Genomic DNA, 72,089 nt, shown 5'->3' on the forward strand with positions numbered 1-72,089 from the left:
TGTCAGTGAAGTGGTTTGACATTTTAGCAATGGTTTCATCTGATTTCATTTTGAACAACTCATAATCATAAGTGAGTATGCCAATTTTGGTCTCTTTCACTTGATTAGTAACTTCATGAGTGATGGTTAACTTGTCCCAAATTTCTTTTGCATTTTCACATAAAGAAACTCTATTATACTCATTAGGTCGCAATGCATAAAAGAGTGTATGCATTACTTTGGTATTGAGTTGAGTTATATTTATATCATTGACATTTCATTCACTCTTTTGCTTGATCACCTCCCTACCATCCACCATTTTCATTAAAATTTAACGGCCATTTACAATGACTTTTCAAACTTCATAATCATTAGCTTGAATAAACAATTTCATCTTAGTCTTTCAATAGGAGTAGTTGTCACTAATAAAGAGATGAGGTTTTACAATTGAATGGCCTTCATTTTCAAAAGATATAGTAACTATTTCATTTACCATGAGACATACTTCTTGTTGCTCACTGTATTTGTTGTAGCTTGAAGATGGTTGCTCCACATTGATCGTTATATTTTTTTGAGTCATTTTTAGGATCACTCTTAGGTTATTAGACTTATTAAAAAGAGTACTAGCTTTGATACTAATTGTTAGCTCAAAGACTTGAAATAAACTAAAAAGAGGGTGAATTGGTTGATAATAAAATTTTTAAAAAATCAATACCCAATAAGTATAAATTCTATAAAATAATTTTTCTAAGCAAATAAATACAATAAATGAAAGTAAACTAACAATCTTAAAAAAAATAAGAGATAGAAATAGAGAGTTAGACACCAAGATTTATAGAGGTTTGATCCCTCTTTTAGTCACCTACGTCATCTCCCTTAGCCTCACTTACCAAGGAGTTCAATCCACTATGTGTTGAAAGTTACAACCTAGTTTCTCAAAGCTTTACACTATCAACACCATAAACTCTTAAGGGTTATCCTCCCCCTTAAGCTCACAATGTCACAATACAAAGTTTCTGAAGTGTTTTGCAAACTTGAAGAACCTTTCTAAAGTTGGGTATTTGTTAACTTGAAGTACAAAGCAATATTGACAAGAGGATTTAGAGAAAAACTAATACAAGAAGGATTTTTTGCACTTTTCTCTCTTTGAGTGGGTTTGAATGCTTGAACAAGATGGTTGTAGAGGTAATAAGTTCTCTTAACTTTTTATGCTCTTGATTTGTAGTGGAAGCCTTCATTTATATTTAGAAAGGAATAGATAACCATTGCTTTGCATTTAATGCTTCAAACCTGTAAAATATGAAACAAGAAAATAGCCATTGGGGCTTTATGGGCATAAAGGGATTGATCCCCTCATATAGGAAATCGATTGGGTCAGTTATAGGAAAGCCCATTTTATATGTGAAAATACTTACCCGATTGATCCGATGCTTAGGTGATCAATCCCCTATGTAGGGGGATTGATCCCTTTTGTTGATTTTTAACCTATATTTGCATTCTGTATAAAAAACAAATCAACCCTTTTAAGGGGAGATCGATCGGTTATGTTCCAAACCCCAACCAATTGATCCCTACAGGGAGAGGATCAATTGGTTTTTAATAAATTTCTAAAAGTTTGGCTTTTGGAAGAAAAATGGATCAATTCATTTAGTTAGGGGGATCGATCGGGTAAGGGAGGGGATCGATCCCTCCCCTTAGGGGATCGATCCTTTCTATCCAAAACATGCCATAAACCCATTTTATTTCTATAATTTGTTTGTTTTAGTCTGTAAATGAATTTTGGCAAGATAGAAGGCTAAAAAAATGTTCAATTTGATATTAAGAGAGTTTGATTCAAGTTAGGCAAATTTTTATTTTGTCAATTCAAAACTTTTAATCAATTCAAGGCTAACATACCACTTTACTATATTAGACTCCATATTTACCACTCTAATTTTTTATACAATATCGTCGTCATATTTTATTTTTTTGATGTAATTCTAGTCATTTATGGATGAAAATATAATATTCCATCTACACTAAAGAATATTTCTTTAAGAATTTTAATTATTTTTTAATTTTTATTATATTAAAAAAAATACTTTATTTCAAAATTATAAATAAGGATAATAAAAATAATTAATTTTTCTAAAAATACCAATAACATCATTTATTTTTTTTCATTTAAAATATAATCTTATTCCCCAAAATTTTTAATAACCAATATTTTGAAAAATAATAATATAATTAAAAATGTCCCTTATTTAATATAAATATGGATAATATAATTAATTAAATAAGAATAAAATAATTAAATATTTAATAACAAATATTCTGATAGATAAAGAAATAATTAATATTGTCTTTTATTTAATAACAAAATTTTTTTAATAACAAATATTATGATAAAATTAAGAAATAATTAACAACGTCACTTATTTAAAAACAAATAAGCATAATATAAACAATTTAATAAAAATAAAATAATTAAATTCTTGGTTAAAACACTAACAATGACTAATTGTATAAATGGCATTTTTAAATAAATTTTTTATTAAATTTTTTTTGGGGGAATAAGATCATTTTTTAAATGAAAAAATAAATGACATTTTTGGTATTTTTAGAAAAAAATAATTATTTTTATTTTGTTATCATTATTTAGAATTCTAAATGATGTATTTTTTATTTTTCACATAATAAAAAATTTAAAAAAATCATTAAAATTCTTCATCGAAGATTCTTTAATTTACATAGAATATTTTATTTTCATTCATAGATTTGACTAGAATTACATAAAAAAATGTAATAGGATGGTAAAATTGTTAAAAAAAAAAATTGGAATGATAAATATGCAACTCCCAATATAATAGAATAGTACATTTGAGCCTTATACCATGTAAGGATTTGCAATGATAAAGGAGTTAATTTGAAAAAGATAATCTCAATGAAATTGGATTGAACAAGGTAGAGTAAAAGAAATCTTATTGATATAAGTCTCATATAAGAAGCTGCATGAAATCGATGCCAATAAATTTGGAAGCAATTGTTGATTAATTCAAACTTGCAAAAGATTTTTTTACAATAACAACCAAATCAAACAAATGTCTTTGGAAACATAATTTACTACTGTGATGAAACTTAGCACATCAGGAAGGTGACATGATGCTGGGCATGAGAAAGGTTAAGCTGATGAAAGATGTGGGAAAGCAGAAGGAAGTTGAGCTGGCTAAAGCTTCTATAAGTTCTGGAAGGATCATGCAGGTGGCACTTGCTACAGAGAATAATACAGGAAGCGGTATAACGGTTACTAAGTTGACAGGTTGACTAGTTAGTTATGAGGATGGTGGCTAATGATTGTTGGTTGTACCAACTATCCTAGTTTTAATCATTTTAGCTCCTTATTGTTAGGATCATGATGTAAGTAATGAGAGAATATAAACAAGTTTATGCACATATTGAAAGTATGAATGGAAATTTCTGAATTCTTTTCTCAACTTTTTGGTCTATTATTTCTTCTTTTCTAGTCTAATATTTCTTCTTCTTACTACATCACAAATTGGTATCAAAGCCTTTTAGATCCATTGGCATTGGGAAAGAATAAAAAACAAAGCTCAATGGCAGAAAGTACCAGGCTCAATGTTCTTCATGAACAAATGCAATCTTTTCAGGGACAGAGGCAATCTTTTCAAGAGCAATGGGATTCCATTCGAGCTTCAAAATCACATGTTCCTAAATAGTGGGAGGAGTAGCGGATGAGCCTTGAAGATAACCTTGAAGCTAAGCTTGAGGCTAAGTTTGCTGTGAATTAAAAATACATTACTCAAGTTCTTGATCTGTTGACACCAAAAGAAGCTGCTTAAGTTCAACTAGAACCAGGAGGAGTTTCTAATGTTGCCAAGTAAACATAACTTTTTAGTCTAGAAAGGCAGGTAAGGCCCCTATCGAAGTAATAGTAATGGATGATCAAGGGAAATACATTTACAAGTCTAATGAACTTCGACTGTTAACTAAGAATTAGCTTGAAACCGGTGGCTATTTTTCTCCAAATAGTGTTAGAAATACTTCCTATACTATAGGAAATTCTTTTTCTTGCAGACCAAAACAGAACTACCCAATTTTAATGGGACAAATCCTAGAGATTAGCTTAGAAAGTGTCATAAATATTTTACCATTTTGTCTATCTCTGCTCATCATAAATTGGAAATGCTGTTATGTATATGACTGGAAAAGCTGAAATGTGGTTTGATGGTTACGTCATGCAATGAAGAAGAATAACTTGGCAAGAGTTTTCCACTAATTTATGCCCTGGGTTCTGTAACAGAACCTAGTTAGATATACGAGAGGAATTCAACATATTGAATCAAAAGGTATCTGTGGAGGACCATCAAGAAATGTTTGAAGAGCTTAAACCATGCATGTTACAGTACAATCTTTATTGGACTGAAGATTACTTTGTTTCTAGTTTCATTGGTGGTCTCACAGAAGAACTGAAGGTCAACGTTAAAGCAAATGAACCAAGCTCCCTTATTGCTATCTACAAATAAGCTAAATTACATGAACTATCCCTTGAATTTAAAAGTAAAAGACACTATCATTCTTAAGCTTATATTCACCCCAAATATTGGCCCTTATCCAAAACCAATCTATTGTTCAGTCAACCAAACTAAAAACTTGCTCAAAATCCCTACCAAATGCCACCGGACAGCAGCTTATGGAGCAAAGGACGACTTACAATTTATACTTTAAAAGTGGAGACTAGTTTGTTCCAGGTCATATTTGTAAAACTAAACAAATAAATGTCCTTACAGCAGATGAATTGGAGGAGGAGGAGGAACAGGAAGTTACAGATGAAGAAAATGATCAGTTGGTAGCTGAAGGGCAAGATAATTTTGACGGTCTACAAATATCCATCAATGCTTCCATTGGTAATCTGGGTCGTAGCACCGTCAGAATTGAAGGGACTATTAGAGGTAAATCTCTCAATATCGTCATAGATAGTGGTAGCACTCATGGTTTTGTGACTTGAAGATCGGCAAAAGATAGTGAAGAGGTCGAGCAAACCTATCCTTTGGCTGTAACAGTAGCTAATGGAGACAAACTCTTTAGAAATGCTAGGTGCAAAGAGTTACATTGGGTGATGCATGGGCATACATTCTCACATGATTTAAGAGTTCTACCAATGGAAGGCAGTGACATGGTTCTCGGTGTTGATTGGATAAAAAAATACAACCCTCTAATATTTGACTTTAATGACTAATCTATTACATTTCAGAAGGAAAGATAGCCAGTTACCCTAAGGGTAGTTAGAAGCAAACTGACCTTAAGCTAATTTGAAGCAAAATGTTACAAAAATAGGTTAGCAAGGAGCTTGATCTATTTGGGGAACTTTAAATGATTAGTATGGATAGTGTAGGAGAAGGAACACCACTGGAGTTGCATGATTTAGTCATAGCCTATTTGGACATATTTGAAGAGCCAACCAAATTGCCACCTAAGGGGTCCCACGACCATGGCATTCCTGTTAAAGTAGAATCCCAGCCTATCAAACTCAGGCCTTATAGCTTTCCCTGTCATAAAAAGGTTGAAATAAAGAAACAAATTTTAGAAATATTAGCTTCTTTCGTCATTCAAACCAGCGAGAGTCCCTTTGCCTTTCTCTGCCTATTGGTCAAGAAGAAAGATGACTCTTGGAGACTTTGCATTGATTATAGAAAGCTCAACGCAATGACAATTAATGACAAATTTCAAACTCTAGTAGTAGAAGACTTGTTGGATGAATTAAAAGGTGCCAACTATTTTTTAAAAAATTAACTTAAGGTCTAGTTATTGGCAGATCCGAGTCAGAGATGAAGACATTCCAAAAACAGCCTTCGGAACACATCATTGGCACTATGAGTTCAAGGTAATGCCCTTTGGGCTTACAAACGACTATCTACTTTTCAATCATTGATGAATGATGTGTTTTCCTTTTACTTAAGAAAATTTGTGTTAGTAATTTGATATGATATACTTGAATATAGTGTTACACTAGCAGAGAAGTTCTATCTCAGAATAGACTTTTCGTGCCCAAATTCTTCTGTCATCTGTTTGAAAAGAATATTTGGGGAAGGAAGAACAGATTGTTTTTTGAAGAATATTTTTGCTATATTCCATTATATTAATTCCTGTTTGGAAATAATATGGAGAAGAGTTGGAATACTTGTGAATCGCCTGGTTTAGCTGGTCAGGGTTTTCAATGGCTTTTGCTGGTTGTTCAGTAGGAGGACCAGAAACAAGTTTTTCAACCTCCCACATTTGATATGGTTGATAGAATTTTTCTCTGATGAAAGATCCTATCAAACTATGGATTTTAATATATATATATATATATATATATATATATGTAGAAGAAAAATTGATCGTTTTGAGATTTTATGAAAGCTGGGAAATTGGTGACATGTTGAAATGACCATGTTTCACATTTAAGGCTTGTTTTTGAAATACTAATCTAACCAGCTGTTTGCTAAGAAAAATAAGTGTTTTTTTTTTTTTTGCCAGAGACAAGTGAAGTACCTTGGTCACATTATATCTGCCAAGGAATGGCTACTGATTGAGCCAAGGTAGAAGCTATGATAAATTGGCCCCTGCCTAAAAATATGAAGTTCTTGAGAGGATTCCTAGGCTTAATTGGCTATTATAAGAAGTTCATCAAAGGGCATGGAGTGATAAGCCAACCACCGACAGCCATGTTGAAGAAAGATGGTTTTGCTTAGACTTCTGATGCAATGACATATTTTCAGCATTTAAAAGAAGCCATGAGTAAAGCACCAAATTTGGCATTGCCTTTTTTTCATATCCCTTTAGCCCTTTTGCTTGAAAATAGATGCTTGTGCTACTGGAGTTGGTACAGTCTTATCATAAGAAAGAAGACCAGTGGCTTACTTGAGTAAAGCTTTGGGACCAAGGCATGTAAACTTGTCCATTAATGAGAAGAATACTTAGCCATTCTGATGGCTGTAGTAAAGTGGAGACACTATTTTTAAGAAGGGCCGTTTATCATTAAAACTAACCATAAAGCCTTAAAACACTTGTTAGAAGCCTTAAAACACTTGTTAGAACAAAAGCTACCAACAACCATAAAAAAAAAAAGAAAGGAAACTATTAGGGCTAAACTACTCAATCCAGTATAGAAGGGCAAGTTGAATGTAGTCACATATGCATTGTCTATGCAACTTGAAGAGGAAGAGAAGTTACAAAGTCTAAATGCTACTATTATTATGCCGAGATGGCTCACTGAAGTTGAACAGAGTTATAAAGGGGATATAATGGTTCAGAAAAAGATCATAGCTCTTACAATCAACCCTACCGAGGACCCTCACTATTCATTCACTAATGTCATACTCAAGTTTAAGGGAAGAGTTTACTCAGGAAGCCAGGGAGAATTCAGGACTCAGATTTTACAACTATTTCATGACTCTCTTCAAGGTGGCGATTTAAGGATACAAGCCACTTATCACAGGCTCAAACTTTATTTCTACTGGCCTAATATGATGAAGCAGGTGCAGGAATACATCTAGCAATGTAAGGTCTACCAACGGAACAAGGATGGGCATGTCGCTTATCCGAGTTTACTGTAGTTAATTTCAGTTCTAGAACAAGCATGGGAATTTATCATTATGGATTTTGTGGTAGGACTACATTACTCTAAAAAGTTCATCTGTGTCATAGTAATCATTAAAAAGTTTACTAAATATGCCCATTTTTTAACCTTATCCCATCCTTACACTGCTCTTTATGTAAGCAGATTGTATTTGGATCAAATTTCCAAGCTTCATGGAGCTCCAAAGTTATAATTTCATATAGAGAAAAAGTTTTCACCAGTGCTGTTTGGCAATAGCTCATGAAACTCGATGGCACATTGGTGCATCTCGCTATAGCTTACCATCTTGAGTATGATGACAATCTGGAAGACTTAATCAATGCTTAGAGTTGTATCTAAGATGCATGTATTCTTTCAAACCAAGAACTTGGGCTTAGTGATTACCTTTAGCTGAATGATGGTATAACATAAGATACCATTTAGCTTTGAAAATAACTCATTTTCAGGCTTTGTATGGTTATCAACCACCTAGATTTTTTTTGGGATACTAGTAGTAAAGCTAGAGTCTCCACTGTTGAGGAACTATCAAGGGAAAGGGAAAGGCTGAGTAAATTGCTAGTGGATCACTTAGAAAAAGCTCAAAGCAGAATTAAGTACTATGCTGATAGAAATAGAACTAAAAGAGAGTTTAGTGATGAAGTATATTTGAAGCTCCAATCCTATAAACAAACTTCCTTGGCATTTAGGAAAATTTGAAACTTTCTGCAAGGTTCTATGGTATCCTTTAGTGGCAAAGTAGCATATAAGCTTCAGCTACCTGAGTATTCAAAGCTATATCGAGTCTTTCATGTCAGTTTCCTAAAGAAGAAAGTTGGAGCAAAGGTTATTCCCAGCACAGCCTCAACTGAGGTAGGAAATTATGGACAACCCCTGGTTTACCCTGCTGTAGTACTGGACAAGAGGATGGTAAAAAGAAACAACATGGCAACACTCAGTTATTGATAAAATGGTCAAACTTAGGTCCAGAAAATGCTACATGGGAGGATTTTTCAATCCTCAAATCATAATTTCTCTTTTAATCCTTGGCAACAAGGATTGTCTCAAAGAGAAGGCAATGCGATGAAATTACAGGCACATTAGGAAGGTGACATGACGTTGGGCATGAAAGAGGCTAAGCTAATGAAAGATATGGAAAAGCAGAAGGAACTTGAGTGGGCCTAAAGCTTCTAGAAGTTCTAAAAGGATCATGCATGTGGCACTAGCTATAGACAATAATGAAGGAAGCGGTATAACGATTACTGAGCTAGTAGGTTGACTAGTTAATTATAAAGATGGCGACTAATGATTATTGGTTGTACCAACTACCCTAGTTTTAATTGTTTTAGCTACTTATTGTTAGGATCACGATGCAAGCAATGAGAGAATATAAACCAATGTATGCACTTATTGAAAGTATGAATGGAAATTTGCAAATTCTTCTCTCAACTTTTTGGTCTATTGTCTCTTCTCTTTTACTATTTCTTCTTATTACATCACAGTTACAAGAGGATGCTCATGGAAAGCTTATAAAATAAAAAGAAGTTTGAGAACGAATAAAGAGCTTAGAGCTAAATTGAGAATGTTGGTTGGATGATATATATCAATCAAATGAAAGTTGCATCTATTTATATGTCATTTTCGATTAAATCATGCGACATATTTATATTATTGAAAAAGTCAACAATTTATGAAATATCATATGGGATATATAAATAGTAAATATTTGTTTCAAAATAGATTTGGACATGTAAAGTGTAATAAATTATTGATTTTTTAATAATATAATTATATGATATGATTTGAATGAAAAAGACATATGTTGACATGTAATAACCCTTTTATACAATCCTTTTTTATCCTTAATATATTTATGTTTTCAACATTTATACACAATCATATCAAAATTTATGGTAATATGTTAATTTTTCAAATTTACTAGTTATCTTCAAGATTTCTCTGAGTAAAATAGATATTTTCGTTGATAAATTAACAAAAACATAAAAAGATTAAAAAATACCGATCTTTTTAGCGTTATCTTTGTGGATTTTTTTTTTTTTTTTTTTACATTTAAAGAAAAAAAGTAACAATAAAATAAAGCTATGTTCAGGCAAAGTTAAATAACATTTTGAAAGACTTAAAAATTTTAAAAAGATTAACTTTTATCAAATAGGAAATTCATTGTTTTTTTATACTTTTTAACCATTTTCTAATAATTCAAACTTCATCTAATAGTTGTTATTCGAGCTTAAGAATATTTGATATAAACTTTGAATTCTCCTTTTTTTTTTTAAATAAAAAAATCTTATTTGTTATTAAAAAATTAAGATGTATAATTTGAATACCTCTATCTTTAAAACTTGCTAAAATATAGCAAGCCAATGTTTTAGTAGTTGGATCAATTTTTTGATTAGTTGGCATGATTTTAAAATTAGTGCTTGAAAGTTGTGGATTCGAAAAAACTTATGCATTGAATATTCTCTTCAAATAAGTATAAAGATAAAGGTTCAAAGATAGATTAAGAATAAAAAAAAAAAAGCAACTAAATAAAAATAATCATTATAGTTTGATAATTTACATTACTTTCTTATAATATAAATAATAAATACAAAATAACAAAATGAAACTTCAGTTAATTGTAATTAAAAACTCAAACTAAGTTCTAACATAAAAGGAAAGTGGGATTTTGGCAATCACAAACAGCCCTTCTCTTATTCTAATTCTAATATCATTTTAAAAGAAGTTTTCTAAGAAATTACTGCAATTTAATTGAATATATTCTTTTTTTTTTTTGTTTAACCAATAACATATGCTTACTTTATCGATGCTTATAGTTATAAATAAATTCCTTTTAAAATTTTAAATTAAATTTAATAATTCATATATGCGTGTTGTTTTATGTTCAACATGTGTAAAAGAAAAAAATTTTCATGTTATTATTTATATTCATATACCAAACATAAAATACATTTTTTGTTTTTGCTAAATTAATATATGATTTTTATCAAAATTTTAAATCATATTAATTTTATATTTTTTATATCTTGCGCTAAAATTATTAATTCTATTGCCAACTTTATTTTAATTTATTCTACAAAACTTGTTATTTTTTTAAGTCTCAAAAGTTATTACCTGTTTGAATTGTTTATTTTTTTTTTCTATTTTTTAGTATTTTTTTTGTTAGATAACTTATTTATTGTTTAGATTTGTTCCAAAAATTACCACATGAATTCTCCAATCTAAGAGGAAGGGAAAGGAATCAGTCAATCAAAGAACCTAATGGCAACACAAACATTAGAAGAAACCTCATTTTGAACTATATTATTATAATTCATAAATACAATGAGTTTTTCTCTAATAAAAGGAAATATAAATAAACAAGTAATTCTCATTAATTGTTTACCTGCAAGAAAAACGCCCATTAATTAATTCTCAACATTAAATATCAAGATCTTCACTAATCAATCAAGGCATATATATAAATAATAAGTATCAAAATTATACCACTTTAATTATATTTACATAAATTGAAACTAATATGCAAAAATTAAATTGAACTACTTAACTAATTAAAATAAAAAATTAACTTATGCAAAAATCTAATTAAACAATCTAACAACTTAAAACAGAAATTTAAATATGTAAAAATAAAAAATTAAACTTAAACAATAACTTAAATAAATCAAAATTGTAAGTAAAGTTAAAACTTAAACATGCAATAACAATTAAACATGTAACAAGCAAAACTGAATTTAAACCAAAACCTAAAAGGCAATTTAACATGCTGGAGTTTAAATTGAAAATTGAAACTTAATAATTCACTAAATAGCAACTTAATAAACTTAATTAAACATGAAAAACTAAGATCAAACTAAAACTGAATTAAACAAATTAAATTAACATGAAGCGAAACTTAAACATAATTAAATGATACTATTAAACTTCAAGAATAGTAAATTAACTCTAATCTATCATGCATGAAACATAAACAAAAAAATAAACTTAAATAACACTTAACAAAATTTAATTTTAAGCAAATTTAACTTAAAAAAATGAATGCAAAAGCATTAACCCTAATCTAACAACTAAATTTAACTTGAGAAACTTAAATATTAAATTAACGTTAAGTTACATAAACTAAACTTGAATTAAATTTAAACAACGAATTAAAGTGAATAGCAAGAATAGAAAATTAAAGAGTTTGAACTTAAATAAATCAAAATAGAATTTAAAATGCTTGAAAATCTTCAATTAAACTTGCAAAAATTCTATTAGCTTAAAAGCAACTGAATTGAATTAAAAATTTAAGAAAACAAAGTACGAAAGCTTAAAAGAACAATGGTTGGTTTGTCATTCCAAGCTTTAAACTAAAAAGATATTAAAAGAACAAGAAAATAATAAAAGAAAACCCTAAAAATTTATAGGATGAGTTGTTACCCCAACCATACTTTTTCCTATTGCCTAAGTTAGCTATTTATATAACAAAAATACAAGAAACCCTAAAGAGATAAGTAAGAAGGGCGACTAGATTTAATTTGATCTCTTTGTAGTTTGGCCAAGCTTAAACTCTTTCAAGCAGTTCTCAAAGTCCATCTTTAAGTTGCTTGTACGGTTAAGTCTTTAAGCAACTTAAAAAGTATTGATTAAACTTTTCTTTAGCTTTAAATCTCTTAGAATTTAAGAATGGTATGCGAATAGGGCTTTTCAAGAGAGAAAAAATTTTGTTGCAATTACTTTTGCACCCTTGGCAACCTTTTAAAAAAAAATCTTCAACTTGTCGTAGGTTTTGTTTTTCTTGAAAATTTCTTGGAATTGCCTTCAAATAGGACTCTTCTTGAAGAAAAGAATTCAAATTCTAAATTTAAATCCTATGTTTATGTCACCCCTTCTTTAGGAGTCAATCTTACCCTAAGTAGGAATAAATGAAATTCAAGTAAAGGTAGGAATCCAAGTCAACTTAGAATTTCCTAGTCAATTTATGAAAATCATCCCCAAGTAAGCTTCACCAAGTAGATCTCCTAGCCAATGTAAGTATTCCAAGTCAAAGTGGGATATCCTAGTCAAACTAGGAATCCAAGTAAAAGGAAGAAAACCTTTTTCAAGTAGAAAAACTAATGACGGTTCATCTTTTCCATGTTAAGGTAGAATTTGTCAAGAATTCTCCAAGATTTAGCAAGAGTTCTTTTTTTCTTCAAAATTACCTACATATCATCATATTAAGCACATTAAAAGTAAAAAATATCTTATTTTACCAAGAACAAAACAAAATTAACTCATTTAAGCATTGAAAACTAGTTTAAATAACTCTTGCTTATCCTTAAGCAAAATAAAATTAAGCTACATCAAAATACACATGCTTGAAATCATATAAATTTCCAATGGTCAAATTCTCATAAGTTCCTCAAAAATTGCATGATGAATATAACTTAAAGAAAATTATAAACATAGCTTAAACAAAAATGCATTCAAAAGTTAGCTCCCTTTCAATTGCGAATTTCCTTGTGTGTGTATAATCAATCTCACATCAATGCAAGATATTTAATTAAAATCATACGAACATGAATTCAACATATCACCTTAAAGCATGCACTGATTTCATAAGTTTACTTTTTATATACTCTTTCCACTAATGTAGCCATACTTAACCAAAAATCAATGGGTCTTTATTAAACTTATAATGTTAGGCTATGATTAAGGTATGATTAACGAAAATTTAGGCTCATAGCTCCTAAATATGTATTACTTAAGATTTTTTTTTTCAATTTTGATAAGAGAGCTTTCAAGAGAATTTACGCCCCTAAACTTAGATTATCATTTTTTTTCTTTCTTTTCTTATGAAACAACAACTTTTCAATGATTTGCTTATAAACCTTGTTATTTTCAATCAGTATGCATTGAAAAACCAATCATTCTTTTTTTTTTTAAAGCTATTTTTCAACTTTCATTGCTAAAATAGAATTTGCACATTGTTTTATTTTTTTTTTAAACTCCTCATTTCCTTCCTAATATAACATAGATTTCATATTTTAATTTGATTGATCCATATACACATAGGGTAAGTTAGAAAAATGAAAATAATAAACAAATGGTGGCTAATTAATGTAGGTTAAAAACAAAAAAAGGATATATAAAAGGTTAATAAAGGGTGACTAAAGATAAACAATATAGAGGTTAGCTTGAAAGGCTCAAACGATCTAAAAATCGCCTAAGTGTTGTCTATAATTTTACCTCAAGAGATGCTTAAACAAATTCTAAAATAAGTACACAACTTTAAAGATAAATGCAACTCCATATATATATATATAAACTTTAACTAAACATGTATACATTTTCATAATTACGATTAAGTGCTCAAAAATATGAAAATATCACAATTAGAAAGAAATAAATTCTAGAAATCATCTTATGTTTTCACTACATTCATTCTTTTTTAATAAGTTATAATCAAAGTCAATCAAGATTCTATCATTGGATTATGAAAATTAACAAAGGAAGCATACAACGATTCAAAGCAAAACCAATTAAGCTCAACAACAGAAATTTTTAAAAATTTTGAAAATAGCTTTGCACAAATTTTCTCTTTCGCGAACTTGAATGACACACTGTGCTTAATATGTAGAAAATAAAAAAATTAAGCTCTAAAGGAAGAAAAATACTCTTCTAAACTTTAAAGAATGATTCTGATTTTTGTAAGAATTATCCATGTGCTGCACATTATCATAGCGTCCTTTCTCTTAACTTCCTTAAAATATTGTTCCTACAAAACAAAAGCAAAAAAAAAAAAAAGCATTACATGTTCTTAATGAAAACCACAATAAAGAAATTTAATCTTAAGTATGAAAAACTTGAAAATTAAAATTTTGATTGCTTCTCAAGAAACATTGACTTATAGTTAACCAACTTATCTATCTCAAAAATCTTCCTTCAAAGTGCTTTGAACGACCTAAAGATAAATGGATGCACATAGTGTACCACCTTTACAAGAACTTTAGCCTAATATTCTTATTCATAAAAGCCATAATCTTTAGTTAATTTTAAAATATAACAAAAATCAGTTTTTTATGGTTTAAAAATAATGAAGGTTGTCACTGTTGATGTTTGTCAATCTTTTGGATTTAAACTTCCATAATAAGCTCTCTTTCCTCACTTTTTCTTCTTGATATTTCCCATTTGCCATAATTTTTTGGTAATAAACTTAGATAGTGTAGGCTTTTCTATATCTTTTTCATCACTCCTAAGATTTTCAACCACATTTTTTTCTTCAATAGGCTCAAGTGTTGAAGGTTTTTTTTTTTTTGGACTTTTTTTTATTTTTTACCTCAATTTCTTCTTCAATGAATTTAAGTGGTGTAAGCTCTTCAACATCCTTTTTTTTTTTTTATATATAGGTGATTGCTTCAAAATTTTTTTTGCCTTTTTTTATTAGAATAAACTTAATGTCACTAGGCAAAGTTTCTTGAAGATTCTCAATAGCATTAGCAATCTAAACCACTTGATCCTCAAGGTTCCAAATTGAAACCTCTTGTTTTTGAATGATAGAATAATATATCTCTACAAAGATGATTTTTCCTCTTGAAGTGGAGCTTGATAAACCAAATTATTTGAATGCCTAGACTCTAAATAAGATGCAGCCCTTAATTATTATTCAAAGAGAAGTTTTTTATGACTCTCCCAACTTGGATTATAGAGAATAGGATATCTTTCACTAGTATGGCTCCCTCTACATATTTCACAATAAACAAAAGGACTTTGAATGGCATTTGCTCCAAAAGTGTTGAATTTTTCATACTACCATTGATACTAATTAAAAGCTAATACTTTTAGTAGATCATATGCTTCTTTAATAGACTTTCTTATTAAAGCACTTCAAGTTACAGTATCAACAATGGTTCTAGTTGAATCAACCAAACCATTATAAAAGATTTATATTTGAAACCACATTGGTAGCCCATGCTGAGGACATTTTAGAGCAAGCCTTCATATGTTTGTCATGTTTCATAAAGAGATTCAAAATCATGTTACCTAAAATTAGTAACACCATCCCTTATTCTCATTGTTTTCATTACTGGGGAAAACTTTTCCAAGAACTTGTTAGCTAATTCATCCCATGTAATAATAGAATTTGGATGATGTAACTTTAAACAATTCTTTGCTTTGTCTCAGAGTGAGAATGGAAAAAGTTTAAGGTAGATGGCATCATAAGGAACACCATCATATTTAAATATATCACAAATCTTCATAAAATTGACAATATGAGCATCTGAATCTTCATTAGGCAAACCTCTAAATTAGATAGAATTCAAGATTGTTAGGATAATGTTTATGTAATACCCTAGCCCAAATGATAATTGGGCTAGACTAATATCAAAGCCCATTAATTTATTAAGAGATTAATTAGTAAAAGAAAAAAGGGTTGAAGTATTAAATGATCGAGAAACAGAAAAAAAATATGAGTTCTTCTTTTTCATCTTCATTAGGGTTAGATAATATGAAAAATCAAGTTGGAGATTCAAAATCAAAGGCTATAATCGAGTTAATCTCCTAATGGTGAGTATATGCCCTTTTTTTATTTAAGAAAAAACTATCATGTTGATTGCTATTATTTGGAGTTGAAGTTTTGAGAGAAAAACCCAAAAATTTATGAAATCTTTCATTAATCTTCATGATCTATTTGGATAAATTACTGGACTTTGTTTATTTCATGTTTTTAAGATTTATTGATGATTATTGAATGGAGTTTAAAAGCTAAATTTTAGCTTTTAAAAATTGAAGGAGAAATTATATTTTTAGATGAGATGTTATGATCTGCAATAATGAATCAAAATAAAATTTTATATTAATGGATAAACTATTACTGTGATTATTATATATCATTGGAAAGCATGTTGAATCTACTTTCTAATAAAATAAATACAAATTTAAGTTTTTTATGAAAAGTTGTCTAATTTTTACTTAAAGATATGCAGGCTATAAGGCAGCAGCATCAGGGTTAAATTATAAAAATTATCTTAATTTTTATACAAGAAACTACAAATCAAGCCATATATGTTTCGAAAACATATTGAGTTTACTTTTTAACAGAATAAGCAGAATTAAATTTGGAGTTTCTTATGAATAAATGTGTAATTTTTGTTAGAAGGTATATAGGCTATCTGGTAGCAGCATCTGATGTGAATTGTAAAAATTGTTATAATTAATTCATAAGGAATCACGAGATGGGCCATATATGGTTGAAAGCTTGTCGAGTCCAATTTCTAACACATTAAAAAGATTTTAATTCTGAGTTGTTATCTTAAGATATGGTCATTTTAGTGAAAGTAGCATAGGCTACCAGAATTAGTTACTTGAGTTATTTCTTGTTTAACTTAGTTGTTTTGGTATAAGTGGTCTCAAATGGGCTGATTAATTACTATCATATTGAAATGATCTTGAATAGGCCATTAATTATGTTGGAGGAAAAACTAGGTGGTGGAATCAGAAGGAGATAAGTAGAATCTCACACATTTTACTTATTTTCGAAGCTATGTATATATGTATGTTTCCAAATGAGTAAATATTTTTATTTTTTATTTTTTATATATGAAAATATGATCAAGCATATGATTATTTTATGTTTTTGTTATGTAAATGATGGATCATGGTTATGAATGAAATGAGAAAATGATTTATGTTTAAAGAACGATTTTATGATGACTACATTTTTACATTTTTGGGAAGTGAAATCATTGACACCAAAACTAGTTTTATAGCCCTGGCTAATGGTTTATAGTAGTTAGCATAGACATGATCATACGGCCCTGCTAACGAGTTATAGTAGTTAGCGTAAGGCATTGGCTAGTGAGTTATAATAGTTAGCAATGATCATGAAGATGAAATTATCGATACGGCCAATGTTACGGGTTATAACAGTGATCGTAGCTAACGATAAATGAATGATAATGATGATGATTTACGATGATTTTTAATGATTGATCCATGATTTGATTTGATTACGATATTTGAATGATAACATATTTTACAATGATTTATAAAATGAAATATTTTTATATTGATTTATGATTTACGAAATGTTTGACATAATGATGATTTTGGAAATGTTTTGACATTATGATTTTACTAACGTTTTGAATGATCTATATGATTTGTATAAAAAAAATGCTTGATTCGATAAGGTGTGTGAACTTATACTTGCTGAGCTAAGTTTACTTATTCTCTTTTTACTTTTTTTTTTACAGATGAATAAATGATAAGTTTGCTTAGTTTTGTGAAAGCTAGAAGATCAAATAGGAAAGATTACTTAGTCGTCAAAGATAATGTTTGCCAATAAGATCTTATGAAATGGTTTTGTATTTTTATATAGATTGTATTTGGATATATAGAGATTTATCATTAGTTAGATTAAATATATGAATTTTACTTGGTAGACTATATCAATTTATTGACGAATTTTAGAATGATTAAGAAAAAAAGCTTTGTATTACTTTAAGGTAATATGGTTGTGTTACATCTTGGTTTCGGGGTGTGACAAAAAGTGGTATCAGAGCTTAAGTTACAATCTTTGGAGAATTTTTTTTAAGAGTTAGATTATGATTTGTAGATTGTGATGATATTTTCTTTAAAAGCTTAAGTTATGTTTCTTGGAGATTTTATAAGAGTTCAAGTTATGATCTTTAAACTATGTGAGATGTTAAAAAGCTTATAGTATGGTTTTAAGGATTTTCTAATAACCACAATTATGATCTTTGAAGATTTTTAAGAAGTTAGATTTTGATAATTGAATTGATGATGATTTTCTAAGAATGTAGTGCATGATCCTTATATTGAAAGAGTTATTATATGAGCATGATTATGATCCATATACTATGTGGAGATTTTTAAAAATTTAGATGATTTTTCAAAGACATAACTTTGATCAGTGACTATAGTGGTGAGTATAAGTAAATGATTCGATGAATTTTGGAGTAGTTAAAGTTTCAATGAATTATTGGAGTAATTATTTTGGTTGATATTTACATATTGCTTTTAGATCTTGTAGTTAAGATAAAGTATAATTATTTTGATATAGTGCGATTTTATAAGTTGAAGAGATTTTCGATGCGACTTATAATGAGACATATTTTATGAGTTAAAGGATTATTCAAGAGAATGATTTGATCATTGGAGATCCTATGGGTTTGAGAAAAGACATTTGACTTAATGAGATTTTGAAGTATTTGATAAGTGTAAAGTGAATTCTTAATCATGGATTAAAAGTGGTATTTGAGTGTACATTGTTGGAATTAAAAGTATAGAATATTAGAGTTTGAATGAAATGATATTTTGAAACTTTGAAGTAATTATTTGTGTGTTATAATGTTTGAGAATTTGTTTTGATGGATTTATTGTGATAATTGTGGTAAATAGTTTAATATACGTAAAGAAAGATATTCACTTGATTTGATTATACATTTTTATTGCGAAAGTATTTAAGGTTTGATCATGCGAGTTGGACGTTTGTATAGTTAATTTAAAGTTTGATCATTAAATTCCTATTTAAAGTGTACTGATTTTTTTGTAATGGCTAAATGGATTAATTTGTAGTTATAATTTTTAATTGAAGTATACTATTAGATTCCTTTGAATTTTATATTTATAGAGAACATTGTCTATTGTGGTACGAGGTGGTGTACTTAGTAAGAAATTAAATTTGTGGATAAAAATTAAAATTGTGGTTATCTAGATGATTTAGTAAGGAAGTTGATTTTGAAAGAGTAATCGATTTATAGAAAAATATATATGTTTTGGCTAAAAATGATTGTTTGAAATCTTACAAGGGCAAAAGATTATTTGAAATCTTATAAGTGATGTTTTATGTACTTGGTGATGCTGAGCATATATTTGATTTTAGAGAAGTTTGAAAAAAAAAATTCTGAAATAATGTGATGCATTTGGTTATTGTTTATAACTATACTTTTGGCATGAATTCAAGTATTTAAAGTTCTTGTTGATTCAAATTCTATAAGAGAATTTTACTTACGGATTATGATGCATAGGTTTTGGCTTTGACGTGGAGATGATAACAATATATTTGGTAAAAAGAAAATTTAAGACATTATGATGTTTGTGGGGATTATGAAGAATCAATTGTTATATGATAATTGGTCTATTAAATCAAAAAGAACACTATTCGGAATTGGAGACAACTTTGATAACTAGAGATTTAGATTTGAATTTACATGGTGCAAACTTATGGATATGATTTATTGCATCGATTTTATATATTTTATAATGGTTAATTGATAAAAATTTTCATATTGTCAGTGGAGAAAAAAAAATTAAAATATTATGTGATATATTTTTTTTTTTGTGATTAAAGGATTTGTTGATACTATTATTCAACTTTAAGGTTGTGTATGGTTATGAATACCCAGCATAAAGTGAATAACATGAAATTTTGTGGACATATGTTTTTCTTGTTATGAAATAATGTTATGAAATTTAATTTGTCAAATTTTATTAGAAGGAAATATCAGAGTGCGCAGTGGAAGCCTGATTTGATTTAAGTTCTAAATTTTTTATGCTATCGTTAGTTGAGAAAGTGATGAATCTTTAATAAATAAGGAGAAATGAATTTTGGGTAAGAATATTTTGTGTTCCCTTCATTTTTAAGGCTTTATCGTTGACTTACATTCTTTTAAGAAGTGCTTATGTCATAACTTGAAAAGAAATATTTTATAATGATTGTCATAAGACAAATATTCAATGATTCATTTTAAGGTTTTGTGTGGAAGTAAATCTAAGTCTTAGACTCATTGGCATAAGGACAAAAAAGAAAAACTTTTATTGCTTGAATTTATGAAAAAATTACTGATACATTTTGGTTGATTAAAGAATGGTTTAAAGTAAGCAAGAATTAGGTCAAAATTCGGAGATAAGATTTGTACCTTCAAGTGGTTAATCATTTGTACTCAAATGTGTCATCATTAAAAATGTTATGAGGATTATAAGGTAAGGAATGTTAAGTTTACATAATGCAAGGACATTTGAAGTTCTTGGTAAAGTGAAAGAAATTCAATACAAAAAAATACTGTCACCTTAGATGTTTAATGTATATGAGGAATCTATGTCAAGAGAATATCTTGATAGAAGCTATATGGTTGGATATAAGTATTTAGAAATTCAAGATGATATAAGCTTTAACATATTAAAAATATTTTTTTTGAATGTTTGATTGGAAAGAACAAATTTTGAGGCAAAATGATTACTTTTGTCAAAATTTAATGAGACAATCACATGGTAAGAGAAGTGATTGCAAAAATAAAACAATAAGATATAGATGAAAATCAAGTTTCGAGGATAAAATTTTTTATAAGGAGGGGATAATGTAAACTCTAGCCCAAATGATAATTGGGCTAAACTAATAACAATGCCCATCAATTTATGAAGAGATTAATTAGTAAAAAAAAAATAGGCTGAAGTATTAAATGAAAGAAAACCTAGCTATCGAGAAACAGAAAGAAAATAGGAGTTCTTTTTTTTCATTTTCCTTAAGGTTAGAGAATATAAAAAATCAAGTTGGAGATTTTAAATCAAAGGCTGCAATCGAGTTAATCTCCTAATGGTGAGTATATGCCCTTTTTTATTTAAGAAAAAACTATCATGTTGATTGCTATTAATTGGAAATGAAGTTTTGAGAGAAAAATCAAGAAAATTGTGAAATCTTTCATTAATCTTCATGATCTATTTGGGTAAATTACTGGACTTTGTTTATTTCATGTTCTTAAGCTTTATTGATGGTTATTGAATGGAGTTTAAAGGCTGAAAGTAGGGATTTGAGTTTTTAAAGATTGAAGGAAAAACTCTATTTTTGGATGAGATACTATGATCTACAATAATGAATCAAAAAAGAATTTTATATTAATGGATAGATTATTGCTATGATTATTATATATCATTGGAAAACATGTTAAATCTACTTTTTAATGAAATAAATGGAAGTTAAATGTGAGTTTTCTATGAAGAGTTGTCTAATTTTTACTTAAGGATATGCAGGCCGTAAGGCAGCAGCATCAGGGTTAAATTACAAAAATTGTCTTAATTTTTATACAAGGAATTACAGATTAAGCCATATATGTTTCGAAAAACATATTAAGTCTACTTTCCAACAGAACAAGCAGAATTGAATTTAGAGTTTCCTATGAATAAATGTGTAATTTTTGTTAAAAGGTATATAGGCTATCTTGCAGCAGCATCTGACGTAGATTATAAAAGGAATTACAAATTAAGCCATATATGTTTCGAAAAACATATTAAGTCTACTTTTCAACAGAACAAGCAGAATTGAATTTAGAGTTTCCTATGAATAAATGTGTAATTTTTGTTAAAAGGTATATAGGCTATCTTGCAGTAGCATCTAACGTAGATTATAAAAATTGTTATAGTTAATCCACAAGGAATCACGAGATTGGCCATATATGGTTAGAAAGCTTGTCAAGTCAATTTCTAATTAAAAATATTTTAATTCCAAGTTGGTTATCTTGAGATATGGTCATTTTAGTGAAAGTAGCATAGGCTATCAGAATTAGTTACTTGAGTTATTTCTTGTTTAACTTAGTTGTTTTGGTATAAGTGGTCTCAAATAGGTTGATTAATTGCTATCATGTTGAAATGATCTTGAATAGGCCATTAATTATTTTGGGAAAAAAACTAGGTGGTGAAATCGAAAGGACATAAGTAGAATCTCACACACTTTACTTATTTTTGAACTTATGTATATATGTATATTTCTAAATGAGTAAATGTTTTTATTTATTATTTTCAATATATGAAAATAGGATTAAACATATGATTATTTTATGTTTTTGCTATGTAAGTGATGGATCATGCTTATGAATAAAATGAAAAAATGCTTTATGTTTAAAGAATAATTTTATGATAGCTATATTTTTACATCCCTGAGAAGTGAGATCATCGACACCAGAACTAGTTCTACGGCCCTGACTAATGGATTATATTTGTTAGCATAGACATGACCATACGACCCTACTAACAGGTTATAGTAGTTAGCGTAAGGCTTTAGCTAGCGGGTTATAATAATAAGCAATGATCATGTGGATGAAATTGTCGATACGATCAATGTCATGGGTTATAGTAGTGACCATAGCTAACGATAAATGAATGATAATGATGATTTATGATGATGATGATTTACGATGATTTTTAATGATTGATCCATGATTTAGTTTGATTACGATATTTGAATGATAGCATATTTTATAATGATTTATGAAGTGACATGTTTTGATATTAATTTATGATTTACGAAATGTTTGACATAATGATGATTTTGGAAATATTTTGACATTATGATTTGACGAATGTTTTGAATGATCTATATGATATGTATAAAAAAAATGCTTGATCCGGTAAAGTGTGTAAGCTTATACTTACTGAGCTGTGGTTTGCTCATTCTCATTTTACTTTTTTCTTTACAGATGAGTAAATGATAAGTTTGCTTAGTTTTGTGAAAACTAGAAGATTAAATGGGAAAAATTACTTAGTTGTCAGAGACAATATTTGTTAATAAGATCTTATGAAACAGTTTTGTATTTTAATATAGATTGTATTTGGATATATAGAGATATATCATTAGTTATATTAAAGATATGGATTTTGCTTGACAGATTATAATAGTTTATTGACAAATTTTAGAATGATTAAGAAAGAAGGCTTCGTATTACTTTGAGGTTTACTTCAAGGTAATATAACCGTGTTGCGTCTTGGTCTTGGGGTGTGACAGTCTAGATCAATCTCAAAGCTGTCAACTTCAATTTTGAGCCTCCTAATATTCAATTGGATGTCACCCATTCGAGGTATGGCATAATCACCAAGGATTCTCAGTTCCCAAGGATATGCCATTAGATTTTGAATTAAGAAAATAAAAAATTAAAAATAAAAATAAAAAGGTTGGAATTACAATTAGGCATTTTTACTATCGATATTAGCATTAAATTGCACCAATTCCTAACAATGGTGCCAAAAAACTTAATTGCTACCATAAGTGCACGAATTGTAATAGGCAATATAAGATGAGTAAAGTATCGTCCCATAAGAATTGTAAAAGAGTTAATACTAAGCACCGAAATTGTAATACCTCAATTATATTTAGACAAATCAAAACTAATATGCAAGAACTAAATTGAACTACTTAACTAATCAAAACAGAAAATTTATTTGTGTAAAAATCTAATTAAACAAGCAAACAACCTAAATTGAAATTTAAATATGCAAAAACAAAGAATTAAACTTATATAGCAACTTAAGTAAATCAAAACTGTAAATAAAATTAAAACTTAAACATGTAATAACAATTAAACATGTAACAAGAAAATTGAATCTAAATCACAACCTAAACAACAATTCAACATGCTAGAATTTAAATTGAAAATTGAAACTTAATGAATAAACTAAACAGCAACCTAAAAAACTTAATTAAATATAAAAAGACTAAGATCAAATTAAAACTGAATCAACCAAATTAAATTAACATGAACTGAAACTTATACTGCATTAAATGAACTTATTAAACTTCAAGAATAGTAAATTAACCATAATCTATCATACATGAAACATAAACAAAACAAATAAACTTAAATAACACTTAACAGAATTTAACTTAAGCAAATTAAACTTAAAAGCATGCAAAAACATTAACCTTGTTCTAACAACTTAAAATCATAGGTTGTGCAACAAAATTTAACTTTAGAAACTTAAATTAAATTAGAGCAGAACTAAATTAACATTAAATTGCATGAACTAAACTTGAATTAAAGTAAATAGAAAGAATAGAAAATTAAACATCTTGAACTTAAATAAAATGAAAACAGAATTTAAAGTGCTTGAAAAGCTTAAATTAAACTTGCAAAAAATTAAAGTAACTTGAAAAAATTGAATTAAATTGAAAACTTAAAGAAAACAAAGTAAGAAAGCTTAAAAGAACAATGATTGGTAACTAAAAAGAGCTTAAAAGAATAAGAAAACAATAAAAGAGAACCATACAAAGCCATAGGATAGACCATTACCTCAACTATGCTTTTTCCTAATGCCTAAGCTAGCTATTTGTATAACAAAAATACAAGAAACCTTGAAAAGATAAGTACAAGGGGTGGCTGGTTTCGATCCTATCTCTTTGTAGTTTGACCAAGCTTAAACTCTCTTAAACAACTCTCAAAGTCTTATTTAAGCTGCTTATAGCCTTTTTTTGGCAAAGTCTTGTATGATTAAGTCTTTAAGCATTAAAAAGTATTAAAAATTTTAGCTGTTTAACTTTTTTGGAACTCTTCTTTAACTTTAGATCTTTGAAATTTAGAACTGGTATGCAACAATAGCTTTTCAGAAAAAGAATATGTTGCAATTGCTTTTGCACTATTGATAACTTTCTAGAAATAAATCTTCAATTTGGAGTAAATTTTATGCTTATTGAAAACCTTTTGGAATTGCTTTTAAGTAGGATTTTTCTTGAAGAGAAAAATTCAAATTCTAAATTTAAATATCAGTGTACGATGTCCCTCTTTTTAAGAGTTTTTCTTATCTATGCAAATTCCATCTTAAAATATTAATAAGTGAATCTTAAGTAAAGATATGAATCCAAGTCAACTTTAAATTTTGTAGTTAATCTAAAAAAATGTCTCCAAGTAAGTTTCATCAAGTAAATCTCCTAATTAAAGTAAAAATTTCTATCTTAATCAAACTAAAAATAAAGTAAAAATGAGAAAATCTTCTTAAGTAGGGAACCAATGACAGAATTAATCTTTTCCAAATTAAGGTAAAATTTATCAAAATTTCTCTCAGATTTATCAAAACTTCTTTTTTCCTTTAAAATTACCTACACATCATTAAATTAAACACATTAAAAATAAAAAATTTATATATAAAATTAAGCAGTGAAAAACTAATCCAAATAACTCTATTTCCCATAGATTGATCCCAGCCGGAACAAAACTCAAGTCTTCTTTTGTTTCTTTCAGAAATTTTTATAAGAACAAATAGCAAACTGAAAGTTCCTCCTGGGGTTCAGTTCAATCACTTGTCATCAAAGAGAGAAGTTAAAGAGACAGTTAAATGGGAAAAGGGCAACTGAATGTGTTGATGCTGTTACTATTTTTGAGTCTCTGTTCAGCTTTTGGAAAAATTTTTGTATATTATGTTTTCAAATTGTGATATGGAATCTATAGATACACTAATCTACAGAGTGCAGAGGGACACTTCATAGATTGTGTACTTCTTCTTTTCATTGAATGTTCATCTGAAACGTGTACTATGTGTATATAGGGGAATTTATGTCTGTCTCTGGACTTAATATCTTGGGGGTTTTTTTTTTTTCTTGTAATTGCCTACAATATTATTGTATGATCACAAATTAATCTGTTTGTTATCTGTACATGTGGATGAAATCATGGAGTTCACCATTATTGTAGGTACTATAATGTTCCCATCAATATAGGTCAGCCTCCCAAGCCCTACTTTCTTGATCTTGACACGGGAAGTGACCTGGCATGGCTCCAATGTAATGCTCCCTGCGACCATTGTATTGAGGTGAAATTGTTAGTATAAAATATCTAGAGAATATATATACTTTCATTATTGTTAATGACAATAACGCCAAGTTATTTGTTATTTCCGGTATATCTGACACATTTTTTTAGTTGGTATGATTAATTGGATTGCTGATTCTAGGTTACCTATATTCTGATGGATTCATGATGAGATAGCCTGCATCTTATGAGCAAATTGTTTGTGAAATTGAATAATCAATCCAGTTATTTGCAGCTGATGCCACATGCTTCAAAATTTTAGCCTAATTGCTCATTCTAATCTTTTAGTTTCCTGCTTCAATGTTGCGTTATCAAAATTCTTTCAGTTTTTCTTTTTCCTTGTTATATCTGCTGGTTTCCGTGACCTCCAATTTCTTGTGTGATCTTTACTATTTACCGGATCAAAATTTAGTGAATGCCATGTCGTAGAAACTCATATTTGTTGGTACAGGTAAATGATTAGTATTAAATGTTTTTATCACCCTCTTTGCAGGCACCTCAACCACTTTACCAGCCCAAAAATGACCTACTGGTCTGTAAAGATCCACTTTGTGCAGCATGGCACCCACCTGGTGACTACAAATGTGAAAGCCTGGAACAATGTGACTATGACGTTGAGTATGTAGATGGTAGTTCATCCCTTGGAGTCCTTGTGCGAGATGTGTTTTCTTTAAACTCTACAAATAGAATCCGACTCTATCCTCTTCTGGCCCTTGGGTTGGTACTTTGGCCAAAATCATCTTCAATATCATTAATTTTACTCCTGTCAAAAGAACATTGGTCTTGCAAGCTGCCCACAGCACCAGTGCTATAAACGTCTATATTGTCATCATTTTAAACAAGGTCATTTATCATTTCTGCAGCTTTTATTTGTGGAAGGAACTTGGAGAAGAGAGGGAAAGTGTGGGGAGGGCGAAAAGATGGAATGAAGAGAGATGATGACTGAAATTCTAACTAGGAAAACTTTTCTTTTAAGATTTCTTTTTCTCTGATACGAAAGAATCCCACTGATACATATCACGAAATTAAAATGAATCAGTTTGAATCTGCATTAGACCTTTTTTCTAAACTTTTCTACATGACATCTACCATATAAGGAAGTTACTTTAACTCCAAAAAGGAGCATGTAAATGATCCTTCCCCTTTTTTTCTCCCTTTTGTCTTTCAATGCATTTAGCAGGGGAAATTTACTAGATTCTCCTCCCTTTATAAGTTGCTTCTCAACGCTTCCTTAAACATTTTGCCTTTTGATTCCTTGTCTGCAGTTGTGGATATGATCAAATTCCAGGCGCATCTTATCATCCCTTAGATGGAATACTTGGCCTTGGAACGGGAAAGTCCAGCATTGTGTCACAGCTTCAGGGTTAGGGTTTGATGCGGAATGTTATCGGTTACTGTTTAAGTGGAAGAGGCGGTGGATTTCGTTTCTTTGGGGATGGCTTCTATGATTTTTCATCTGTGACTTGGACATCAATGTCACAGACTCACAGGAGTTTACATAACAAAGACTTCTCTTCATTTTTTTTTTCTGATGGTTACACTTCATTATAATTGATTGCTTTTAAGTCTTGATAGCAAATCTTCTGCTTGTTATTCATGGTAGCAAGTACCAGAGATTTAAATTGTGGTAATGATTATGTTTTCGATCGCATCGCATTTGTTACGGTTGCAGATATAATGGAAATCTTTGCGGTTATTGCGACTATTGTGATCGTGAATTTTTTTAAATTTTGCTCAACTTTCTATAAAATATAATAATTTTAATTATTAATCATAAAATCTCTTATTTTATGATTTTTAAAGTAATTTATATCATATCATGTGTTTTATTTATTTAAAAAAAATATTTATAATAAAATATTCATATTTAAAAAATTATTTATATGATAATTAAAAAATAAAAAGAAATAAATAAATATGTGAAAAATAAATAATCATAACGAATAATATATTTAATTATTTAATTACCGTACTCATTAAATTATTACCGAATTATATTATGCATAAATCAAATAATAAGTAATTATGTATTCATAAATTAAATAAGAGCATTATTATTTATGAGTCAAAAAAATTGCTTTTTATGAACTTACAGTAAATCAAACTTGACAACCTCCATGTTATGAGCGATTTTCAACACTAATAACCTCAAGTCTACTTCCCTTGTCTCTTGACTAAATTGCACAGACTCACACAACTTCTCATCCCTTCATCTTGCATTCAATAATTTTTTTCTCCAAACCTTCATCCTCATCCCAATCTCTCAGTTCTCTTTTTATTTGATGTGTGCTATCTGCTTGCTTTTGTAAACCTCAAGTTTCACTCTCATCTCTTGTCTCTTATTTTAAGTCCCAGTAACTCTTGCTTCCTTCTATCAATGTAACATAGCTCAATCTAATCCCAAACACACAAAATCATGGCAAATTTGAAAATTAAAAAAAAAATAATTTGAGTGTTGAATTAATTGTTTACTTTAAATTGCATATACTTGATTTTGATTGAAGTTGAACTTGAGAGAATTGATTTTTTTTTTAAAGTTTAAGTTTTGTCAATTTTTTTTTTCTGAATTTGTAAATTGATGTTTATTTTCTTTCTTGTTGTTTTTATTTTAAGTTTTAGAAGAAAATCAAATGAATTTTTTTTTTTGAATTTTTGAATGAAAATAGGAATAGCGGCAATAGCGGATTGCCGTTATTCATCGTTATATCACAATTTACGGCCGCGATTCATCTGTTATAGACGAGATTCAAATTTTTTTTCGTTTTTTCTCTAATAGCGGTGACAGATAATGACGCGACCGCGAAATAACGGCCGCGAGACCGCTATTTGAATCCTTGGCAAGTACTATTCTCCAGGGATTGCGGAACTACATTTTGGTGGGAAAGCAACCAGTAATAAAAATCTCGTTGTAGTTTTTGACAGTGGGAGCGCTTACACTTACCTTAATGCTCAGGCTTATCAAACTTTAACAATGTTGGTAAGTTCTGGGGCAATTTCAGAATGTCTTCAAATGTTACTGACGTCTGCCAAGTTTTACTTTTGAAACTTGATTGTTTGCTAAATTATTGGGAATATAACAATTAACTAGATAGTTTGAAATTGATGCTGCTACTTCCTTACAGTAGCAATTTTCTCCTGATTCATTCTTGTGTACTTCTATCACCAAATTATTTTGAACTATAATTATGATTCTATTTTTCGTTAAATTTTCTCAAGTTTAACAATGAGTATAAATGTCATTTATATCTGCAGTTGAAGAAAGAATTAAGTGGAAGGTCGCTAATGGAAGCCTCAGAAGACCAGACACTCCCACTATGTCGGAAAGGTCGAAAGCCTTTCAAAAATGCACGCGATGTCAAGAAATACTTAAAGACCCTAGCTTTGGCCTTTACAAATAGTGGCAGAACAAAAATCCAGTTTGAATTATACCCTGACGCTTATCTTATAATATCAGTAAGCATTAACAGATCTAGCACCTTAAATTATCTTCTTTTGTGTGTGTGTGTTTCCTTTGTCTCTGTTGCTGTTCATACTGAAAACACTGAAATAATGTTTTTGACAGAATAAGAGAAATGTTTGCTTGGGAATTCTAAATGGAACACAAGTAGGGCTGCAAAATTTAAATATCATTGGAGGCAAGAGTTTGTAAACCAAGTAAGAATGCTTAATAGCTGATTTACCATAGTGATGATAACTTCCTCCATTTTTGTGATTTGAACATACATATCAATGCAAGACAGAATGGTGATCTATGACAATGAGAAACAAGCGATGGGATGGACCCCTGCAAATTGTGATCAGCTTCCTATGTCCAAAACTGCTAATATGTGAAAATTGTAACAAAAAATCTCTTTATCCTTCTGTCTTCATCTAAGGTATTATATAGAAGGTTACCCTCAAGCCAGGAAGGGTTATATATATATATATATATATAAAAGGTTGCAGTCTGATAATAGAAAAAGAGATTTCAAATGTTAGAATTCGAATTTCAAATTTATTAAATGCCATCAACTTTTAAAGTTGATTGTATGAATTAATTAAATTAAATTTTAAATTCATCAAAAAGAGTTTTACTCTGTATTTATATAGTTACCTATGTCATAAAAAAAATCTATTGAGCATAACATCCATAGTCCATACCATGTGAAGGACTGTATAATTGGCATACAAAATAATTAATCTCTTGTTTTCAGTCATGGCAGGTTATAGCAAGGAGAAAGTGCAGCCGGGACATCTAAGTCTCCAATTCCAATTACACTCTGTGATTATGATTATGGGTGCACCAGAATTCGGACTATATGCAACTATCTTTTTATGGTTTTTCTGCAGGTTAATCCCCTCCAAATTCATTTTAACTTTTGTTTCAATTGCAAAATGGTATTTCATAGTCATATTTTTCATAAAAATATATATATTAATTTTGTACAAATTTTTATACAAAAAAGACAAGAGTCTTAGAATAGGAAAAAAAAAGGTTACAATATTGAAATTTGAATATGTTGGATGCCTCTTGAAAAAAAAATGGCCGTAGAACTGTACAGGACCTTTTACTCAAAAAAGTTGGATTCAAAAAAAAAAAGAAAATGTTAACAATAGCAGCAACCAAATCCACATGTACTTTGTAGAGCAAACGATGTAATCCACTCTGGCATTCCACCTAAATCATCTACAAGATTCCTGCTGAGTATTTGATTTCAATAAAAAATTCATTTTGAAAAAAATTCATTTTAAAATTTTAAAATAAAAAAATTTTTTTTTTGTGATATTTTAAGATTAAAAAAAATTAATGTTATTTTTAAATTTAACTTGATTAAAAAATTATAAAATAATCATTATTATTTTAAAAAACATGTGTAAAAACGAATGTAATTTAATTGTAAATTTTTGCTGATAAAAAATTTAATTTACAAATGACATTTGGTATGAAAAATGTTTTTAATAATTTTTAAAAAAAATAAATTGATTTATTCAATGTATTTTTATTTTAAAATATCTTAAATAATATTTAAAAATTTTTATAAAAAAATTATTACAAATATTTTTTGTTAAAAATATCTTAAATAATTTTCATTTAATTTTTATGAAAAAATTATTAAAAATATTTTTTATCAAAAATATTTTAAATAATCTCGACCAATTTTTTGCAGTGGCCCTTCGATCCCTATCCCTTGTAATCATTCGTTTACAGCCAAACTTTCTCTTAGTTCTGTCAAAATATTGTGAATCGTGATAGATTTCAATACTTTAGCGCAAAACGTACATGAAACAATCCGTTAAGCATCCGAGTCAATGGTAGGACATGCTAAACGGTCTTCACTTTATCTTATTCCACTGGTACTCGCACTTACTGAATATTTTCATTATTTTTATTCTTATAGGTGTACCACTTCGATTCTTAAAATTTTATATGTTAATTTTACTTATTTGAGTGTCACATGCCACTCAATGAATTTTTTTATTTTTATTTTTCTAAAAATTTTGTGTGAGGTGATTTCATTTTTTTATTATTTTTTTCATTGTTTCGATAAATTCTTTTTTTAAATTAGTTGATTTTGTTTAAAAAAAAAATGATATTAATAGAGGTATCAACAAGATATCCGAATTTTTATTTTGAACTTTTGCTGATTTTAGTTTCATTTCTTTTTTAGTTTTAGTTTTTTAATTTATACAATAAATTTTATTTTTTTAAAAAAAGACTATTTATATGGCACTGTATTGGTTTCTTTTCCTTTTGTTTTGGTTTTTTTTTTTATTTTTGAATTTTTTAATAGGATAAATTTTATAAAAAAAAATAAATCAATAGAGTAAATGATGACAAAACAATATATATTGAATGAGTTTCAATTTGTCCCAATTTAATAAATAGATTTTATTTCAATTCCAGATCATGTCAAGTTTTTTCTTTTTAAAAATAGTGGTCGGATTGAAAATGAATTTAAAATGTTCCATTCAACTATAAGTATATATAAAAATATTTTTTATTATTTATATTAATTTATATTTACATATGCTATATTAATAAAATTTTTATTTAATTCTTTAATTTAATATATTAATACATAATTATGATTAATTTATATTAAAATCTTTTGGACTAAATATAAAAATGTCTCATGTATTATATATTTTCTGTCAATTTAGTACTTAAATAAATAAAATTTTTAATTTGGTACTTCAAATTTTATTCCGTCATTCATTTTGGTATCTGAGAATAGTGTTGTTAGTCAACTTGCTGATGTAATACGAACATCCAATAAGATGTTAACACGTATCAAAAAATCTAACTAGTGCCACATCATCAATCACCATGTCAGCATTGAAAAAATTTTAAAATATTCACAAAATTTCAAAAACAAATCTTAAATTTTTAAAAAATCTCAAATATTTTAAAAAATTATAAAATATTAAAATATTATATATACATATATATATATATATATGAAAACTTAAAAACTCAAAATCTCAAAATTTTAACGAAAAATCTAAAAAATTAAAAAGTTTTTGAAATTTTCAAAAAATAAAAATTTTAATAAAATAAAAATTTCTTAAAATTCACAAAAATTTAAAAAATAAAAATATTAAAAATCTAAATTTTATGGAAAAATTTAAAAATTTTGTAAAATTTTTTTTAAAATATGAAAATTTTTAATTTTTTTAATGTTACAATTTTTATTTTAATATATTTTATGAATTTTTTATATTTTTTTAATATTCTAAGTTTTATTATTTTTAATTGTTAAGAATTTTTTAAAATTTTTTGCATATTTCAATTTCTTAGATTTTTTAATTTTCCTAATTTTTTAAAATTTTAAGAATTTTTCTAATAAATTTTTAGATTTTTTTAAAAAATTTTATTTTTTAATTTTCAATTTTTAAAAAAAAAATTAGATTTTTATTTTCAATTTTTTATGTTTTTTGTGAATTTTTTTTAATTTCAAAAAATTTTTAATCTTTTTGTATTTTTATTAAAATTTTGAGATTTTTTTTTATTTTTTAAGTTTTAAAAAATGTAAAATTTTTATAATTTCTAAAAATATTTCATAGTTTTTTAAATTTTTATGATTTTTAAAAACCTTTTTTAAATCTTAGAACTGTTTTTGAAATTTTGTATTAATGCTGAAATGGTAATTGATGACATGGCATTAATTGGACTTTTGGCATGTGTCAACATATTATTAGTTGTTTATGTAATATCAATAAATTGACTAATGATATTAGTCCAAAATACTAAAATAGATAACAGAATGAAAGTTTGAGTATCAAACTGATAATTTTATTTCTTTTAAATACCAAATTGACAAAAAATATATAGTATAAAGGTTATTTTTATATTTAAACTAAAATTTTTTATGAACATTATACTAAATTTAAACTATTTAATTAATTTTGGATTAATGTAGGTTGAATGTGAGTTATAAATTTATGTGCCAGGTTGAGATTGGCCATAAAAAAATAATAACTTCATGTCAAATCAAAATAATTATTAAAAAATGGTTAAAGTCGAGATGAGTATAAACCTATCCGAACTTGCCTCATCGCCTTCCTTAAATGAAGTGCTCATGTAACACCCCATTTGATTTTTTTTTCTGGAGAGCTTTCTTGTTTTGTTTTGACTTTCTTAGTCTCTTTTAATTATTTTTTTAGTATTTCTTATCTATATTTGAAAAAATAAATAAGCAATCAAAATATCAACATGATACTTACATTTGGTTTTTTTTTTTTTTTGTTTTGCCTTCTTTTTAATGACATAAATTTTATAAGAATCGGGAACAATGAAGGTTATGATAGCTAAATAACCCGTATCGAACAACTTTCAAGCCATCGATTCAATAGAGATGATTCTTTTAAAATAAAAATCGGGTTGTGCATGGTGGGGTTTTTTTTTTTTTTTTTGGAGAATTGAGGTCAGATTGAAGATGGATTTAGGGTGCTCTACCCACCTGGTTCTCGAGTATATATAAGAATATATTGTAGTATTTATTTAATTTTATATTTATATATATGTATTATATTAATAGTTATTCCATTTATACCTTTTTTTTATCCATCTTTTTTTTTGGAATGTCTCAAAATTATGTCATATTTCCTCTTTTGAACATTTAAAACTCTTTTTTTTATATTTTAAAATTATTTTTTATGATTTTTTTTTACATTTTGACATTAAAAAATCATAAAACTTTAATTTTATAAAAAAATTTTTAAAATTTTAATATTAAATACATTAAAATTAAATTTTTTTTTAAACTCCATAAAAATCAATACATGACAAACATTTTGAGATGGAATGAGTATTATTTAATACCTTAATTTAATAAAATATTATATTTATATAATTTAAATGTAATTTATATAAAAATAATATTTTCATGAATGTTATATTATTAAATTTTTTTTTTTAAATCAAGTCGAATGCAGATTATACATTTATATATATGTTGAATCAAGGTTAGTTGTAACAAATAATAATCTAATATATGATTAGAGTCAGGATGAGTATAAACTCATCCCTATCCGATACATTGTCATTCCTAAGAAGAAGTATTCCCGTGGCCCCCCTAATTGACTCATTTTACTTATTTTTTTACTGTATCTTTTCCTTTTTTTAGTTTTAATTTTTTTTAATTCTCTATTTTAAGACTTTTTTAACTATGTTTGTAAAGATAAATTTGAAAGAATTAATATAGATTTTGTTTGTTATATAAGTTATGAGAATAAATATATATATATTATCCACAAATTAATTGATAAATTTTCACTAATCATTGCTTTTAATGAAAATTATAAACAGAATTATAGTCACTGATTTATTAAATTCATCATAAACATTATTAACTACAAATAAAAAAATTTGAACCTACAACATCGCACAAGCATATTGCTAGTTAATATAAAAATTATAAAAAATATACCCATATCAAATACATACTCGTTTTTGACACCCTATCCCTAGTCCATGTAACATAAATTATAGGTTCATATATTATCATCCTCAAATAGTCAAGTTTGAGTCCCCTTGCCCAAAATCAAACAAAGAAATCATAATTGAAGATAGTCTTAAAACTTTTTGTTTTGTCAAGATCTTGATTACCAAACTAACATTCATTGACTATCATGTTAGCGACCAACTGACCATCTCAACTAATTCAGAATAAGATACATGTGTTTTGATCTTATCTTTTATAATAGATTGATATTAATAATGATTAAGTTTTCGATCAATTGAGATAATTGTTAATATGACGGTCAATGAATGCTGACTTGGCAGGTTGATAACAATTCAAATTGTCCAACATTCAGTATCCAGATTATGGCTTTCCAACAGAAAAGCAACATAATAATGCAATTGAAAATTCAATCTATCCCATTCTTAAATAGCAATATAGTATTTCATATATTCATAATTTTTTTTTTACCAAAAGTTCTTCTACAAATCAATCTTACAGATGCAAGAATTTCCTACAATCTCATTAACCATCCACGTGAGGGAAACTTTAGAGGTGCCATTGATCACCCAACCAGTCCAGAATATGAACCCAATCCGTCAACATTTTACCTCCCAATTTTATGCTAAAATCTCTTTGGTCAAGGCTATGCTGTGCTCTGCTCTAGCACTTGTTAGCCCCCCACCAATTGAATTTGACAAGTTGTTTTGTTTGATTCCTAAGACTTAAAATGTCACTTGCAAGTGTGTTTAACATGAAATAAAAAAATGTTTTGGATCCCACAAAAAAGGACCATGTTTTTGTTTTAGGGTCTGTGTTGTTTAAAATGGCTTCTGTTGAAACATGAACATGTCCTGCAAAGGTGAAAGCTGGTCCATCTGGAACTGAAATTGACTTGCAAAGAGGTCATCTTGGAATCCATCCATGTAATTGAACTGAAAATCAACGCCATTGCTTAGCTCATTCCACTTGGGCTCACTCTGGACCTCTTTCTCGCACGTGATTTCAGGGGAAAGCACGTGCTCCGAGGAACTTGAGTCTGCATGCAACCTTGGGACAGAATCTGAAGCATCCGTTTCTAAGAGATCACTCATCATGTACATTGATGAAGGTTGTTGTTGTTGAGACAGTGCTGTCGTCTTATTTTGACCATTCAATAAAATGTTTGTTTTCTGATCTTCCATTTCTGGGTGATTTAATCTTTTTTGTTCACTTGGGAAATGTTTCTCTATGCTTCCTTTCTTGTTGTATATTCGACATAAGACCCAATCATCAAGCTGCAATAAAAACAAGCCAACAACCGTTTTAGAAAAAAGTGATAAAAAAATAATTAAAAAAAAAAAACTGCCAATAGGCTAAAAATACAAGTGAACAGCTAAAAATTGGACTTCGTTGGTCAAATCAAAATGGGGTTATGTGCAAATTGCATATCTATAAACCCATTATCATATATATATATATATATATATATAAACGTACCAATAAAATAATTAAGAAAGAATGAAGTTACCCTCAAGTTGGTCTTCTTGCCAGCGGAGCGATCAACGTTGGCAAGGCGGTATTCATGCATGATCCAATTGGTTTTGACACCGTGTGGGGCTCTGCCAGCGTAGAAAACGAGTGCCTTCTTGATGGCCTGTGGCTTGGGCTTCCCAATGGGCTTGTCCGCCCCGGTTGCCTTCCAATATCCGTTTCCAGCCGCCCTGTTCGGCCGACTTCCGTTTGGATATTTTCGGTCCCTTGGAGAAAAGAAATACCACTCTTTTTCACCGTATAATGCCATATCTACACCAAACATAAAACTAATTAATTAGTTAATTAATACTCTCTCAATAATTAACCCCAAAATAAAATTTAAAAAAAGAAACCCAATCTCAATTTAGAAAGTTGATTGAATTTTTTTTTTGTTTCAAATTTCAAAATCAAATAAATCACTTAACAAATGAATCAATCAAATGATTGGATTCTTTTTCTTTTTCATCCATTTTCTTTTGTGAAAAATGGAATGCCCAATACTATTAATGATGAAATCAATCAAATCCCAGATACCCATTTCCTAAAACCAAAGAAATCAACCATGTAAAATTAGAAGAAGAAAAAAGAAAGAGTTACCTGGAAGCTTCCATGGATCAAACTTGTAGAGATCAATCTCAGCAATAATGGGCACAGCAATAGGCTTTGATGAACATTTCCTACACAAATAATGATTCACTAACTCATCATCTGTAGGGTGAAATCTGAAACCCGGTGGCAACTCTAACTCTCCCTTCATTCTCAAAAATTACAGAACACGAAATTTGCCTTTTTATTCTTCTCTGTTTGTGTTCTTCTTTTGGCGGCTTCGCTTTGCTTTGCTGCTTCGTTGGAGGATGAAAGTTGAATTGAACCCGAGAGAACAAGTAGAGCAAAGATTTTATAGGGGAAATAGACACGTGCGGGCTGATAGGTTAAGCAACGCAGCGACAGTTTTCTCTTCGTAGCTGACCGCAGCCCGTAGACAAATGGACAGGGTGCGGCACGTGGATGTGGTCCTATTGGTGAAGATCGATTTTGTCATGGCTTCCGTCACGGGGTTTGGACTTTTCCTTAGGTGGGCTCAGTGCCTCTTCATCATCCTTGACTGTCGTTGGATTACCCTCTAAGAGTCCATTTGGATGCAATCTCACGGATGAGATACGATTACACCCTTAAAAACCTTTTAAAAGCCACCACACATCTATTTTGACGTTAAAGTTGCGGTACCGTTTGGACTTTAATCTCCAATTTTTCTTTGGTGGATTTTGGTACAGTGAGGTAACAATGCTCACTTATTTTTTTTTGGTATTTTTATTTATATTAAAAAATATTTTACAGGACACGTTGCTAAATATATCCCGCACATAAATCAAAATATAAAATCTAATTTTTACTCATTACACACATAAATCAAAACACATTTTTTTTCTTAAACACCCCTCGCATCCTCGCACTTGACTACTCATCCCATTTCAAACCCTAAACCGATTTACTCAAACCTTAAACTCTCATCATATTTCACAAATCAACGATTCACCCTAAATTCATAAAATTTCAGAGTTAATCAAGTCACCGAGAGATATGTTGTATTTGATTTCGTTTGGTTTTGGTTAAATGTTAGTTAAATTAAAATTTGGTATTGAGTATTTTCTTTTAATGAAATCATCAATTCCAAAATTGTATTTTTGAAAACTTGTAAAATCTTTTGGATTTACAAATTCAAAAGGTTTCAAAAGTTTTCAAAAATCCAAAATCTGGATACCTTCCATTTTTAAAAAATTTTATAAATTACCATATTTTAAAATTCAAAAGTTATTAAAATTTTTTTAAAATGTCAATTCAAAAAAACAAATATTTTGTTAAATTCTTTTAAATAAATTGGTTGAATGTTTGATCTTTTATTCTATGTCACAACAGATAAGGCGCAAACAAAAGAAGAATCAGTAAGCTCACTCATTACCATATTTTGTGTGATGAAAAAAATTTTACTGTGTAGACATTGACACTCAAGATGTTTGATTTGAAAATTCTTTTCATCATGTAAGACATGATAATGAGTGGGTTTACTTACTGGCTAAACTATTTGAGATAAAAATCAAATTTCGTGAAGTGACAAATGCTTGTCTTAACAATCATCTCATGAACAACCATTCTGTTAAATTTAAATGTGTTTATTTACAAAACAAGAAGATGAGGGATTACAACTTTATTTACCTATTTGTACAAAAAAATTAATTTTTTAATTTAAAACATTTTTAATTTTATGTTAAATATAAAAATCAATAGTTATCTACATATAATTGTACAAATTATTTATGTATATTTAAGAACCTGCTAAATGTTTCAAAATTGTTCTAACATATAACATAAAACGGCATTAAAATGATCTTGTTATCAAATATGCATATTCGGTAGATTTTGAATATTTTCAAATATACATATCTGATAAGTTCTTTATGTTATTAAAATTGCGTATTTTATCATTTATAATTGTTTCCAAATATGCATTTCCAATAAATTAAAATATTTGCTATATATATATATATATGCATATTTGAAAGTCACTTTACATTATCGGATATGTATATTCGATATTATAAAAAAATTATCGGATATCCACATCCAATAATATAACATTTCTTTTGGATATCCGGATGTTTTGAGAGAAGAGAATAAAAATGGTGTATAAAGGGTCAAAAACAATTTGCCAAAGAATAATTTAGTAATTTTACTTAAAGATAATCTTATAAAAAAATGGGTATAAATAGCATTAATGAAGGTGTGTTTAAAAGCACCCTACCTTTTTTTTTTTTCTTTTTACACTTCATTTTATATTACATAGACAAAAATGTCTTTACCATTTAATTTTTCTTTTTTTCTTTTTATATTTTATTTAAAAATTATGAAATGATTTTATTAGTTTAATATAATAAATAAAATTTTTTATTATATAATAAATTAATAAACAAATTAAATTTATTATTATATCATGATTTCATTGGATATAAGTTTTAGCTAATAACCTCAATAATCATTTCTTTTTTCACTGCAACTTATTTCATCTAAACGTATATCTCTAATATTGATTTTAAGTTCATTATTACAATAACTAATCTTAACTTTATCATAATTTTTAATATTATCGAAACCAATCTCACCACCCATCTAAATGAATCCGAAACTTTTATACCTTCCACTTCCACTTTTTTCTTGCTTATCATGTTATCACTCAATGCCACGTTAATATTGTCACACCCATAAATTAGACCTGATAATTTATGTTATCGTGTCATATAAAATGTTATATTTGTATCATGTTTTACATGAAAATCATGTGTTACAGTTCGTATCAACATAAAAATATAAAATATAATTTTTTTTATTTTATTAAACCTTTTTTTTTTTAATTTTAAGCCGTATTATCTTCATATCCTTTATTTGTATAATTTTCATTTCGTGTTATTGTGTCATGTTTTAAATTACAAAATCTACCATAATCTATCCTATCAGCCAATTTTTCTCAATGGAGAATAAATTCATCTTACTCCAAATAAATATACATATCTAAATAGACGATTTTACCAATTAAAAAAAATCTGCTTTTGATAATTATTATTCTTTCATCCCAAATTTTTTATAAAAAAAATTAGATTTTAGTTAATTTTATTTTAAAATTTTTAATTCATAATATCCAATCTTATAATTTTTACAATCCTAAAATTATTCAATCATAAAAAAAATTATATAATTTACACTTATAATGTGAGTTCTATATAAAATTTTGATAAACTTTAAACAATTTTTAATAATAAGTAATTAATTATAATGTAATAATTATAAGTGATATATTTTAAAGATATTATTATTTTTAAAAAATAAAAATTAATGTAATAAGATCTTTAAAATAAAAAGAAAAAATGAATCTTCTAATATATGGGACTAACTGTACATAACATAATTATTGTTGGTTAGTGAAGACTCGAGTGAACTTTACCATGAAAGTTCTTATGCATCTAACCTGTAATTGTGTTGATAAATAAATAAAGAAGTTAAGAGAAAGATTAAACGGATTCTAATAGTATTGGTTAAAGTGATATTTAAGAAAAAAAATGTAAATAATATATTATTTTTAAGTAAAATAATGTTTAAATATAATTTATAGTTTAACATAAATTAGTAAAGGAAAAGAGAGAGGGGATGAATTATTGCATGGAGGCGAAGCGCTGGGGGGGGAATGTGGTGCAGCGGCTTTTGAAAAATTCAACGTTGGGAATGGAATATCAAAGCGGCAGTGACATAATAAAGAAAACGTCATCCCTCTTTTTGGTGAAACCGAAATCTGAACACGTCTGTCTGTCAACCCAATGCCTCGAAAACTTTATATGCGGGGATAAGTGGCCGTTTATGTCGCGTACTTAATTGGGAAATCATATATATCTCATCATCACACAAAACAAAATTGTTTATTGATCCTAAATTTTCAGCACTAATTACTATTAATAATGTCAGTTTGGACCTTAAATACAAACTTTTTTTTTTTTTTGCTTAAGAAAAAGACGTTTTAAAGCTATTTAAAATGTGAAAGTGGAAATAAAAAAAATAAAAAAGGTAATATGCGGCTGAAACTGATTCAAAATGAAGCAGCTAACATGTGAATGTTGGGCTTGCGGATAAGGATTGACTTTGGTGGCCTCCACATATTATTAAAATTGCTTGGATAAGTATGTGGGAAGTTACTTGGATTTTGTCTTTTCATTTTATATTATTATAATATTTGTTTGCGGATTTTTCACACTACTTTCCTATCAACGGGACGTGGAAACGTGTTTTATCAATTAATTTTGTGTCACTCCAAATGCTTTTTGTTTTGATTCACTGGAAAGGCCTTTTCACTCCAGCTCTATTCTTAATGGGAGGGTCATTCAATTGTTTGATTTATTTTTGCATTAAAAAAATTGTTGTTCCGTGGATTCTTTATTCTATAACTGTTAGATTCCTGACTATCCCTCCCTCAGGAATAGCTTAGCTATTCAAGGAGCTAAAGAGTTGTTAATTAAAGTGTCTTTGACCAATGTACATAATTATTGACATATATATATATATATATTAAAGATATATATATTAAACTATATATATAAAATTATATATATATATATAAAATCTATATATATAAAATGCTGAAAATTATATAAAATCTATTAAACTATGATTCTCTTTTCTTTTACAATTAAAAATACTTTTTTCTTTCTTTACCTTAATTTTTGAATCTAGCACATGTAGTCCCTTCAGCAAGAGTTAATTAAATTGCAAAAGTGGCCTACGTTTGGAGTTAATGAAAAGTAAAAAAAAAAGATTAAATATAAAAATAGTTTTTGTATTATATATTTTTTTTATCAATTTAATATTTAAATAAATAAAATTTATAATTAGATATCTAAACTTTTATTTTATCGTATATTTTAATATTTTAAATTAACACTATTAATTAAATTATTAATGTAACATGATATCTAATAACATCATAACAAATATAAAAAAAAAATATTTAATTATTATCACGTTATCATTGTCAAATTAATATTAAAAAATTTGAAAAAAAAAAAAAGGAAGTAATGAGACATGAATAATACTAGAAAACATCAATGTCATAACAAGCAAAGGTTACATGATATGATTTTAATATAGTAACATTGGTTGGACTAGGTGGTCCAAGTGAAATGAACATTTGGTCACCACTTTCTAAGAAGCTTCTTGTGATAATATTTCAAGTTGCCGACCTTGACTTAGTCTGTCGGTTTGTTTGTCGCTGCGGTTTGACTTAATATGGCAGAAATTATTGCGAAGAGCAGTCAACCCATGTCAGCTGCTGGCAAAAGGGAGATTGGGGAGAGGTTGGGCTATGAAAGGTTACCTACATTCAGTTATTGGTCGTAGAGTCTTGGGACACAGGGACAGAGTGCTAGAAACATTGGACAAACAGGGGAAACAGAATGGCAAATGGGTTCACCATTTAAAAAGAAAGAATACTGGTGTCAAAGGTGTTTTGAGAATGGAAGGATATGCAGCAGCCATTAAAGCTTCATGAGCGTAGTCTTTAGATGGTACAAACTTTTATTTCAAAAAAGAAGAGTTTATGTTTAGGCCTGCGTACAGAGTAATAAGAAGAAGCAATTAAGATTTGTCTAGTGTACGTGTCACGGGTCGAGACTCAAGCTCCGAACTCGCGCGGTTTCGAGACTCGGGCATTCACCCTTCTGGCGTTCTGGATCAGTCTGACCGTCACGGTTCACACCCTTATGAGGTATTGTCCGCTCTGGCCTCCTTGGCCTCACGGTTTTGTTCTACAAAAGGCGCCTCACAAGGCGAAGGTGATGTGAACCCTTTTATACCCCACAAGGCGGAGGTGATGTGAACCCTTTTATATCCCAGGGACCCTTAGATTATGTTCGATGTGGGATTCAGGACTATTCCTTAAGTCCGTGACATTCTCCCGCACCCAACCTCGTGACGCTCTCGTCACGGAGGTCGGCCACCCTGCCTACCTCCCTTGAAGTGCTTGGCGTGGATCGAACGGTTTAAGGTTGGCTCTGATACCGCTTGTCACGAGTCGAGACTCAAGCTCTGAACCCGCGCGGCTCCGGGACCCGGGCATTCACCCTTCCGGCGTCCCGGATCAGCCTGACCATCACGGTTCACACCCTTATGAGGTATTGTCTGCTCTGACCCCCTTGGTCTCACGGTTTTGTCCTACAAAAGACGTCTCACAAGGCGGAGGTGGTGTGAACCCTTTTATACCCCAGAGACCCTCTTATTATGTGCGATGTGAGATTCAGGACTCTTCCTTAAATCCGTGACATACGCACTGGGCAAGCCAAAGGAATTTGATTTCTTCCTTCCTGTTAGGATTTGTCAATTTGGAATTACTTGATCAGATGTAGATGGGATTATAGATAGCTAGGCTTATGTTATGTTCAGTTATATCTTTGTTCCACCTCCACCACCCATTCTGCAATCTGTCTACTCTCGCAGCTGCCCATGCTGCAAATCAATACCATGCTTCTTATTTGACATGTAATGTAAGGAGTGGACCTCAAGGAAGCCAGTCATCATGCCGGACTAATTAAGCGTCTCACATTTAAAACCTTCCTCCAAACCCAGCTACAATGTCGAGGACAACTAACTTGCCAAAAATAGGACTGGATTTCCTCTAATTCTGTGTTGGAGATGCAAGCATGAAAAAGCTCACTCTTAGCAGGATTTAATTGATTGCAAAGTGAAGTACACAATCACGTAGTACAGATTGCTTTGACCCCTTTATGAAAATCATCAAATCATCAGCGAAACAAAGATGATTCAACCTGATTCCGCTACAACAGGGATGGTACTCAATAAGTCCCTGCGCACTAGCTAAATTCAACATAGTAGAAAGAACCTCCATCACTATGAAAAATAGGTAGGGGAAAGAGGGTCCCCTTGCCTTTTTTTTTTTTTTTTTGTTGCTATCTTCTTGCATAAAATTCATAACCCATCGAGGAGGGTTAGCCAACACCTGGTGACTACAAATCCGTGTACTGAAATTAGCTTTCCAAAGATATAAGCGATTCTACAATCCCAATTTCTACGGAGAAATGTTGACACCGAAGAACAATTCAATGTAATACATCTTTCTCATGCAAAGAACTAATGTATTTTTTATGGCCAACAACGAATCTGATTCAATGATCAATCTTTGAATCCGTCGTTCCTAGGCCAACTTCGGCCTCATCAAAATAGCATAAAGTTTAGCTTTAAGAATCGATCTTTGACCAATTTTCCTAGAAAACGCAAAAGCCAAAATCCATTTTAGTCACCCGTCGTACACCGATAACCAATTCACCAGGATTAGATAAGAATGCACCATCCACATTAAATTTAACAAAATCATAGTGGAGATTGCAAAGCAATCAAAGATACTTGTTTGAAGGACAACAATTTCCTTGTCCCTCTTAAGTGCAGAGATTCCCTAACTGTAGCCACAATGAAATTGGCAGCATAAGTCGGCCAAGTGAACCCTTCCTCCTGTACACTTGCTCCCTTCTGCTCCTTTAAAGTAGCCAATCTCTAGTTAATTGGTGTTATGCTTCAGTTACATCTTTGACCGTAAGTTTTAGAGTTTTGAGCTTAGCTGTCCCATAATAATTAAATGAAAGGTTGGTTTGTTTGCCCTGGAAGTTTTTTTTTTTTTTTTTTTTTTGAAATAAGGTGGAATCTATTAAACAATACGATTACATTCTGAAGCAAGTATCACGTAATAGTAAGGGGTAGTCCTCTATCCCGTATCTATCACTTTTCAGCTCCAATGCATGTTTTGCCAATTTGTGAGCAGCTTCGTTGCCTTGAAATCTTATATGTTCTGCTCGGAAGAAATTGCAACCCTAACTCAACGCCCTGACTTCTCCCATATATTACCAATCATTGACAGGTCTTTTGCCTCCATTCCCAGCATGCTTATGATTTCAACACCATCTCCTTCTAGAACCATAGTAGTAAAACCTAATTCACTTGCAAAGATGATTCCTACCAATGCTGCGTGAGCTTCTATTACTATGGAGTCCTTAACCCCTTCCACATAATGTGCAGCAGATCTCAGGACTTTACCCTTATTATTTCTCACCACAGTTCCCATTCCTCCAGCCATCTTTGCAGTGTTCAAAGCTCCATCAAAATTGACCTTTACTAATTCTACAGGAGGTGGAATCCATCTAATGTGGTCATCCACCCTTATCTCCTGTTTTTCTTGGCATTTTCTGAACTCCTCTATGTAGTTTGTAGCAAAGCTGGCTGTGACCTGAGGATTTCGCAGCTCCCCTTCCTTGACAAGCACATTCCTTCTGTGCCAAATTGCCTAGCAAACAGTTAGTCCCTTCTCGAAGCCATCCATTTCAAGTGAGTCCACCAACCCAATTAACCAATCCTTCTCTGTTGTGTGAGACTGATCCATCCACTTGTTGTCCACTCTTGCTGCTGTCCAAACCTCCCTTGCTTTATAATAGTCCTTTATAGCATGCATGACAATCTCCTTATTCTGCCCACATTGTGGAAACAGGGTTAATGTATCTATATGCCTCTTTCTTAGGTTGCAAAGAACAGGTAGAATTCCATGATTCAACTTCCACCCAAAAACTTTAATTTTCATTGGGATACCTGCCTTCCATAGCTTGGCCCAACATTTTCCTGCATTGTCATGGTTCCCTTGAGCATTAAGTGTCTGTTGCCCATGTACCCATGCATGGTAGGCACTTCTAACTGTGTAATGCACTTTTCTCTCATGGTCCCACACCAGCTCATCGTTGCGGTTAATTCGAGCCAGAGTGCCACCTCGTCTCCAAAGACTTCTTGAATGAGCTCCTTTTTCCATGTCATGCTTTCATGCTCTATTAGTTCTACCACGAGTGCATTGTCATGCAATCAGTTTTGGTTTGCTAGGAAAGCTAACACTTTACCATCCCCTTATCCAGTCATCACCCCATATTCGAACTTGGTTCCAATCTCCCATTCTCCTTCTCTGGCCAAATTTTAACATATCTCTAGCAATCCAGATACTCCTCCATGTGAAAGAAGGTTCATTTCCGGTGGTGCCTCCAAAAAGGTTGTGTTTAGGAAATATTTTGCTCTGAAAACCCTATACACCCGGGTGTCAATATATTTTAGTAACCTCCACCCTTATTTTCCCAGTAGGCCAAGGTTAAAGCTTTCAAAGTCTCTGAAGCCCATTCCTCCATCAAGCTTGGCGAAACAGACCATCTCAGCCAATGCACGCCTCTCCTGTTCTTTCTTAAGCTCCACCAGTAATGGCTTATTATACTATTTATTTCCTCGCACAATCCTTTTGGGAGGAGGAAGCAATTCATTGCATATGCGGAAATGGCTGATTTTATGAAAACCTCATTTCCCACCTGAGACAGACATCTCTTACTCCTGTGTTGGATTTGCATTTTAATCCTATTCACCAGTTTTTTAAAAGCCCTTCTTTTGTTTCTACCAACGATGGCTGGCAGCACCAAGTACCTCTCAGGGTTATTAGTATCTTGGACACCTAAACAATGTTTGACAACGCCTTTGCATTCGCTGAAGTATTTACACTGAAATAAAGTTGTGATTTTTCCAGGTTCACCAGCTACTTAGAACCCTCTTCATGTGTCTTTAAAATGCTCTATACCTTATCGCTCTCGTGTTGGTTTACTTTGAAAAAAAGGCAAACTCTCATCCGCATAAAATAGATGATTGATTCTTAGACCATGCTGGCTTGCTTTCACCTCATTTATTCTTCCTTCCCTCTAATATTTTGATAAAAGTGTGAAAAGCCCTCAGTGCATAGTAGGAATAGGTACGGTGATAAGGGGTCACCTTAGCGCATTCCATGGCTTAGGTAGAACTTATCCGAAAATCACCATTAACTACAATAGAATAGGACACTGATCTCACACATTGCATGACCTTGCTAATCCATCTATCCTTAAAGCCCAGCTTCTCCATCATCGATTCGAGGAAAGACCATTTCACTCTATCGTAGGCTTTGCTCATGGAGTTTGAGAGCTGCATACCCCATTATATCTGTCTTTTTCTGTTTTAAAGAATGTAATAATTCATAAGCAATTAGCACATTGTCACTTATCATTATATCAGGGACGAAGGCGCTCTGAAAATCACTTACACAATATGGAAAAATGTGTTTCAGCCTATTAGCTAGGACTTTAGCTATAATTTTATAGCTAACATTACAAAGGCTATTGGTCTGAAATTTGTCATAACTTTAGGGTTTTTCACTTTTGGGATGAGAACTATATTGGTTGAATTAATATTCTTGATCCTACCTTGACCATGCAAAAAAGACGAACAAAATGTAGTGATATCAGGTCCTACAATGTGCCAATATTTTTTATAGAATAGAGGTTGCATACCATCAAGTCTCGGAGCTTTGGTTGGATGCATCTGTCTAATTGCCTCATTGATTTCTTCTGGCTAAAATTCCGCAAGCAAAGCAGTGTTCATCTCCACAGACACTATTATGTCAATGGCCTCTAGTACCTGTCCATGGTTCGGTGGGCTTTAGGATTCAAACAACTTCCTGAAGTAATTAATTGTTATCTATTTTATCTCTGTAGAATCTTCACACCATACCCTTGCTTCATTCTCTAGCCCCTGGATGAAGTTATTCCTCTTTCTACTGGATGCCTGAGCTTGAAAAAAAGCTATATTTTTGTCTCCCTTGCGTAACCATGAGATTTGCAACTTTTGCTGCCAAAATACCTCTTCTATTTCCAAGAGCCTGTTAAGTTCATGACGCAATTTATTTGTTTCTACGCTAGCTTCTGTACTCGGCTCGAAAGCTTTGGCTTTCTCATACTCTCTGTTAACCCTTTCAATATCATCATGGAGGCTTCTAAAGGTTCTGTTATGCCACGTTGTTAACCCATTTATTACGTTATCCATCTTTGCATGAATGTTTGCATGGCTGCTGTGTACCAATCCATCATGTATAACCTGCTCGCATGGATTCTCCTTGGCCTACATGGTTTCAAAAAGAAATCTCCTCTTCTGTTTACGTCTTTGCCTTCTCTTGCCTTGATCTGTGTCAACCATAATTGGATTATGGTCTGATTCTATGCATTGTAGATTGCGAACTGCATATAGGGGAAATAAACCATTCCATCCTTCATCGCCCAATGCATGGTCCAGTCTCTCTTGAATTGCTTCTGGCTCATCGCCTCTTTCCCAAGTATATCATAACCCTATGTACCCCAAATCCTCCAAACCAACATCTTGAACTGCCCGCCTGAAGTCCCGCATCTGCTATTCAACTTGTTGTCGACCTCCGACTTTTTCATTGTCCCACATAATTTCATTTAAAATCCCCCAAGCAGAGCCATGGTTTCCCTGAGTTGGTTGCCATTGTTCACAGCATATTCCAAACTTCACTTTGCATCCTCATACTCGATTCTCTATAAAATCCTGTCAACCTCTCTTCCTGACCCTGCGGATCCACTACTTCCATGTCGATATGGTGTTTCGAGTAACTGAGCAAACTTAGTGTCACCTCCTCCTTCCATAGTATAGCCAGGCCACTACTTCTTCTAGTTGCACTCACCCTGAAAGCTGAATGCATGTTAAGCTTTCTACAGATTTTGTCAAGTGCTATGTCCTTCAATATTGTTTCACTCAAGAACACAACTCCGGGACCTTTTCTTTTCACAATCTTATTAAAAGCCCGAACTATCCGTGGACTCCCAAGCCCACGGTAGTTCTATGCCACACACCTCAGAATTCTCAACGGGACTGGAGACCTCTTGTTCGCCTATCCCAATGTGGCTTGAGAATCCATCAATAAGCAGCAGATTTCATGTGAGCCGTACTATCCTAGTACCTGGTCCAGTATGAGCTGGGCCTATCTTACTCTGTTTCTCCACCTATTTCGAGATAACGCCCACATTATTGTTTTTCCCTGCATTACGTTCAAATCTTCTTATCTCATTGTCTTTTATCCCATGTTTGAAATATCTCCTTGAGTTACGGGATCCCCTATAACATGATATCAGATAATTCTCCTCCAATTTCGCCTTATTCCGACATTCCTGCTTGGTTTGAATTGTTTTCAAAAATACCCTCTGTTCCTACATGCCCGTTTTCAGTCACCTTTTGATCACCGGCCACCCTTCTCTGTTGTCTTCCTTTCTACATGCTAGTTGGGTCAGGGCCTCCTTCTTAGTGAGTTACCTTCCTTGTAGACGTATACCTCTTGTTCACCCCAGTCCCTATACTTCTTCTTTTTAATGTGGAAACCCGTAGCCAATCGCCATATTGTGATCCCTATTTGGACTCAAGTAATGGTGTTTGATTTCTTTCACAGTCCATATCAACATGTCCTATTATGCCACAGAAGTAACAGAAATTCGGTAATCATTCGTATTTTATTCTTCCCCCATGTATCTGGTATACCATTGCAACCCCTTAGCAACATAGCCCTTTTCAGTGGTTTAGTTATGTCGATCTCCACCTAAATTCTGATGAATTTTGACCAACCTCCATCAGCCAAGCTGTCATTCGTTGTTACCAATAGTCCTATTTTCATACCAATACGCTTTGTTATCCCCTGAGATCTCATTCCCATAGACTCTTACCAAAAAGACTCTCTGACAAACTGATAATCCTGAGGTCTTAACACTACTTTGTATGGCTCTATCAACAGTATGTGCTTATCAAAGTACCAGAGAGCTCCTCCGAGTACTTTATTCTTATCAGCCTCTGAATTGAACTTGAACAAGAAAAGATTCTCTTCAAGTACTGCTATATCTATTGGCTTTGCTAACCTCCACACTATTTTAAATGTTCTTATCATTACTTCCTTATTGAAAGGTCTTGACGTCTGAATCTTCCCTACCATCCATCGTTGTTCCTCTCCATTCCATCCAATCAGGCCATTCTTTTCTGCTGTCACACTATCCAGTTCCTCTTACGTGAGAGTTAAATTCCCCCATAGATCCTCTATATCATCAGCCATATTATTAATTGACTCCCTATCAGAACGTACCATTGACATAACTCTATTGGTCTTCCTTGAAGACCCCCACAGAGTTGATCTCAAGGTTGAAACTCTTGTATCTTAACAGAATAGACTCTTTTCGTAGACTAAAGCCTAAAGAGACTTACGTTTTGCAATGATTTACCCCTTAGCATACTTTTAATTTCTTATTAATCTAGAATCTCTTTATTTTTATAATTATATGATTAAAAAAACATTACATACAGAAACTTCTTTAAACTCAAGATTTTTAAGTGTAACTTTAATATCCTGATCTAAAATTCAATTAGAGGAAGTTTACATTTTTGGTTTGGTTTGCTACAACAATCGGTATAAAAAATTTTTTACAAAAAAACTCATAGTCTAGACGCGTTGCATGCATAAAGATTGTAGGAGAAAGCTTAACCACCAGCAAATAAATACTAAATGGTTAATTAGATTTTCATCAAAATTTCCAAATGAAACAGTTTCTTTTCCAATTATGTCACTAAAGAATTATATAGAATAATTTTAAATTCTCTCAATGCTTTACTGAAATATAGAAATATTTCATCACATAAAGTATTTCCAAGGGGTCTTCATTCACGTATACAAAAATAATATCTCAAATGCAACCTAAATGAAGAAAATGATACTGCAAACCTTTTTTGGAACATCTTAAATATTTTTATTTATTTTTAATAAAAAATTTAATTAATCAAAACCTAAAATCTTATTATTTTAAAAAAATTACATATTAGAATAAATGTTTAGGACTCTTCTAATAGTTGGTGAAGTGGCTGAATTATTCCATATTTTAGGAAATTTTACTTGAAAAAACACTTCAAATTTCAAATAAATTTCCATCCCGGAAATTATTCAAATGATCATTTTATTATTTATTACTTTTGTTGCAAGTAACATATAAAATAACTAAACATATGGGAATAAAATAAATAGAAAACATACGTAGCAAATGGATCAATCTCTTTTTAATTTCGGCTTCAATCACTTGGCCCTCCACCAACCGCATGTGTCCAGGGCAACTCAATCTTCAATATGGGCTTCAATGGGCTAGATTCGGGCTTGGTTCGGATCTCACCCCCATTTTTTTTTTTTTTTTTTTTGCACTAGTCATTTCTCTTTTCCTTCTTCTCTAGCCGACTGCCTCTCTTGTCTCTTTCTAAAATCAACAATGTCTATGGTTTATAGCCTCAATTTCATACTATAAAATGTAAATGATTTATTTAAACTTTTTAAAAATGTTTAAGTGCTTATTTTGAAATTATCCTTTAAATCCACCAAACTTTTTTTCATCATTCACAAGTACTAATTGTTCATAAATTTATTATTTATTAGATGTATATCTAAGTAACAAGTGGATATAATAATATTACTATTTAGACTAATTTTTATAAAAAAAAAAAAAAAAAAGAAGTCATTACCAATAAGTTTTGTTAAGTGTGATTAGTCATCTAAAAAATTTATTTTTTTTAATAAAACCTTAAAATTAGTTTAAAATTTATCAAAAAGAGAATTTTGATATTTGAAAATAGAGTTAAGTTTAGGAGTATGGCTATGTTTTAGGAAGTAATAGTACCCTTATAGCGTCCATTTTAAAAACAGTATCAATTAATTGTATTTTATCCTTTAAGTGTTGGATAAAATGATATTGACTTGATATTTAATAATAATTTTCTTTACTTTTTGGAATCAATTATTATTAGATAAAAAAAAAATCTTGTTTAGGAATAAAATGAAAATCTCGAATTTAAAAAATTACTTTAAAATTTTCTGTCATCTAAGCAAAATTTAAAAATAATTCTTTTTGCCTAAGATTCATTCTTAAATGTAAAAAGACAACTTAGATTTCTCAACCTCTATGTAAAATTTAAGAACGATTCTCTTTACTTAAGAATTTATTTTATTATTATGGAAAATAATATGTAATTTTCTTAAAAGAAAATCATATTTGTTTTTTAGGAATCCGATGAAAATATTAGATGAAATAAAGTTTGTTCACACACCATATAATCTAAATGGCATTTAAGAACAAATCATTTCATCTAAGATTTAGCATGTGACTCTTTTAAATTTTAGTGGAAACTTTAGGGTTAAAGAGATTAGGTTTAAGGTTTCTAGAGAAGTTTAAGTTTTCTAAGGTTTAGAGCTAAGGTTGGGTTTTAGGATTAGGTTTTAGAGTTTTTTAAGGGTTATCATGGTTTTTATGAAGTTTTCTAAAAATTTCTAATATCTAGGCAAACTTGGTTTTCATAATTTCATTTCCTCCCTAAAGATTTTATTTTTAATTAGGGACCAACTTTATGTAAAATGTTATTAATATGCATGCAAATGAATATGACAATTATCAACCTAAATGCTAATCATGAATAATGATTAAACAAGGCTAAATGCAATCTATGTATTCAAACAAAGGAAGCAAAAGATCTAAAATTTAAACATCAAATTTGGATTTAAACTTCAAAGAACCTATCAAGGGTATTTTCAACCTCAAGGCTTATCCAACTATCATAAGCTTGTAACCCAACATAAAGATTATTTAATCATGCTAAAAGAGACTAAAATATGGTAACAAAATCAAATGGAAAATAGCAAAAACTGAAACAAACAGTAGTCAAACTGACTACTACATTTGGCTTTATTTAGAGGAAAAACAATGTAAAAATGCTAAACTAAAAGTCCTAAACCATTTGACTCTTTCATTTCCATGTATATAATCAAAGCTCCAAATAAAAATTGATTTCAAACAATACCAAGATAACCTAAAAATGGTAGAATATCTAAGCGACTAGCAGCTTCTTAGTCATGCAAGGCCAGCATAACAAAAGGAGGCTTTCAAGTTCCAACGAAAAAAAGGCTTTTAAAAAATTTGACCAATTCCATGTAATCTTAGCCGATCTTGATTAACTTTGACATGAGACATCATTAAGAGTATTTTGGTCATTTTATTTATTTTTGTTCAAAACTCAAAATTTGTTTGAGTTTTCAAGAACTCAATGTTTTAGTTTGATTTTTTGAAATGCCTCCAAATTTTACTCTATTTTGATCAAAATCGATTAATTTCTAACAAATTTAACTAATTGACCTTTAAGTTGAATTTTGACTCTTTTTATTGATTTTTGTTATTTTTCTTATATTTTCGTAAAAATCAACTTACTCACAAATCTTAAAATATTCGCAAATCCTAAAAATCTTGAAAAAAATGTAAGTCTCAATTTTAAAACATCACAATTAATTGAAATATATCTTGATAAAATTAAGTATTTATACTAAGTAATTGGATTGTCGTCCCATCAAACAAGACAGAATTATGCATTTTTACATTAGATGCACCAAATAATTAAAAAAAAAAAAAAGAATTGAAGAAAATAATCCCACATAGTCAAGTTCTGCAAACCAAAGCGGACTAATTATCTTGGAAAAATTTGAAAAAAGTTGCATGAAGATTCCAATCTCAATTAATGTCAAACAATAATATTAGCTGGAGATCATATGCTGTCTGTTATGACAATTATGTCTTCGTATCTAACTACGCACCCACTTCTGCCCATGTTAAATTGTCGGCTCACCAACTATAGCGGATCCAATTGGCATGGCATATTTTTAAAGATTAAAAAATTTATCATAAATATTGTTTGATAAAATTAATAAATTAAAAAATATATATAAAAGTAAATACTTTAAAATTTTTTTGAATCCATCACTGCTTACCGAACATGCAACCACCGTCACCCAACTTCGTTCAAATCTCAATAATGCCCTAATCAATTATGGCTCTCATTCACTACTCTGCTCTTTAAGTTTCATGGCATGAGTTCTAACATCATGGTCCGATTCCGTGAGAATTTCACTCAATTTTGATGTAGTTTGACAATAATGATAAAATTCAAAGTAAAATCAGATTTATCAAAGAAATATTAGATTTCTTTAATTAAAATATTTATAATAAAATTTATGTATTTATCATAAGTTAAGATTTTGTGACTATAATTAAATAAGTCAAAATTTTATGATAATTTTTATAAGATCGAGTTTATGAAATAAAAAGTCTCTTGATTTTTTTTTTATAAAAAATCATAATTTTAAAAATAAAAAATTTTAAAAGTTAAATATTACCTTAAATATTTTATTACAATTTAAAAATTATTTATGATATTAATTTATTTTTTAATTATTGCATATTTGCATTTAATATTAAATTAAATTCTGAAGATTAAAAAACGTGGTTGATTCTCGTTCTAATGTCGGTCACGTGATTTGTAGCCTGAAACTCTTTCAAAATCTGGGCTCCAACTTCAGATTACGTTTTTTTTTTATTCTCTAGTTTCTACAAAGTGATCTCACACTTGAAGAAAACTTGTTTAAATCAAATAGTATTTTTTTGACATTTTTTATTATTTCTTTTGCACCTGACAGGAATCAGGATTCGCCTGTAATTAATCATCTAATGACAAAGGATTTATTTTCTTTAATGTTTTCGTATAAATTAAGAAGATTTTATTATTAAAATTATTAATATTAAAATATTAAAGTATGAAGCCCGAGGTCGAATATTTCCCTACTCAACTTCCTTTTTTTATTTGAAAAAAAATTGAATATTTTTTTTAATTAATTTTATGTATCAATCTATTAAATTAAAATTTTGGAATATAATCAATTTAATTATATAAACACATGGTGGTTTTCAAAGATTGAAATAGTATCTAATAAGCCAAAGGGTTTGTAACAAAAGGTTATATAAATAGAAAACAGGAAGGCATTCGGAAATCTTGACGACAAAGGCAAGAATTGGGACCACTTGGCATTTTCAAGCCCCTCTGATCGAATCTGAAAAATCACTTACACAAGCTTCTAACTAATTTCTATCTGATCATTCGAATTAACTGGAAAAACTCAAAGATTCGAACATTAAAAGAAAATCAAACTCGAGGCCTATTTGTTTTGAAATTCATAAAATTTGAAAGGACTTAAATTATAATTAATCAAAAACTGATTGAATAGTTATATTCCTACAATATTTTCGTTTTATATTCAAAATATCACAATATAATTAAAAGGATAATTTTTCATTAAAAAAAATATGAATGTAAAATTTTAATAATTTTACTTGAGAAAATACTTGGAGATGGTTTTACAAAAAGCTCTTATAGAGCTAAATCAACAAGTGTTTGAATTGTGCTGCAGAATTCTTAAAAAGGCATAAAAATTTTATTTTCGAATCAAAACCTCAACCTTTTTCCCCTATAGGGTATGTACATCCTATATATGAATAAAAAGAACAAGTGTTTCCATTGGATTGGATGCCAACATCACTTTATGCACTTAAACACAATTTCGAATCCTACCACCAAATTCAAACACAAAAAAATTGAGTTTCCAAACCAAAACAAATTTGGGATTATGTCTTATTGTACTAATTTAGTTTGACTATAATATGCGTATAAAATTTATATTTCATGCATTATCAATGTGTAATTAATAATATTATTGTTAGTGAATTATGTAATAGAACATTATTAAAAATTTTAATTTTAAAATATTTTTACTATTAAGTATATTTATCTTTAAAATTTTAAATTTAATTTTTTTTAATGAAGTGTCATTATATCATTATCAAATAGAAACTCATATATATATATGACATTATTTTTTTAAAATATTATGCTAAATTTTTTTCCAATGATCAAGATTAAAATTTTCATATCATCAAGTATAGAAAAAAAATTTTCTCTCATATCAAGTTAAATGTGACTTATCATGTTTCTTTTCAACATTATATGCTAGATTTGTTGCATTAATAGAAGTGTGACCTACAAGCTCAAGCATGTGTGGAACAATACACATGTCAATAGTTGGATATGAAGGGGCTTTGCTTTGCTATCAATCAATGTTTCCCTACAAATGCAATAAACACATCGAACAACAAATAAAGAGCATTGCATTACAACTTTTTTTAAATAATTTTTTATAATTGAAATTAATGGTTTGTAATGTCAACCTAAATTAATGTATGAATTGTTTCATATCAGTTTATATATTTTTTTAATAAAAAAAATCAAATGTCATAATCCATATATTTACTATAAATATTGGACATGATATTATCATGTTACTGCTATGTGTAATAAATATTAAAACTTAAATAAATTTATCACTCAACTTATGTGAACGGTATAAATTTTTCAATTGGTGTAAATTTACTATTATACTTTTAATTTTGAAGTAAATTTATTATTATACCTTTAATTTTGAAGAAATTTTGGTTAAAATATAGCAGCTGAAAGTTATTTTATTAGAAACTATTTTAAAATTAAAAAATCTTGCAAATGGCATGACAAAGAAAAATGTCAAGGCCAATTGAAAAATCATGATGTGATGTTTGATTTAATAGAAAATCCCATAAAGAAGGATGACAAAATAAAATTTTAAAAAATCGTTTTATGTTGCACTATGTTTTAATGAAATATGTCATGATAAAAGAAAATAATAAAATAAAATAAAATATTTAAACAAATTTGTCTTTTGAATTGTAAAACAGTTTTACAGAAATATTCTATTGAATTAGTCTGGTAAATTTGCTTCATAATTAAAGTATAATCATAAAATTATACCAATTAAAAAATTAATGATAAATTTAAATCATCCCTATAAGTACAATGATAAATTTGAATCTTATTCTAATAATTGTTACAAAATTTATGCACTATTAAACCTACCTTAGTTAGGACTTGGTTTTTGATTAAATGATGAAAATGGTGTAGAGTAAAAACATTTCTATAATTTTTCTTGTATTTTTTCTTTAATTTATTATTAGCATGTCAATTCAGTCTTAGCTTAAATAACATGCATACTAATTAAAATTTTAAAATTTGTGAGTTTAAAGACGTATAATACTCTCTTTACATGAGCATGCAGGTTAAATAGGTAGGATACAAGAGCTAAAACTACATTAATTTTTTTTTGTGAAATTACAAGTATAAAAATATTATAATTATATTCAAGTATTTCATATATATAATCAATTGAATAATCAATATTATATCATAATGAGCTTTTGACTCCTACGATGCACAAGATTTTTATTTTTTTATAAAAATATTTTAATTAATTAAACTTAATATGATAATATTATATTTCTTTTAACTAAATTTATATGTTGTTATGGTATTTATGTCAATCTAAAATCAAAATATAAAAAAATTTTCATACAAAATTTCATTTAAAATTGAAAAGAATATTTTTTCTGTATTTTTTTTAACAACTTATATATTAAGTTTGGTAACTTAGAATTAAAATGTAAGATAAAGCACATAAAAATATAACATTAATTCATGATTGTAGACACTGATTTTGTTCAAGTCTACTATTTTCATTTTAAGTATATTAATACTAATATTAATAATAATAATAATAATAATAATAATAAATATTTAAAATATATAATAATTAAAAAATTAAAAATTAAATTAAATTTTAAATTTAAAAAAAAGAAGAAGAAGGGAAATGAGACAGAAACCAGGGGCTGGTACGGTGCCGCTGTCGCCCCCTGTCAGTCTCCAGACCAGCCCCCTGTCAGCCTCCTGACCAGCCCCTTGTCACCCCTTTGACGCCTTCTGACCAGCTCCCTTTCAGTCCACCTACAGTCACCCAGATCCCCCTAAATTGAAGTCCTTTCAAATCTCTAACCATTTCCCCTTCAATCTCTCTCGGCTCTCTAACAAAAAAAAAAAGAAAGCCTTTGAATAGACCCCTCTCGAAGAGCCTTCGAATAGACCCTCGAAACCTCCAAGCCTCTTCCTTCAACAACCCTAAACACCCCCTAAAATACCTAAAATAGAAACGCAAAAACAGAAACAAAAATAAAAAACAACACAGTCCTCGCCTACGATAAGGAACCATCAGCACCGAGCTTCTTACAAGAATAAAAAGAATCAGATCAGCTTTTGTTTTACAAAAAAAAAAAAGGAAAGGAAAACAGCAAACTCAAAAAAGTTCAAACCCCGATCTACGTCGATCGGGGCTTGTTCTCCCGAAAAAGACCTCAGATCTGAACTCAGAAGGTCTTGAAGAGCATCGTGGTGAATTTTGGTAATTTTTCGACGACCGACGGCCACCGACAGTGACCCAGGTGGCGGCCAGCACGGTGGTCCGACGACCAGACGACGAGAGCTCTAGAGCTCTCCCCAGATCTTTCCCCCTTTTTTTTTCTGAAAATAGAAACCAAATGAACAAAAAAAAATTTTCGGCTATATATAAAGGACTAAGGAGCAAAACGATGTCGTTTTAGACGAGGAGGATCCGCACGTTGACCCGGATCCGACCCAAGATCCACGCAAACCGACCCGCCAACCCGCTTCAGCCAACCTTGAATCGGTCCAACCTTGAATCGGTCCAACCTTGAACCGGTCCAGAAGAACCGCCAGTGAACCGATCTGAACCGATCCGAACTACTGGACCGTCTGAACCGCTGGTTGCCTGAACCGTCGATCCAACTATCGAATCGGTCAGACTGCCCGAACCAATGTTGATCGGATCGTTGATCGGTCCGGTTTAGGTAAAAAAAAAATTTTTTTCTAAATTTTTTTTATATATTATTATTTTTGTTATTTTATATTTATGCATGATAAATGTTTAAGTTTATTAGGATAAATATTTAATTGTTATTAATAATAATAAAATGAAAACAATATAAAATAATAACTAAAAAAATATATTAAAAATGTTAAATAATAATAGTAATAATGGAATAAGCTTTTTATTTTTCCTACCTAGATGTTGGAGGAAATAAAAAATATTTTTTTAAAAAATAATTCCGTCTAGATGTTGGAGAATTATTATTAATAAATTTTCATAAAAAATAAATATAAGAAAATTTTAAATTAATTTTCAATAATTATTAAAATCGAACCTGCTTCAAAAATCCGCCTAGACGTTAGAAATTTTTAGAGATGTTCGTATTTTCTTAAAAACGAAATCTTAAACACTAATTTTTAATTTTCAAAATCCTAAGTTTTTAAACCCTCTAAAAATTCAAAATCCCTTAAATCCAAACCCCATAAAATCCGAAACCCCTAAAATCCAAAACTCCCCAAAATCCAAAATCCACAAACCTTTAAACTCTTAAATCCAAACCCCAAAATCCAAAATCTCTAAAATCCAAACCCTTAAATTAAAACCCCAAACCTCTAAACCCAAACCCTAAAATCTCCAAACTCTAAAATCAAAACCCTAAACCTTTCATATCCTAAAATTCAAGCCTTAAAACCCTTTAAACCTTAAAACCAAACCTTCAAAACTTCTACTCAAACCCTTACTCAAAACCTCCTAAAAATCTTAAAAACACATGTGAAAATTTCATTTGAAGTAATTTGTTCTCGAATGCCGCCTAGATGATGAGGTATTTAAGAAATTTTACTTCGTTAAGTCTTTTCACATAATTTTTTAATTCGCATTGATAATAAAATTAATAAATAAAAAGTATAATAAAATTAGGATCTTAAATATAAACAGTCGCACCTAAGTTCTGCATAGACGTTGGAGAGTCAGGGTTGTCTCATTATACTTAAGAATTCAACTTTTAAATTGCATTTCATTTTACATGACATTCATTAGCATACATACATTAGCATGTTATCATCGATAATTGTCTGCATTATTCTCTCTTTAATTTACTATTTGATGATAAAATATTTTATGATTAAAAAATAAATAACACTTTTTTTTAAAAAAAATTATGATATTACAAAATAAAATAAAAATAACATTCCGAAAGAAATAATTCTTAGTACTCTGCCTAGATGTTGGAGAGTCACCAACAATTTTCTATAAAGAGTATTATTTCATTTTAAGAATTGTTATGTTAAATCTTAAGCGAAAAGAGTTATTTCAAATTCTACCTAGATGTTGGAGAATTTTAAGATAATTCTTTAATTTAAAGATTTTCTCAATATTTCTAAATAAAAATTTTAGCAAAAGTATTTTTTAAAAAACGAAGGGAATTAGTATTAAATTTTAAGTCAAAATCATTTTTATCCAACACTGAAATAGTGCATAGTTGAATGGTACCAATTTATGGGCGTTGTGGGGGTGCTAATCCTTCCCCACGCGTAACCGACTCTCGGACCCAACCTGATTTTTCTTAGATCAAAATCTATTTTTTTGATAAACTTTAAACCTGTTTTTATAGTTTTATTAAAAAGATAAACTTTTTGGTGGTCAATCATACCCTAACAAAAATTGGTGGTGACTCCATTTTATTTTCTCGATTTTAAAACTCGTTTTACATCTGACGATCTTAAAACCGTTACGACAGCTTGACGATTCTGCTGGAGACTTATTTGAGAGTTAGGCTAAAATTTTAATTATGCACTATTGACAATGGTTGAATTTAATTGATTTTATTTGATATTTAATCTAATTTCTTTTATTTTGTTTTTTGAAAACTTTCATGTTAATAAATAAAGTAAATTATGTGTTAGTTATTACTTCATTTTGATTATGTTTTTGATTTATTCATGTTATTTTGATTAATACATTACCTTGCACACACTTTGTATATTCACTCGCATGCATGAGCTCTATATCCGGGCTTCATCCTTTTTAGGAGCAAGTGAAGTAGCTACGCTCTCGTGAGGTGATAACCTTTGCATTTGCTAGCAAAACACTTCCACTCAGATTGAACCCTTTCCGTTAATAACCCATAATGGGCGAGGATTGGAGAACCTTACTAGTCTATAATAGACGATGATGTGAGGAATAGTTTGGGAACCTTTAAACATATAAATCTTAGCCCAGCATATCGTGAGCCATAGGAAGCCTACCTAGGATAGAGCTATGCTACCTTTTTAGAAAATCACTAAAAATTAAGACATTATACGTTATATTATTTTGTTGTATGGTTATTATATTATTTCTCTTACTTGTTTGTTTTGAATTCTTGGGTCATTTTATTTTATTTTATATATTCTTTGATTGTGTGCATTATATTTGAATATGTGGTATTTATTTTAGGTCAATCATTGAAAAGAAAAAAAAAAGCCAAAAAAAGACAAAAGAACATTTTCAAAGATTAAAGATTTTTCTTAAATCCTTTGTTTATTGGCCGAATAAAGACTAATTTTCAAGCTTTATTTCTTTCTATTTTTCCTTCTAAAAATAAAAAATTTCTTATTTTATTTCATCTTTCACATTTCATACATCATACATGCATCTCATCTCATGTGCATTATAATAAGATAATATGTGCATTCCATCACATCCATATCAATAGGTAGCACACGTATTTTATTTCATACACATGTATCCCATGCAATTCTTGATAAATAGTGTATGCATTCTATCTCGTTACGTATCTTAAGGCAGTGTTTACCTTATTAAGCCAGCGTAACACATGCATTGCATTTTCTACATACATATCTTATACATACAGTAGGTCCGTGTATTTCATACAAGTATGTTACATTAGTCATAAGAATACATCTCACCATTCATGTAAATATGTCATTGCATTTCATCCATATAGATTCATGAATAATAAGGTCGTATGAAACATACATTGCATTTCATATCCCATCATTCTTGGAACATAACATTGCATTTTTTTTGCGTACGCATTCATGGTTGATGAAAATTTTTATTTTGGTCTTTATATATATAAAAATTCATTGTCATAAGTATATATGCATTCTGTGACATTCTCATATTTATGTGTTCATAAACATATTTTGTGTGTCATTGTTTTTGTGATATTCATTTAATAAGGGTAATAGTCTAAAATTTTTTGTTTAAGTCCCAGAATAAAATGTCTGTCTTGGTGAGAATCAAAGTGACGAAAATGGGAGAACAATTGGAAGCAAGGATTAGTGCTTTGAAGTTGAAACAAGAAGAATTATGGCTTGCACATTATGCATCATATGTTTGAATTCATTATTTTTCATGCTAGTTAAAGATAAAAGATGATGATTATGAATATGCTTTTATTAAATCTTCAAGGCCAAAAGATTTTTGATAATAAAATTCATGATGTGCATTTCTGACTTCTGATAATTAATAAAAGGTTCAAGAATAGCTATCCTAGAAAATGAGGTCAATTCAGTCTGCACACTTATAGCACTCGGGTCTATACCAGAGTCATAGAAAATGAAGATGTAAATCGAATAGACATAGTAAAAAAGGCCCAAAGAGAGATCAATGAAACAGTTACAGGGATGTAACAAAACATGAACAGACAACTAGCATAATTAAAACAGATGATAGTGAAATTGACAAAAAAAAGGAGTTGTTGAGACGCACAGGACAAGGGAGAAAACAGCTATCGAGACACCATTGTATCCATCTGAGTTCACATATGTTCAAGATCCTCATGTGTCACAAGCACCTCCAACAACTCATCAACCTTATATTGACCATTTTGCCAAGTTACCATCAGTTCAAACAAATGTCAATCCTGGGCATACTCTTTACGACTTCATTACTGTACCTAATGTGGATGATCATAAAGAATTAAAAAAATTAAAAAGGGTGCCAGATCCATCGGAAGATATAGTGATGAAAGATAAGTATGATCTGTTGGAATAAAGATTGAAAGTAATTGAAAGCCATGATGTGTATTAAAATGTTGACGCTAATGAACTTAGTTTAGTACCGATCTTGTTATTCCGTTAAAATTTAAAGCCCTAGGTTTTGAAAAGTATAATGGAATGAAATGCCCTTTAATACATATTACCATGTACTATCGAAATATGATAGGTTACATTCATGATGATAAATTATTGATCCATTACTTTCAAGATAGTTTCACTGGACCTACAGTAAGATAGTATGCTCAGTTAGACCGAAGTAAAATTTACTCTTTGAATGAATTGGCTAGGGCTTTTCAAGCATAATACAAGTATGGTGCCAGATATGTTGTCTTTGCAAAACATAAAGAAAAGATCAACTAAAACATTCAAAGAATATGCACATAGATAGAGAGACATAGCAGTTCAAGTACAACCACCCTTGTCAGAGAAAGAAATTACTGTTCTGTTTGTCAATTCTTTAGACACTCTCTATTATGAAAGAATGATTGGGAATCTCTCTAAAAAATTTTTAGACATAGTGATTTTTGGTAAAATTATAGAAAATACAATTAAGAGTGGCAGGATTAAGTTAAAGGATACGACAGATGTTGAAGAAGAAAGTACATTAAAACAAATAAAAAAGAGGTGCAAGCAGTCACAATAGAGGGGCATCTACCTAATAGCTTTATCCCGTACAATCCTTATCTTGCTTATCAATCTCATCACCCTGCCATAAGCCATATCTCTTAAAACCCATATCTTTGCCAACCAAGCAAGCATCTGAGCTTTTCAGCAAACTCTCATCTTCAAATGGTCATTCATGATCATGTTCTTACATTTGAATCCATTACTTGACCAACAAAGAATCGAAAGAGACCAAGAAATGATAAAAAAAAATTACCCATCCCTATTTCTCACCTTTTACCTTTGCTAATAGAAGGTCGATATCTCACTCTTGTGCCTCTGAAAATAACACCAAATCCATTAGCAATGAGTTACAATCTCAATGATAAGTGTGATTATCATATAGGGACAATTGGTCACTCAACTAAAAAATACAGGTAATTAAAAGAAAAGGTTGAAGATCTTATCAAGAATGGTATTTTGACTCCGAAGGTAATAGAACAATGAAAGTTGTTGACTCTATTCAATTATCAAATGTGAGAAGTTGAGATGAAGAGGGAGGTGTCAAGTTTTAAAAATCAGGATAGAATGATTTCTTTTTTTACTATGTATGTAGGACATGTGCATTGTGTCTCTATGAGTTATTTAACTTATTTTGGAAGAATTGAATACTTTGGATCTTTTTCATGAAATTTTCTCTTTATGCATTTGTTTGGATAAAAATCCCACATAAGTAACTTTAAAAAAAAAAAAAAAGTTTTATTTTGCAATAAAGATGGAATGACTCTTAAAGGAAATGGTAATTACTATTAGGAAAAAGCTCATCAAATACCTCCATACCTTTTCAAATACTTTCATATCCCTAATCATTTAAATGATTGGAGTCATCAACTATAACCTTTCAGAGAATGTGAGTTTGAGTTCAGACCTTAGAGGGCCGATAATCTTTTTATGGGCAAAGAACAAAAGAGATTAATTTTGAAAGTTTATTTTAAATTTCAAAAATCAGATATTCTTTCAAGTTTTCCAATTGATAATTCAATGTGTGTCAAATTTTTGCTATGACCATAGATACAAAAACACTTGAGCCTTTTTCTTAAATAACCTTTGTTCCATGTCTTAAGGCACATTAAGAAAAGAAAAAAAAATCCCTTTTTGCCTAAGATAATTTATTTCATACCTTTATACCTTTTCTCTTTCTTTCACCAAGAAAATGTCAAAAAATTTTAGAGCCCAAAGAGCCTTTTTAAGCTATGCGATCGATCCTATATGACTTGGTCATCGTTGGAACCTTGAGTAAAAAAAGGATGCGGCATAAAAAAAAAAAGAGAAAAAAACAAACAAAATGGACATATTCAATGATTTGCTCTTCTAGCCAAGTGATCATGTTTGAAATGATGAATGGCCATCTTTTTCTATCCTTCTCGTACATAAAAATTATCCATTTGCTACCAATTTGAGCCTATTAAATTTTTTGTTTCAAAATAAACCCTAGCCAAGGATCATTTTCTACATTAGGAGAAAAAATTAGGATACATTCAAGATTAACTTCAAGAAAAGTATCCGATATTGAAAACATCTAACATGCCCTTCGGAGGTGAAAGTCTAGGGTAAAAAGTGACCAAGACTTCGATTAAAATTTCAAGATTCAAAAAAGTGAACAGCCAAAAATGAAGTTAAGTATTTCTAAGGTAAAACAAAGAAACCTTAGAGATAAGAATCTGAAGCTTCAATTAGAATTCAAAAAAAAATTAAAAAAAAGAAAAAAAATATGTACCTTAAAAATGAGAATTCAAGGCAAAAAAAAAAAAAGATGAGTAAAGTTGCTGAAATTAAAGCCAAATGTTTCAAAAAAAAAAGGTAAAAGAAGAAAGTCAGAGGGTGCTCATCAGTATCCTTGGCCTAATCACCCTGAATAATATATTTTGAGCCTATTTATCCATTCTTTCAGAACTCTTAACGTCGGCCTACATTACACACCTTGAAAAGCCCATTTTGATCAAATATGGATACTTGAATTGAAAAGCAATATCCCTGAATTTGTATATACTTGTTGAATTTTTCATTGATAAAAATATATATATAGCTCTAAGGTGAAAACCCCAAAAAGATAGTTTAGAGCTAAAGTCATTTTTTTTAGGCCTCAAAATGAATTTCAGAGTTTCAAAGTTTTATCCGGAATAAAAGGTCTCGATACAAAACCTTTTGAAAGACCAGTATCCATTAAAGACTTTTCTTAAAAAAAACAGCATTATCTTCTTCTCAAATCTTGTTTGAAAAGTAATGGCTAGTTCTGACTCACATTGGAGTATCACGTTTTCAATAAAAAAAAGTGTTTTAAAAATTTATCTCTTTTGTGAGCCTGAGAGAAATCCTTGCAACCATCGTCGAGCTGTCCATGAGATATGCCCACCAGTAAAAAGAGTTAAATTGTCAATTACCCTCCCATCCATAAGCTTTTCAAATAGTAATCATCAATTTTCAAGAGATTCAAAAGTCTTGAGTTTTAAATTTTTTCATTCAATTGCAAAGATATTTTATGTGGGTAATTTTTTATCACTTTTTAAATTTTTCAAGATTATTTGAGCATTTTGCACATAATACTGAGATCATTTTTTGGGTGAAAATGAAACAATGAAAATTTAAACAAAATTTTTCAAAAACAAAGGGGGCAAGAAGAGTCTTTGCATTTGCATCACTTATATCTGCATCACAAGAAAGATATTCGTATTTGCATCATTTGCATTGTCATTTGTATAAAATATTTGTATTCACACCATAAGAAGAATTTGCATTTACATCATGGCATCTGTATACTAAGAAAAGGTATTTGTAGGGGCATCTACATGGAAAAGACATTGTCATTTGCATTATGAAAAAGTCAAATGTATCAAGCATTTGAATTCTTACGTTGGCATTGACATTTGTATCGACATTTTCATTAGCATCATTTGATGAGAATAGACATTTGTATCATGTTAGCATTTATCAACTTTATAAGTATTAAAAAAAAAAGCATGTTTTTAAAGTTTTAAAGTCTTTGTTTAAGAAGAACCGATTTCAATCAAGATTTCAAAGCTTCTGTTTAGAGGGAACCATCCTCAGAAAAGACTTTTAAAGTATCAAAAATCTTTGATCAGGCGAAAGCCATGTTTTAAAATATTTTTAAATTTTTAAAGTTTTATTGCCTCTGATTATGAGGAGCATTCAAAGATTTTGAGATTTATAAGACCTCCGGGCATAATCTCTAAAAGCCTCTGTGCATAACTTTCAAGATTAAAAGATTTTTAAAGTTTCATTACCTCTGATTATGAGGAGCATTCAAAGATTTTAAGATTTATAAGACCTCCAGGCATAAATTTGATTCACAGTGTTATCCCGATCGATTCTTTATCTTTTGACTTATAGTGTTATCTAATTGATTCTGTAAGACATTCGAGCGTTATTCTGTAAGACCTCTGGGCATGATGTCTAAGACCTCCGGGTTCAATTTGCGATGTTGTCTCTATCGATTCTTTATTTTTGACTTGCAGTGTTATCCTAGTCAATTCTATAAGACCTCCGGACATGATTTTTAAGACCTCCGAATAATTTTGTAAGACCTTCGAGTATGATTCTGTAAGACCTTCGGGTATATGTCTAAGACCTTCGGATATAATTTCAATTCGCGATATTGTTCCGATCGATTCTTTATTTTTGACTTGCGATGTTATCCTAGTCAATTCTATAAGACCTCTGGGCATGATTTCTAAGACCTCTGAATAATTTTGTAAGACCTCCGGGCATGATTCTGTAAGACCTCCGGGCATGATGTCTAAGACCTCCGGGCATGATGTCTAAGACCTCCGGGCATAATTTTGATTCGCGATATTGTCTCAATCAATTCTTTATTTCTGACTTACGGTGTTATCCCAATCAATTTTATAAGACCTCCGGACATGATTTCTAAAACCTTTAGACAATTCTGTAAGACCTCCGGGCATGATTTTGTAAGACCTCCGGACATGATGTCTAAGACCTCCGAGTATAATTTTGATTCACGATATTATCCCGATCATTTCATTCTTTGGCTTACGGTTCAATCCCAATCATATTTAATCCTTGACTCGTAGTTTAATCTCGATCATTTCATTAATTCTTCGACTTGTGATTCAGTCTCAGTCATCTTTAATCTCTGACTCGTGGTTTAATCTCGGTCATTTCATTCTCTGACTTACGGTTCAGTCTCAGTCATTTTTAATCTTTGACTCGTGGTTTAATCCCGATCATTTCATTCTTTGGCTTGTGGTTCAGTCTCAGTCATCTTTAATCTTTGACTCGTGATTTAATCCCGATCATTTTATTAATTTTTTGACTTGCAGTTCGGTCCCAGTCATCTTTAATCTCTGATTCGTGATTTAATCTCGATCATTTCATTCTCTAACTTACAGTTCAGTCCCAATCATCTTTAATCTTTGACTTATGATTTAATCCCGATCATTTCATTAATTTTTTTACTTGTGATTTAGTCCCAGTCATCTTTAATCTTTGGCTCGTGGTTTAATCTCGATCATTTCATTAATTCTTCGACTTGCGGTTAAGTTCCAGTCATCTTTAATATTTGGCTCGCAGTTTAATCCTGATCATTTCATTAATTCTTCGACTTGCGGTTCAGTTTCAGTCATCTTTAATCTTTGACTTGCGATTTAATCCCGATCATTTCATTAATTTTCTCGACTTACAGTTCAGTCCCAGTCATCTTTAATCTTTGACTCGTAGTTTAATCCCGATCATTTCATTAATTCTCTTACTTGCAATTCAGTTCCAGTCATCTTTAATCTTTGACTCGCGGTTTAATCTCGGTCATTTCATTAATTCCCTCGACTTACGGTTCAGTCCTAGTCATCTTTAATCCTTGACTCGTAGTGTCGTCCCGATCACTTTCTTTTATTCAACTTTAGGTGTTGCCTTAATCGATTCTTTATTTTTCAACTCACGATGTCGCTTTCTTTATCACTTGACCTAACCTGTAAAAAAAAAAAATTCATGATTTGCTTTCGAACAAAATCGTTGTCTTTATCTTTACCCTATTCTTGATTCTCAGTAATGTGCAAAGAGAGACAGCTGTAGACACCGATTTTGTCCGGGTCTACTATTTCCATTTTAAGTATATTAATACTAATAATAATAATAATAATAATAATAAATATTTAAAATATATAATAATTAAAAAATTAAAAATTTTAAAAAAAAGAAGGGAAATGAAACAGAAACCAGGGGTTCGTACGGCGTCGCTGCCGTCCCCTGTCAGCCTCCAGATCAGCCCCCTGTAACCCCTCTGATGCCCTCTAACCAGCCCCTTTCAGCCCACCTACAACCACCCTATAGCTACCCAGATCTCCCTAAATTGAAGCCCTTTAAAATCCTCAGCCATTTCACATTCAATCTCTCTCGGCATTCTAACAAAAAAAAAAGAAAGCCTTCGAATAAACCCCTCTCGAAGAGCCTTTGAATAGACCCTCGAAACCTCCAAGCCTCTTCCTTCAACAACCCCAAACACCCCCCAAAATACCCAAAATAGAAATGCAAAAACAGAAACAAAAACCAAAAACAACACAGTCCTCGCCTATGGCGAGGAACCATCAGCGTTGAGCTCCCTGCAAGAATAAAAAGAATCAGATCAACCTTCATTTTACAAACAAAAGAAAAAAAAAGGAAAACAGCAAACTCAAAAAAGTTCAAACCTCGATCTACGTCGATCGAAGCTTGTTCTCCCAAAAAAGACCTCGAATCTGAACTCAGAAGGCTTAGAGGAGCATCGCGGTGAATTTTGGTAATTTTTTGATGATCGACAACCACCGACAGTGACCCAGGCGGCAGTCGGCATGATGGTCCGACGACCGGACAACGAGAGCTTTGGAGCTCTCCCTAGAGCTCTCCTCATTTTTTTTTTCTGAAAACAGAAACCAAATGAACAAAAAGAAATTTTCGATTATATATAAAGGACTAAGGAGCAAAATGACGTTGTTTTAGGCGAAGAGGATCTATGCGTTGACCCGGATCTGACCCGAGATCCGTGCAAATCGACCCGTCAACCCACTTCAGCCAACCTTGAACCAGTCTAGATGAATTGCCAGTGAATCGGTCTAAACCGATCCGAATCGGTCTGAACCACTAGATCGTCTGAACCGTTGGTCGCCCGAATCGCTGATGCAACCGTCGAATCGATCAGATTACCTGGACCAGCGTTGACCGATCCAGTTCAGGTAAAAAATTTTTTTTTATATATATTATTATTTTTGTTATTTTATATTTATGCATGATAAATGTTTTAATTTATTAGGATAAATATCTAAGTGTTATTAATAATAATAAAATGAAAACAATATAAAATAATAACTAAAAAAATATATTAAAAATATTTAAATAATAATAGTAATAATGGAATAAGCTTTTTATTTTCCCTCCCTAGATGTTGGAGGGAATAAAAAATATTTTTTTAAAAAATAATTTTGCCTAGATATTGAGAAATTATTATTAATAAATTTTCATAAAAAATAAATATAAGAAAATTTTAAATTAATTTTCAATAATTATTAAAATTAAACTTGCTTCAAAAATTCGCCTAGATGTTGAAGATTTTAAGAGATGTTCGTATTTTCTTAAAAACGAAATCTTAAACACTAATTTTTAATTTTCAAAATCCTAAGTTTTTAAACCCCCTAAAAATCCAAAATCTCTTAAATCCAAACCCCCTAAAATTCAAAACCCCTAAAATCCAAAACCCCTCAAAATCCAAAATCCACAAACCTTTAAACTCTTAAATCCAAACCTCAAAATCCAAAATTCCTAAAATCCAAACCCTTAAATTAAAACCCCAAACCTCAAAACCCAAACCCTAAAATCTCCAAACTCTAAAGTCAAAACCCTAAACTTTTCATATCATAAAATTCAAGCCTTAAAACCCTTTAAACCTTAAAACCAAACCTTCAAAACCTCTACTCAAGTCTTACTCAAAACCTCCTAAAAATCCTAAAGACACGTGTGAGAATTTCATTTGAAGCAATTTGTTCCTGAATGCCGTCTAGATGATAGGGTATTTAGGAAATTTTACTTCGTTAAGTCTGTTCACACAATTTCTTAATTCACATTGATAATAAAATTAATAAATAAAAAGTATAATAAAATTAGGATCTTAAATATAAACAGTCGTACCTAAGTTCTGTATAGACGTTGGAGAGTCGGGTTGGTCTCATTATACTTAAGAATTCAACTTTTAAATTGCATTTCATTTTACATGACATTCATTAGCATACATACGTTAGCATGTTATCATCGATAATTGTTGCATTATTCTCTCTTTAATTTACTATTTGATGATAAAATATTTTATGATTAAAAAATAAATAATACTTTTTTTTAAAAAAAATTGTGATATTACAAAATAAAATAAAAATAACATTCCGAAAGAATAATTTTTAGTACTCTGCCTAGATGTTAGAGAGTCACCAATACTTTTCTATAAAGAGTATTATTTCATTTTAAAAATTGTTGTGTTAAATCTTAAGCGAAAAGAGTTATTTCAAATTCAGCCTAGATGTTGGAAAATTTTAAGATAATTCTTTAACTTAAATATTTTCTCAATATTTCTAAATAAAAATTTTAGCAAAAGTATTTTTTAAAAAACGAAGGGAATTAGTATTAAATTTTAAGTCAAAATCATTTTTATCCAACACTGAAATAGCGCATAGTTGAATGGTACTAATTTATGGGCGTTGTGGGGGTGCTAATCCTTCCCCATGCGTAACCGACTCCCGGACCCAACCTGATTTTTCGTAGATCGAAATCTATCTTTTTGATAAACTTTAAATCTGTTTTTATAGTTTTATTAAAAAGATAAACTTTTGGGTGGTCAATCACACCCTAACAAAGATTGGTGGCAACTCCATTTTATTTTCTCGATTTTAAAACTCGTTTTACGTCTGACGATCTCAAAACCGTTACGACAATGATTGAATAATCACTCATTTTAAAATAAGCTCTTTTGATTTTTATGAATTCATTAGTCAAACAAAAATATTAAGAAACTTTATAATCTGAAAATATATGTTAAAATTAATTATAAAATTTTGTTTTTTATGTTAAAAGAATCTAATAAATTGATTGCAGTCAATCTATTGATATTTATTTTTGTATTTATTTTTGTCAATTAATCGTTAAATAATAAAATTAAAAGATTTTATTAGCAAGTATATTTATTTAATACTTGTCCATATCACTTTTTTTCCCATTGATATGTATATATATTTTAAGATTATACTTGAGACTAGATTATAAATATAAAATATTAAATAATATAAAAATCAAATCAAGAGTACATAGTACTAATTTAATACAAGATAAAATTTATTTAAATAAGGTAATGAAATTAATAAATTTTTTATAAAAAGTATATAGTTATTAATTTAATGACTATATAGTTTCAAATTTTAGAAGCTTTTGTTCAAATGTCAAATAGTTGATAGATAATAATTTTTTAAAATATGTTTTTCATATGAATTAATTAATTGGAAGTAAGATAAATTCTTTTCTCATGAGATAGAAAAGAAAATTTTTATTTAATATACTATTGTAATATTAAAAAGATAATATATAAAATTAAAATTTGGTCTTTCGATAATAATTTAAATTTAAATTTTTTTCAATATTAATTATTAAATTGTAATACATTAAACCAAACTTCTATCTTATGTAGTGTCAATGTTG

General features: G+C 29.8%; 3 protein-coding genes and 1 pseudogene across 4 annotated transcripts; 2 read left to right on the forward strand and 2 right to left on the reverse strand.

Moving 5' to 3' along the window:
* Positions 1-8,311: 8,311 nt before the first annotated feature.
* Positions 8,312-27,850, forward strand: LOC111316379 (aspartic proteinase Asp1-like; annotated as a pseudogene). The gene is made up of 4 exons (XR_016333118.1): positions 8,312-8,503; positions 26,003-26,146; positions 26,639-26,862; positions 27,411-27,850. The product of XR_016333118.1 is annotated as an aspartic proteinase Asp1-like (transcript).
* On the forward strand, positions 27,742-29,846 carry LOC149511942 (aspartic proteinase Asp1-like). Its single transcript, XM_089753453.1, has 4 exons — positions 27,742-27,858; positions 28,988-29,122; positions 29,398-29,598; positions 29,708-29,846. The coding sequence occupies exons 1-4, from the start codon at positions 27,742-27,744 to the stop codon at positions 29,792-29,794; spliced, it is 540 nt and encodes a 179-aa protein (XP_089609579.1). The 3' UTR covers positions 29,795-29,846.
* A 5,663-nt stretch (positions 29,847-35,509) lies between these two features.
* On the reverse strand, positions 35,510-37,475 carry LOC111316882 (NAC domain-containing protein 2-like). The gene is made up of 3 exons (XM_022919102.2): positions 37,200-37,475; positions 36,598-36,872; positions 35,510-36,364 (listed from the first exon to the last, which is right to left on the reverse strand). The coding sequence occupies exons 1-3, from the start codon at positions 37,357-37,359 to the stop codon at positions 35,909-35,911; spliced, it is 891 nt and encodes a 296-aa protein (XP_022774837.2). The 5' UTR covers positions 37,360-37,475; the 3' UTR covers positions 35,510-35,908.
* Positions 37,476-45,021: 7,546 nt separating this feature from the next.
* On the reverse strand, positions 45,022-45,999 carry LOC149511943 (uncharacterized). The gene is made up of 2 exons (XM_089753454.1): positions 45,542-45,999; positions 45,022-45,472 (listed from the first exon to the last, which is right to left on the reverse strand). Exons 1-2 carry the CDS (start codon positions 45,997-45,999, stop codon positions 45,022-45,024), a joined length of 909 nt encoding a protein of 302 aa, XP_089609580.1.
* Positions 46,000-72,089: the final 26,090 nt, after the last annotated feature.

The sequence above is a fragment of the Durio zibethinus genome, chromosome 24 (genome assembly GCF_047325235.1).
Source record: "Durio zibethinus cultivar Kanyao isolate XHJ-2024 chromosome 24, ASM4732523v1, whole genome shotgun sequence".
Lineage (NCBI taxonomy): Eukaryota > Viridiplantae > Streptophyta > Magnoliopsida > Malvales > Malvaceae > Durio > Durio zibethinus.

What these genes read in the sequence shown, in the direction of transcription:
- LOC149511942 (XM_089753453.1), top strand. Translation starts at nt 27,742, where the DNA reads ATGGTAGCAAGTACCAGAGATTTAAATTGTGGTAATGATTATGTTTTC. An exon ending in ATCAAACTTTAACAATGTTG is followed by an intron (nt 29,123 to 29,397) that starts GTAAGTTCTGGG and finishes TTATATCTGCAG; the next exon opens with TTGAAGAAAGAATTAAGTGG. An exon ending in ACGCTTATCTTATAATATCA is followed by an intron (nt 29,599 to 29,707) that starts GTAAGCATTAAC and finishes TGTTTTTGACAG; the next exon opens with AATAAGAGAAATGTTTGCTT.
- LOC111316882 (XM_022919102.2), bottom strand. Translation starts at nt 37,359, where the DNA reads ATGAAGGGAGAGTTAGAGTTGCCACCGGGTTTCAGATTTCACCCTACA. An exon ending in TGATCCATGGAAGCTTCCAG is followed by an intron (nt 36,873 to 37,199) that starts GTAACTCTTTCT and finishes TGTTTGGTGTAG; the next exon opens with ATATGGCATTATACGGTGAA. An exon ending in GCAAGAAGACCAACTTGAGG is followed by an intron (nt 36,365 to 36,597) that starts GTAACTTCATTC and finishes TTTTTATTGCAG; the next exon opens with CTTGATGATTGGGTCTTATG.
- LOC149511943 (XM_089753454.1), bottom strand. Translation starts at nt 45,999, where the DNA reads ATGGAAAAAGGAGCTCATTCAAGAAGTCTTTGGAGACGAGGTGGCACT. An exon ending in GAGAAGGATTGGTTAATTGG is followed by an intron (nt 45,473 to 45,541) that starts GTTGGTGGACTC and finishes AATTTGGCACAG; the next exon opens with AAGGAATGTGCTTGTCAAGG.